At 30.2% G+C, this 72089-nt stretch overlaps 3 protein-coding genes, 1 long non-coding RNA gene and 1 pseudogene across 6 annotated transcripts; 1 reads left to right on the top strand and 4 right to left on the bottom strand.

The window, feature by feature from the left end:
• Positions 1-6152: 6152 nt before the first annotated feature.
• LOC130974577 (isovaleryl-CoA dehydrogenase, mitochondrial-like) lies at positions 6153-8036 on the bottom strand. The gene is made up of 6 exons (XM_057899448.1): positions 7957-8036; positions 7528-7578; positions 7368-7432; positions 6975-7182; positions 6848-6923; positions 6153-6302 (listed from the first exon to the last, which is right to left on the bottom strand). Exons 1-6 carry the CDS (start codon positions 8034-8036, stop codon positions 6153-6155), a joined length of 630 nt encoding a protein of 209 aa, XP_057755431.1.
• A 12255-nt stretch (positions 8037-20291) lies between these two features.
• On the bottom strand, positions 20292-24641 carry LOC130976192 (peroxidase A2-like). Its single transcript, XM_057900978.1, has 4 exons — positions 24359-24641; positions 22557-22748; positions 21861-22026; positions 20292-20879 (listed from the first exon to the last, which is right to left on the bottom strand). The coding sequence occupies exons 1-4, from the start codon at positions 24578-24580 to the stop codon at positions 20392-20394; spliced, it is 1068 nt and encodes a 355-aa protein (XP_057756961.1). The 5' UTR covers positions 24581-24641; the 3' UTR covers positions 20292-20391.
• Positions 24642-31701: 7060 nt separating this feature from the next.
• Positions 31702-34259, bottom strand: LOC130976191 (peroxidase A2-like). Its single transcript, XM_057900977.1, has 4 exons — positions 33990-34259; positions 33712-33903; positions 33147-33312; positions 31702-32411 (listed from the first exon to the last, which is right to left on the bottom strand). Exons 1-4 carry the CDS (start codon positions 34209-34211, stop codon positions 31921-31923), a joined length of 1071 nt encoding a protein of 356 aa, XP_057756960.1. The 5' UTR covers positions 34212-34259; the 3' UTR covers positions 31702-31920.
• Positions 34260-39853: 5594 nt separating this feature from the next.
• On the bottom strand, positions 39854-43473 carry LOC130973987 (peroxidase A2-like; annotated as a pseudogene).
• Positions 43474-54167: 10694 nt separating this feature from the next.
• Positions 54168-60005, top strand: LOC130973988 (uncharacterized). Of its 3 annotated transcripts, none has more exons than XR_009084348.1 (7): positions 54168-54435; positions 54634-54668; positions 54853-54957; positions 55768-55931; positions 58085-58240; positions 58339-58740; positions 59319-60005. It is a non-coding gene; the product is annotated as an uncharacterized LOC130973988 (long non-coding RNA). The 3 variants fall into 3 exon arrangements; XR_009084349.1 differs by having other exon boundaries at positions 58085-58189; positions 59322-60002; XR_009084347.1 differs by having other exon boundaries at positions 59322-59999.
• The last annotated feature ends 12084 nt before the right edge of the window (positions 60006-72089 follow it).

Raw genomic sequence — 72089 nt, 5'->3', positions numbered from 1 at the left:
CTTTATACGAAGGTTATTGTAGGATAATAAAAAATGGTGAATGCTATCTTACTTTTTTTAAAAGAACATGTATGTTACTCTTTCTGATGTGTCACATACTAATTTGATGTTTATTCTAATATATTTGTTATATATTTATTAAAATATTAATTTAAAAATTTTCTTATATTAACTAAATTCTAAACTAAAATATTGATATGACAAATTAAAAATAGAAACACAAATTAGTGTCACCGTGAAAATTTTTAATTTGAAAAGTTTATTGTATCAAGTAAATCTTTAAATTTAAAAATTTATTCTATACAATTTGGTTTCGAATTATATGAAAAAAAGAAAAAATTGAAACACTTTATATCTTATGTTTTAAAAATTAATGTAGCTAATTTGTAATTATTTTTTATGAAAGTCTGAATTTTTATTTAATTTTTGTAAAAAATTAGAGATTTTGTGTGAAAATTAAAAAAGTAATATATGACATTATTTTTCAAATATTTTTTAAAATTTTCAACAAATTTTAATGATTCGAAATCAATTTCTTATTTTTTATTTTATTAGATAAATTAGTCATCTAACAAATTTTACTAAAAATTTAAAATAAATAAACATACATTAGAATATGACATATCAGAAAGAATAATTTACATGTTATTTTAGAATGGGTATAATAGTATTTACCATACAAAATATGCATATATCAAGTCGAAAACTTCTTTATATGTTCCTTTCAATATTATTATCATTTATTTATATATAATATATACTAACATCCTAAAAAGTTAGTATAGATTAATTATATTTAGTGTTTGCCAATACTTTCAATAAATTCAAAACATTGCAATGCAATAGTATAATTCATTAGTTTGGTGAAAATGTATGAAAATGCTTGTTAATACAAAAATATATAAGATGTAGATAAAAGTAAAAGCCACAGGTTTATTTGAAAGCATTATTAGTAAAAAACAATTTCCTACCAAACTTTCTAAGATCATAATAGCTTATAACATACTCAATAGTAGCAAAGGCCAAATAATGAAAATGAGGTGTATTGAGCCATGCACACATTTGGTACCATTTATGGGTGGACAACTTCAACAGTCAATTTATTAATTTTCATTGTAGTTGTAGAACATCAAGGATGATTACGTGTATTGCGGTCAGAAGTTTTTATACCTCGTTTTCTTTGATCTGTTCTACTCCACTTGTTGTTTTAATTGTTTATGTTAGGGTTCTTGACATTGCTCAGTTTTCAAGCATGATAATGATTTGAACTCAGGATCGATGCTATCGAAGGAGGTAAGAGTACCTGAACTTTCTCCCAAGCTGGCTCGATTTAAATTCTCTTGCATTTGATTGTTCTGATCTACTGTGGTTGCTACCATTTGCAGATCGATCTGTGAAATTGGAGTATCCATCACCTTTAGCGTCGATCTCGTGATGGAGGAGGAGAATGGAGAAGAGGAAAATTTAAAAAAGAAAGAAGAGAATGTTACTTATTCTGAGTCAGTCAGTTGTAACAAACCTAGTGAATTACAGCCACGTATCTATAAGAAACTGAGTGAAGTACGGTGATATATATTCTTCCATAGTTCCATATACTTGTAATAAACCGATTGAACTCAAATATCGGTTACACCAAGATTTATTATTTATAGATAAATCAATTACAATTCCAAGTGAAAGTAATTGTAATCACAAATGATAAACATAAAATATAAAACTTAATTTAAAACTAAACAAATCACCTTAAATTTAAACGTTGGAGTTTAATTTGCCATATTCAACACATGGTGTATTACTAATAATTTTAGCTATTTTAGTTAATAATAATAATAATAATAATAATAATAATAATAATAATAATAATAATAATAATAATAATAATAATAATAGTTTAATTTTACTCTCTTCAATTTTTAAAATACATTTTATTTTGTCTTTATTTCTAAACTTGAGTTTTATATTCTAATTTTACCATTATATATCTTCTTAACTTTCTCTTTCTCTCTTATCTAATTCCTCCATTAGGGCATTCTCTCCATCCTTATAATTAAATTCTCTCTCCTTCCATGTTATTATTTGTTGATTTGGTTTTACTGCTATGAAACTTTCTTTGTTAGATTTTTAAGATATATAATTTCATAAGTTGTTATAAAAAAAAATTTATAATTTAATTTTATAAAAAATTAATTGTTATATATCTTTTTTATCGATTTAAATTTTTAAATAAATAATTATATAACCATCATAAATAATAACGCATTCATCTAAATTAGTTGTCCCACACTTAAGAGTGGTATCTAAATTAGCTTTAAAAAGACAAAAATACTCTTTTAAAATTATTTATAAAAGACTAAAATATTCGGTTACTATTAAGGTTGTTTAATTTTTATTAGAAATTAAATATTTTAATTTAATTTTAAAAATATTAAAATATACTTTTTTATTTTAGATAAACAAAAATATCCTTTTGTTTTTTGATTGTATTAATATAGTTAGACATTTGAATTTGATTTTAAATGAATAAACTATTAGTTTAGTTAATCTTAAAAAGACTAAAGTATTTTTTTAAATTTATTTTAAAAAACTAAAATACCTTTTTAAACTAATGCTATTTAAATGAATTAAAACATAAAAATTTAAATTTGATTTTAAAACACTAAAATAGTTTTGTAGTGAATTTTATTACAAATCTAAATAAAATACACTAAAAAGTTTTTTAGTCCTTTAATAATCAAACTCTAGTATTTTATATACTAACAACCTAAAGGGTTAGTAAGGATTAACTATATTTACTTATTTAGTGTTTGCCAATACATTTAATAAATCCAAAACTGTGTTTCTAGAAGGTTTTTTAGTCTTTTAATAATCAACAAAAATTATTTTTATATTCATAAAAAATAAAAATAAAAACACATCACTTTTTCATAATTAGACATAATACATGTTGACTCTCTATAGCCAAAAAAAGTAGCCACCTTCTATTCCTTTTTTGAGTTTTTCCACCTCTCATGCTTTCAATCTCAGTATCCCCAACTTATTTTCGTGTCAAATTCTTATACTTGGATTCACAATATATTTTTCTTACTTTTGAAAATTAGTGATAGGATTATAACTAATGACGTGACGTTCTTGCATTATTTATACACATGTTGCATGACTGTAGGATTTAAAACTTCACATGATAATGTTACTACAAAATTAACCATTTTCAACAAATTTTAATATTTTGTTTAATAATCAAAATACACTAACAAGTTTTTTAGTCCTTTAATAATTAAATTCTATTATTTTGTTTCTAATATAATCAAAGATCTTTAATCCTATAGAATATTTTAGTATTTTTAATATTAAATTCATTTTTTATTTATAATTTAAGTAATAAAATAAGTTCGTAAGAATCATAGTCAGTGGAAAAATTATTTAAAATTTTATTTTTAATAAATTATTCAAACTAGTTGAAGGTGTATTTGATTTTCTAGACTTTCTAAAAAAATGAGTGTTATTATTTATTAAAAGGAAAATAGAACAACAATGTTGTACATATTGTAACGAAATCTTAGCATTGTTGGACAATTTTAAATAAAAATAAAATGCAAGAGGATTTAAAGTTAAAACTTAAAACACTGTTCAACAATTAACTCTCTCGCCAACATTATTCTAATTAATTGACAAGGTTAATTAGAGAAAAAGTATTTACGATTAAAAAAAATTGTTTGGCAATTATGTTACTGAAATAATATTACTTTTTTGGTCATGGGACTTTGCTTGATCAATTAGTTCAAACAACCTTAGAAATTAAAAAAAAAAAAAAATTGGGCAACAGATTCTATACTCCCATATAAATGTGGGAATAAAATACTTTATTGAAAAAAATAGATGGTTGTTTTGGTATAGTAGCAAGTTAATATACATCAGTAAGTAAAAATATGGACGAATGGGAAAGTGACATACAAATTACACTATTTGCATCAATAATTACTTTTTTAAAATGTGTTATATAATTTTTCATACTAAAATGTCGTTGTCATTAATAATTGAATGATTTGAATATATTTTTTTTATTAATTTTACAAAAAGTTTGTAATATCCTTTTAATTTTTCTAAAAAAACCATTTTTAATTGATTTTAAAAAATATAAAAATACACTTTTATTTAATTTTTAAAAGGCTAAAATAACTTTATAAACTTAATCTTGTTTATTTATATTATAAAAAAATGATTTTAAAAAGATTGAAATACTTTTTTAGTTAATTCTAAGTATAAAGTATCCCCTTAAGAATTAATTTGCCATATTCAACGCATGGTGTATTACTAATAATTTTAGCTATTTTAGTTCATAATAATAATAATAATAATAATAGTTCAATTTGTAAAATACATTTTATTTTGTCTTTATTTCTAAAATTGAGTTTTATATTCTAATTTTACCATTATATATCTTCTTAACTTTCTCTTTTTCTTTTATCTAATTCCTCCATTATTAGGGCATTCTCTCCATCATTAAATTCTCTCTCCTTCCATGTTATTATTTGTTAATTTGGTTTTACTCCTATGAAACTTTCTTTTGTTAATTTTGTTTCAAAGCATTATTAAGAAAAAACCATGTTACTATTTGTTGATTTGGTTTTACTGCTATGAAACTTTCTTTGTTAATTTTGTTTCAAAGCATTATTAGGAAAAAAGAGTTTTCTCCCAGACTTTCTAAACTCATTAACGGTCTTTCTATTTGCACATATATATTATATATCCTACAACATGAGCTTAAACCTCAATCCAATTTCAAAATAATGAGAGAACAAACCAAATGGATAGCAAAACTAGTTATTAATATAGTTAGAATTTTGAATTAGATTTTAAATGAATAAACTATTAGTTTAGTTAATCTTAAAAAGACTAAAGTATTTTTTTTAATTCATTTTAGAAAACTAAAATACCTTTTTAAACTATTGTTATTTAAATGAATTAAAAAAATAAAAATTTGAATTTGATTTTAAACACTAATATACTTTTGTAGTGAATTTTATTACAAGTCTAAATAAAATACACTAAAAAGTTTTTTAGTCCTTTAATAATCAAACTCTAGTATTTTATATACTAACAACCTAAAAGATTAGTATGGATTAACTATATTTAGTGTTTGCCAATACATTCAATAAATCCAAAACTTTGTGTTTCTAAAAAGTCTTTTTAGTCCTTTAATAATCAACAAAAATTATTTTTATATTCATAAAAAATAAAAATAAAAACACATCAGTTTTTCATAATTAGACATAACACATGTTAAATCTCTATAATCCAAAAAAGTAGTCACCTTCTATTCCTTTTTTGAGTTTTTCCACCTCTCATGCTCTCTCATGCTTTCCATCTCAGTATCTCTAATTTATTTTTGTGTCAAATTCTTGTACTTGGATTCACGTGACGTTCATGTATATATTATTTACACATATGTTGCATGACTGATTCACAGAATTTAAAACCTCACATGCTAATAATAATATCATTAAGTTTGATTGGTGACTCGAGGTAAACTATTAATTCAAATTTGATAAGCATTAATTTTATAAGTAGAAGTACCTAAAAACTAAATTCATTTTTTTTAGCAGTGCCACCAACAATGATGAAAGTTGAAACCAATAGCAGTTTGGAAGAGGCACCAATGATTACGGAGCCTTCAGAGTCCTCCTCAATGGGTCAACCAGATTATTATTCTCCAACAGTTTTCAAAGTCTAAAGTTTCAATCAATCATGTTATGTTAGCCTTGTTTCTATCTTATTTACTGCATGCACTTGATGCTATTTGTGTTATGATCATTTGTCTTATGAACTCTTAAGCCAGAAAAATCTGAAATATTAGCTATAAATAAGGGCTGTACTATTGACATTGGATTACCTGTAACTGCTTGAGTTACATACTCTATGGAATTATGGTGATCATTTCTAAATTTCATGCCATGGTTCCATGTGCAATATATTTACTTGGTATTGTTATGAATGTGTTTGGTGGTGTGATCATTTTTCAGCTTCAGAAATTAACTACAAATAACAGATGAAACATTTTTGGTAAAAATAGCTTTCCTTTATTAATAATGGATTCTCATGACTAATTTTAGTCCCCTTTGATGAATGAAATTTACTGTTACATAATGAACATTTCACCACTGCTCCTTGAAGAGTTCACGTCCAATAATCATTCTTCTGATCTCACTAGTTCCTGCACCAATCTCATATAGTTTGGCATCTCTCAGAAGACGACCAGTTGGATACTCATTCACATATCCATTTCCTCCCAAACATTGTTTTGCCTGCAAATTTTGAAGGCTAATATAAGCACAGTAACACAAGAAGAAAACAACGAAAAAATGGTTAGCGTAAATTATGCCAACCTTCCCTGACTTTAGGCTACTATCCAAAATTTCTTAATTTGTCATATTGATACTAGCGACGAATAGTATTATCTGACTTCAAGAGAGGTCAAATGTAATTTACCCAAAATGTTAGGAGTAAGAACCTAAGCAGAGTTAATAATTTTCTAAAGAGCAATGCTAGGGGCCAGCAATTTTTGTGATTGTTAGCCATCAACTAACCATCAACTATGATTTGATGGTGTGAGATTGATATGAGATTTTATCCAATGGCTCACCTTCCCCTGCTGGTTACATGCTGGCCAAAATTCAATAAAACTGCTGGCCCTCTAGACTTTTCCTTTTCTAAAATCACTTGAGCTCTTCCCAACTTACTATATTTTATTTAATAATCATCAGGATTTCTATACATTTTGGCTGAAAAGTATTACCCCAAAATCTCAAAGAATAGTAGCTGCAACAAATAACCTGTGCAAACTATTTACCTGCAAAGCAACTTGGGTTGCACTCTCAGCTGCAGTAAGTATAATTCCAGCATAATCCTGAAAGCAGTAGCCATTACTCATGTTTTGTAACAGAAGATCGATCAATAATGTAATGTCTAAAAATTACATGCAATAAAATGCCAGGATGATTGTAGAAAAACCATTTCTCAACAATATGGACCTGTATAAACTGAAATTCCCGATGGGACGACTGAACTGCTCTCTTTGTCGAACATAAGGAAGGATCACATCAAGATATGCCTGCATGATACCAAGGGGACCAGCTGCCAAAACAAGTCTCTCCAGATCCAACCCAGCCATCATGACATAGACTCCTAAAACAAGAAAGGACTGATATTATAAACTATGGTTGAATAACACGAGCGGTTTTTTATTAGGATATTACAGAAGACCAATGATGGTCATACAACAAACTTTTGCAGGGTTGAATATACAAAATAACATAAAGATGATTTTATTCTAAAGTTGATAAATATGATCATAGAAGCTATTGCAAGACCTTTTCCTACTTTCCCAAGAACATTTTCTTCAGGAACCAAGCAATTCTCAAACAAGAGTTCACATCTGCCAACAAGTCATATTTATTATCAGTAAAAGGAAAGCACATCGACTAAAAATGGATTAAGTATAGAAAAGTTGTCACAAGCATGCATACTTACGTATCACTTCCTCGCATCCCAAGTTTATCCAATTTCTGGGCTGTGCTGAATCTGAAATCAAACAGAAGCAAAATTCATAATTTTAATCTTCCACTCCTAATTTCCCCCATATCCACGTGACTTATTATTTATGCACTGCCTCAACGTTTTAGCCATTTATTTTTCAGTTACATGACTCTACTTTTGCCCCCTCAATTTTAGAAATACTCTATTTGTGTCCAGTAAAAGGAATTAAATTGAAGAAAGAGAGATGAGACTCTTGGTGGAATTTGAATCAGCATTCTATAATTTATCTGGATTTTTAGAAAAGCTCCCGAAGGGATAAAGAGAAATCTCTGCTATTTGATAAAAGACAAAGAAGAACACAAATGCCAGCTATGTGTCTCAGAGTTATCTGAAGAAAGCAATAATGAAACGGAATCAACTCACATGATGAAGGAAGAAGACAATGCATCTGAGGGTAACATGATAAAAGAGGAGGACAGTGTATCTGAAGCATCTCTTAACATTATTGCATAGTGACGTAAGCACTTAGGTCGTAGAGCACCAACAATGTAGCTGGTGCAAGAGAACAAACAATGACGTAAGCAATGACGTCATAAGAAGGGTAAGGATGAGAATTGTCCATCAAACCCGACTATTATAAATAGGTTGCTTAGGCAATTGTAGAAGTATCAGACAATAGAAAGCAGAAGGCTAAGAGTACTCATATGCTAGGAGAGCAAGGAGGAAGCTGTCGAGGCAATTCTATAGTCTGAAGAAGAATTCCCTTAGGAAAAACCAATTCTAAACTCCCCTCTGGAGTTAGTATCTACAATCTCCCCTCTGGAGATAAAAACATCTTATGTAAAATATTCTAAATAAAGGAAGTTTTTCTCCAAAAAGGTACGCCTTTATTCTAATCTCTTAGTTATGAATTATTTAGAAAGTTTAGAATTAACGGAAGAATCTGATTATTATAGATTATCTGCTTTATTAGATAATGAAAAACAGGCTGTTCTAAAAACAGAATTAAATCTCAAATCAAATAAAAATTTTAATAAACAAAATCTTTTAAAAGAAGTTTTTAATAGAAAAAATATAATATACTATGGAAAAATTCAACTTGAAGCCCCTATAAAGATAAAATCCGCCAATGGAGAACTTGAAATAGTTTTGATAAATGATGAAGAATTGAGTAAACAGATTGAGAAAATTAAGGATCAACAAAAAAGATCTAAAATTGGATGGATTCATATTAGTACTATACAAGTCCTAATCAAATCTACATATATGAAAGGAATTAATTCACCAATAAGCTTAGCAATCTGTGACAAAAGAATTACTGATGACCCAATAGATCAAATAATTGGAATTGTTCATGGAAACTTGGCAAACGTAAATGTTAAATTTAATGCCCATCTTGGATATGCTATACCTTTATCAACTGAAAACCTTGGAAGATCTATAAGTTTGGCTTATAAATTTCACAGAAAGAATCTAATGGAACAAGACGATGAACCATTTTCAATTACATATGCAATAAATTATGCTTTAACAAATAGCCATCATAGTATAATATTTAAAAACAGAGAAAGAATTTATGTTGATGAATTATTTCAGAAAATTGTAAAAACAGAAATACCAAAATATAAAGCTATTGAAAATCCAGTTCTATTATTAAAAGAACCATCAGGAAAATTAGTTTCATCTAATTTTCAAATAAGAGAATTTAAAATTAATAGCCCTTTAAGTTTATCCAAGTTAAAGATTGAAGAAGAAAATTCTGAAATAAAAGAATTAATAAAAAAGTTCGAAAAATTAAATGAAACCCTAAACATTAAATTATAACAATAAATAAAGAAAAAATATATGTAACTTATCAAGACAAGAAATAAGAGCTCTTTGAAAGAGAAAATCGGTTGAATTATTTACAGTTTTCTGAAATAAATCAAAGAACATTTGAAGCTCTAAAATTAATCTATGACAAGTTAAAAAGAGAAGTCGAAGAGCTAGAAAAATTAATAGAATCTCTAGAAAATAGTGATGAATCGATGATAGAATTTGCAGAAATTCTAAGATAAATAATGAAGCATACAAAGATTGAGAGACCAGAAAATAAAATAAAAAGAAAAAGGGCGAAAAAATTAAAAAATAAAATAAAGGAGTATAAAAGGGAATTAAATAATCTTCAGATCGAAATTGATGACCTTATAATAAAAAGGATAGAAATAAGAATAAATATAAACAAGTTGGAGTTAAACTTAAAAAATTTATAAATGCCTGAAAAACCATATTATGACTTAAAAGAATTAAAGCTGTTAAAAAAATGGAGAATGAAGTTGAAAAATTAAAAAGATATTTAGAAATAACAGAAAGTGTAGAAATAAAAGAAGTTTTTGAAGATTTAAGAAAATATATTAAAGAAAAAGACAAACAGATAAAAGATTTTATATACAATCATCGATGCAAAAAAGAATATTATAAACTAAAACAAGATTGAAAAACTATAAAAACCAGAATTATGGTCAATACTTTTGATTATGAATTGGCAAATTATTCAAAAAAATTTTAAAGTCGTTTTACTTTTAAAAATTGGTATCAGAGCCAAGTTAACGATTAAGGGTAACACTTTCTCTTTAAGCAATACTTTTAGTGACACGCTTTTAAATCAAAATCTATAAATCTGTACAAACATGCATCTGTACAGTAGATGGACCCGTAAAATAAACTTGCTTCAATAATTCATAATCTAAATTTAAAAAGCTAACACTACAACAATGTCTCGAACATTAGGTAATTAATTTTTTCAGTAAATATCATTTATTTTTTAAATTAAGTTGTTTATCCTAAATTTTAGATCTTAAATTACATATACTTGATTTTAAATTATAAATTATTAACTTAAATATTAAAGTTAATTAATATTAATTAATTAAAAATTAATTGTATGTATTTTCTGTATATACGATTATTAAGTGTATTATTTCTCAAACTTTTAGTTAGGATATCCAATCTAATCCATTAGACTTTTGTTGCCAAGCCGGCGGCACATATGTTTTACTCTAATCTCTTGCTGCAATCAAATTAAACCAAGTGCGTGTCACAGATTTTAAGTTTAGAGATTTATTTTTTTTTATGGTATCCTCCAATCTGATAGGTCAAAGATTAATCTGTTATGGTAAACTCTATTTAAAACTTTATCGCTGACGAATGAGTTGATGCATGTACAAGACGGGATTCAAATTCCAATATTTTCTTAAACGAAAATCTAAAAAAAATTGATAAATATTTATATTTTTATCATAAAAGTATTTATTTTAAAATTATTATAATAAATAAGAATGATAAAATAATTTTTGAAAAGAGAAGTCAAATTTTTTTAATTTTTCACAAATTTTTAAATAATTTTTTAAAAAATAAAAAATTAAAAAAATATAGTTTTTGAAACTCTCCAAACAGGATGGTGGCCTAAGCGAAATTAACGTATATAACAAAACACGTAATGAAGACTATCTATATCCTGATTTTCAGTATAGCTGTATAGGTAGGTAGAAATATGTTCTTTTTTTTTTTTTTTGGCTTGAAGAGTGATTCATTCTATTTCTGCGTACTAACTAGCTTAGACTAAACTAAAAATAGTTAGCTACACGTGTATAATGCAAGGGTAACAACATAGCAAAATGTTCTTTTATTAATAATAAGAGACTCAGGTTCGATTTTCTTTCTTCTGTTTCATTCGTTCTGTTTCAATAATGATTGTATTTTAAGATTTCTTAATCACGAATAAACAAAATGTATATTTGGTCTAGTAGACAGTAGACACCAAATTGCAATTTCCGGATTATAATTTAATTAGTAATATTGAAGGGAAAATCAATTATATATTATGGAGCCGACCGACCGTCGTTGATCTTTAATTCATCCTATAATGACACTCGTAGGGTTCATATTAAATCTATCAATCAACTAAAAGATATTATATATTTCAGAAAATTTATACCATATTTCAGAAAATTTAAATATAAAAAGATATTAATATAATAATTGATATTTATTTGTATTTTGAAAATTATTATATGTATGTAAAATAAAGTAATATCGTGACGAATAATATTAGGTAACCAATTTTTTTAATTGATATCAGTCAATTTTTTAAAAAAATATTTTATTTATCTTAAATTTTAAACTTTAAATCATAAACTTTACTCCTAAATCTTAAATTATAAACCCAACTACAATTTGCTAACTAAAAATTGATTCTCTATATTTTTTATATCCTAACATATTAAATTAGTTTAAAATTTTATAAAAAAAATTAAAAGTCTTGAAAGCCAACATTATAGCAAATATTCAACACAAAAAAATTTAAAATTTTTAAAATAAAAACATTCAAAGTTCAATTAAAAATTTATTTTCAGTGGATTTCACAATGAATTTTTTTAACAACATGCTAGAATATTGATTGTTATAATGTTATTTCTTAGCATTATTCAATTTATAAATAGATAGAGATTGATATGGATGTTAAAATGTTAAAATTAAACGACTACCCTTAAAAATCAAAAGTAACGCAAACTAGATCACAGAAGAAATAAATTTGTTCATACATCGATTCTCAACATGACACCGCTCAATAGATATCATAAGAATACACAGAAAAAGCACATTGACTATATATAGAGTACAAAGTTACATATCCATGTGGCTATATATAGAAACCCTTTATTAGAAAGCACTAATCAACTTATTTAGTAGGAGCTAACCATGCCATCTTCTGAGAAAGATTCCTTATTAGATGCAACATTAGCCAATCCCATAGAGTTGCTATTAACTAAATTACATTGTTTTCTAATTTCACCATTTGATCCGGTAAGCACACCAATATTACCCATTTTGATCATGGAAGCCTTAAAGGCCTCAAAGAATAGGGTTTGGTTAGCGCTAAAGTTGTTGACAATGGCGGTAGTGCTTGCATTTGGTGTAGAGAAGAGTTCTTGATCACTTTGAAGCAGACCCTTTTGAGCCTGAAGGTTGGAATAGTATTTGTTGTCGACCGTGTCGGGTGTGGTTAGATCCAAGTTCACCACAGAAGTATTCTTTGATCCGTCTATAGGGCAAAGTGATTGTAGTATTTGCCGGTAACTGCTGTCTAGGGTTGGATCAGGGTTGCCAGTGCCATTGAAATTATATAATCGAGCAAAGAAGAATTGGCATTGAGCTCTCCCAAATGTATGAGCACCAATAAATATATATGAATGTATAGATACATTTACACACTAATGATAAAGGAAATTTAATGCTAACACAATGTTTTATCAGAAATGTTTGGTAACTAAAGAAAATCAGCAAAAAATAGCCATAACTTGCCTTATTTAACATTTATTAATTGTTGCGACAATTAATTAATACTAAATAAGACAAGTTTTAGTTTTTTTTTTGTCTACCTAGCATTATAGTCGTCTAATCATATCTGATTTTTTGTTTTGGATTACTATTTATACGGTCAATATTAAAAATAATATTAAAAATAATTATTTTTAATAATATCATATTATATAATTAGATACATAAATCATACTACTTTATACTCAGTATTTTAAAAATAAAGTATATTATCAATCGAAAATATTTGGTAACCAAAGAAAATCAGCCAAAAGCAGTCATAACTTGCTTTATTTAGCATTCATTAATTATTGCGATAATTAATTAATACTAAATAAGGCAAGTTCTGACTGTTTTTTTTTTGTCTACTTAGCATTACCCATTATCAATATGAAATTATTTTTTATTTAATTTAAGCATAAAAATTGTTGCCAATGAATTATAACTCAAATGACATAATCTCTCCATACTCATTTAAGAGGTTGCGGGTTCGAGGTCTCTTATCTTTGGCTAAAAAAAAAACATAAAAATGGTTAGAATTGTGTTGGAACCAACGGATATCGCTATATGTTTAATTTCATATATCTAGTGTTAGAAAAATACAATGATAATATTTAACAATTTATTGGAAAAGAGAAAAAAAATGCATTTTTTTATTTTAACATTGTGATTAATGAACATTATTGTTGAATGTAATTAATTAATAAATCTTCACCAGGTAATTAATAAATGTTTGTCTATTTTTTGAATTGTTGCTGCAACAGATAGAATTTAAATTTCTAACATTTTTTTAAGTGGGTTAGTGAATTAATTACTAGACCAACTCAAATTGATTAATGCTCGCCTTTTATTATGATATTTATATTTATATATACCTGAGAGTGTAACTAGATCCGTAATGTTGAGTCCTTGATTAGCAAAGGCTGTTGTAAGTTGTGGAAGAGTGAAGAAAGCAGCTGGAAGGTTTTGATTGGCAAGTGTGCGGTTTGCTGTTAAACTATCCCTTCTTCCCAATGGAACTTTCCAATCAGGACCACCTCCCTGTAATTAATCAGGACCAAATAATAATATAATTAAATGCAAAACTTAAACATGGTTGACTTTAAATTTATATACTATTTGAAACAAATAACATTATAATCTTTAATTGGTTTTCAAAGATGTGGGTGAAACACTGAATATATCCTTGACTTTCATTTGTTTTCTCTTTTGACTACTTTATATTGTGAAGAAACTAATAATTTTATAGATTTAGTACTAAATGAATTTTCAAACAATTATATATTACGTATGAATCAAATTAACAACTCATATAAAATATATATAATAGAATATAAATATATATTACAAATATATAATAATTGACTTATCAATTAATTTTGTTTGTATATATAATATTTTTATTTTAAAATAGAAATTGTGCAACAAAGAAAAATTAAGCTGCAAAATAGAGCAAAAATTGAGCAGAGGACCAAACACAGCCACTTACATTTCAGATTATTAATTTCTTATACTAATTGCTAACCAACAAACAGCCAAACAGAATTGATCATATTCATAGGAACGAAGAAGGAAGAAGATGAGCACTGAAATCAGAAAATTCACAGAGCAAGTTCACAGAAATTGAACAGTTCACAAATGAAGTTCACAGAAAATTAAGCCGAGGTCAAAGTTCAGTTCACATTGAGGACAAAGAGAAAGAGAACATGAGCAGAGGTCTAAGTTCAGTTCAGTTCACAGAAAATTAAGCCGAGGTCTAAGTGCACAGAAATTGAACAGTTCACATCGATGGAAGAACATGAGCAGAGGCGAACGACAAAGAGAACTGAGCAGAGGACGAGTCACTCACCTGGGGTCGATGGAGGGCTACCGGTGTTGACTGTTGAGGACCGCCGGTGAGAGGCTACTGCCACTACAAGAAAATAAGCTTTCTGCCACGCTTTAAAAACGTGCCGAAAAGTGCAAAAAAGCATGCCGATAGCTTTTCGCCACGCTTTTTGAGCTATCGGTACACTTTTGAAAGGGTCACATCTGCCAGCGTGCCGATTGCTCTATCGCCACGCTTTTGTGGATCTATCGGCACGCTTTTTTTGTTGGCACGCTTTTATTTCTTGTCACGCTTAAAAGCGTGGCCATAGGTCTTAACTTATAAGAACGCTTAAAAAGCGTACCAAAAAGTGCACATATCGCCACGCTTTTGGAAGCGTGCCCAGTGAGGTGGTTTTGGCTACACTTCAAAAACGTACCGATATAGGAAGATATGGCTATGCTATTTAAGCGTGCCAATAGGGGAAGGTATGGCTACGCTTTTTAAGCGTGCCGATAGAAGAAGATATGGCTACGAGAAGATATGGCCACACTTAAAAAACGTGCCAATAGCCGAAAATATTACTATAAGTTGGATCAAAATACTTATGGCTATACTTGCCTATAAATCTTTCTAATTAAATATTGCAAAATTAATATATAATTTTAAATCATAGTTTGAATTATTAATTTAAACAAAGAATTTTTTTTTATATAATTTTAAATTAACCAATCCAACATACATAAACTTTCATCATATTTGTTAACAAAAAAATAAAATTTATTATTTAAAAGATACAACATACACATCATCAAAGTTGCAATAAAAGAAAAAGTCAAAATTTGTGATTTGAAGAACAAGAAAACTATTCTTGTGTGAAGACCAAAGCAGCTTTGGCTCATTTACACCTTTCACAAGTTCTGATGAGTGACTCCACACCTTCCTCATCAATGACCAAAACCACTATTTCAGTTGCCTCCTTAGCTAAAGCTTGATCCTCCTATAATATAAAATAAATAAAATCAAATTATGCATTCAAAGAACAACTTCTGCTCCACTAATAAAAGAAATTCTCTTTACAAGTCATTATCAATTAATGGCATATACCAGAATTACTTAAGAGTTAGCATTATAACATAAAGCTTAATCTCAAGTGTCATTTCTTTACCACCTACGTTGCTCAACTAGTATATGCCATGGAAACTACCAAAATTCTAGTATTTTTCGACAATTTATATCTGTTGAAACTTTGTCAGAGAAATACTGACAGAACGTGTGGTTAGAAGAATATTTTTACATTCTTAGAAATTTTACACCAAAAATCTTACATCAGAATGATCTTACAATATAAGATTCCCAAGAATATGGAAACTTTTCATGAACTACACACCTCTTGACAGTTGACAGTAATGGTTTTATTGTAAATGGGTAGGGGATAAATTCAATCTATTATAGTCTGTAAACTCATATTATTCATGTTTCACAAACGTTTAGAAAAAGAAAAAATACTCAATGAAGATGGTTCAAACAAATTATAATTGCAGGGTTAATTTCTGACCTCAAGAGCTTTTTCTTCATCGTACATAAATTTCGGAAGTTTCTTCATGATTTCTGTACTGTCAGCTGCAGCCAGTGCCCTGCTTATCTGGACAGTTCATAACACACAAGCCAAAGATAAATATTTATATGCCTCTAAACTCATTACACAGTCATTTTTAAGTTAAAAACATCATATAAAATACTGCTCAACAGCAATTCATAAAAGGTTCATGTAAAAACATATATATGACCATAGCAGTTTTATGACACCGAAGGGAGTCAACATATAGAGTCAATTCGGTACAAATGTGCTGATAGAAAACGAAGAAATCACACTGAATTTGATGCATGTATAGTTAAGTTGCTGGGATCACATCTGATTCGAGTAATACATAAATTGGATTAAAGTAAAAGGGACTGCAGTGTGTTCTTTTTCCTGACTAAATTTAGCAGAATATATATATATATATATATATATATATATATATATGGATAATGGGGATACTGTTCTTTTTTTCCGGTAGTTATAGTGAGAAACTTATAAATGATAAAAAGCTGAGAAAAAAAGAACTAAAATTCAAGTAAGAAAAGAAAAGTACCAGAGATGCAATGATGGTTGCTCCTCCTTCAAGGAAGAGAGTGAGGTGGCTAATAAGGTTTAAACTTCCAGTTAGCCATTTGCCAAAAGGAACATATTGTTGAGCACCACCCTTATCAGTGAATGACATGAGATAGCATATAGCATTTTGAAATGCAATTGTGTTCAAAGTTTTTCCATCTCCAACTGCCCCAAATTCCAAGATAAAAACACTGTGAGGCCTAGCATTGTTCCATGCTTTCTGCTCACATGGCCCAAGACTATATTCTTCCCCCTTGCTTTCCAGTATAGTACTCAATGCTACAAGCAAAAGCACAGCCACCTAAAAAGAAGAGAGCCATAAAACAAAAAGGAGAGTATCTTCAATATGTCCCCTAAAACAGAGAAAACACTACCAAATTGACACATTCACAAACAGTATTGAATCATTGCACAACTTTTAAAAAGAGAGAGAGTATCTTCAATAGCAAAACAAAATATTCCATTTCAGCTTCCGCTTGGAACAGGAATGCAATTATTATTATAAACATGCTAACCCCCTTCATAATTCTCAAAAGCCAGGTAACTAGAAAAGTGCTTCTGAAACGTTATAATAGCTTATTCCATAAAGATATAATTATTGCAAGGAGGGAAAAAGAAAAATAGTGACTATCCTTCAATCTTCCCATCCATTAGCTTCTTGGGTTCAAACCAATTTTTTTTCTCAGTTACTAAACATGTTTATGGTTATGGTTCGACTCCAAGGCATAGAATACTCAACAATACTTTACACTCAGACCAGTGTGCACACAGGGTTATTTTTTGGGGTTAGCTGTGTTAAGTGTCCAACACAAATAACTCAATCTGATTAATTCAGCAAATGTACACAGGAAATAGAAATAGAGACAAAATGCTCAACAATCTATTCCATTTAATACAAATAGTAAAGCTACCAAAGAGAATCACTTTTGGTTGATTCCATTAAAGCAATGTCCAAGAATCTTACCCCAGGGCTCCATTGCACTGAATTTATGTCCATATCATGGGACTTTTCCTTCTTCAGCAGCAACTTGCACAAAGGACCATCCACCTATGTCATATACAAACAGCAAATTAGGGTCAAATTTACATTGAAGCACACATAATAGCAATAAGAAATAACACAAATAGTGAACACAGACTCAAACTCAAAATAGTTAACATCAAATTCCATTGAAGAACACATAATAGCAGCATTTCATTGAGATGCTCCTCAAAATAGTGAACATCAATCTGCACTGCATTGCTCACACACATTTAATCAAACACATGGTGGGCAGTAACAGTGGCAGTGACAAAGTCTAAATAAAGAAACGAAAGAAACCTCAAGGGTTGAGGGCCGAGTGAGGGATAGGCAGCGATAGACAGCGCCGATTGAGGGAGGACACGCCGAAGGACCAGCGCCGACGGAGCAGCGCCGACGGGGCAGCGCCGATGGAAGGTTGCGAGAGAGGGTGCGAGGTTGCGAGATGAAGTAGGCCAAAGCTACGCACAGCAAAATGGCGCCACCAAAGCCAACGGTGCGAGGGATGAGCGACTGGTTGGGGAACAAATAGAAGATTAATAGCAAATTAAACACAGCAAAACCAATTTAATAATAGAACCAGAACAAATAGAAGATTAACAGAGAGAAGAGAGGTCTAGAAGATTTAAAAAACAGAGTAGTTAAAAGGAGAATTTCACAAACCCAGGAATCAGGAAGAACGACAGCGGCGTTCACGGGACGGGGAGGACAGCAACGTTCACGGGACGGGGAGGACAGCGATGGTCACAGGACGGGAGAGTAGGACGCAGACGCAGACGTTCACAGGATGGAGACGACACAACGAGGAACACACTCTAGAAGTGCGAGTCTGCGATGGCGTGTGCGAAGGGGATTCTGTGCGATGGCGGTTCTGAGAGTGAAGAGAGTGATGGAAGAGAATTAAGAAAGGCAGATAAGAGAGCGAGAGAAGAGACTTAGGGTGTTAGGGTTCCAGTGAGGGGAGGGTGATTTTACATTTAGGGTTCGACAGAGAGAGGGTTAGAGGAAAGGCATGGGTGCGAAGGTCTGGGTTAGAGGAAAGGCACGGGTGATGAACCATGAAGATGGAGATGTTGTTTGAGGATGATGACGGCGTGGGTAATTTTTAGGGATTTTTTTGTGAGTGGATCACTTTTAGGGTTAAAATTAGTGTGTGATGTTGTTTGGGTTAAAATTGAAAGCTAAGAAAAAAATGTTAAGTGTGGAAAAAAATTGGGTGGGAAACTAAATTTTTGGGGAGGAAACTCTATCGGTACGTTTTTTGTGGGGTGCCAAAATATATAAAATATGGGCACGCTTTACAAGCGTGCCGGTTGCCCTCTATGCCCATGCTTTTTAAGCGTGACAAAAAAAAAGGTGGCCAAATTTTTAATTAGTGGGCACCCTCGTAAAAGCGTGCCCCTTGCCCTCTATCGCCACGTTTTTCAAGCGTGGCAGTAAAAAAGTGTGGCCAATTTTCATGTAAGTGGGCACCCTCATAAAAACGTGCCGATTTTTCTCTATGGCCACGCTTTTCAAGCGTGGCGAAAAAAAACGTGGCCAAATCACAATTCAGTGGCCACCCTCGCAAAAGCGTGGCCATAGACCACTTTTGGGTACGCTTTAAAAGCGTGGCAAGAAAAAAGTGTACCGACAAGCCTTTTTTCTTGTAGTGTGCATGCTGGTGTTGAGACTTGAGAAGATGAAGACGATGGAGCTGAGGATGGCGACACCACGGGCGCGAAGGATGGCGACAGGGGGCTATGGTTCGGGCAGCGCGGCTAGGGTTCTCTTTCTCCATTGGAGATGATTCAGATGACGATTGATGAATGAATGGGGTCGGGGCTCGGGGGAAGAAAGGGGGGTGCTCCACGGACGGGTCGAGTCGGGTTTATTTTTTTATTTTTTTAAAACGTAAAACCGGCGTCGTTTAGCGTAACTGGCCGGTCACCGGTTCGGTCCAACCGGCCGGTTTGCCGGTTCTTGACCGACTCTTCTCTCCGCGGTTTTCAGATAAAGACCGGACCGTTTGAAGTGCCGGTTTGCGGTTCGGTCGAACCGGCCGGTCCGGTCTAATTTTCAGAACCTTGAGTATATCTTGTCAACTTAATTGATTCCACCTTATTTTATGTTAGTTTAAAGCTTAAATTTAAATTTTAAAAATAGATCCAATAAAATATTTGAGTTGAATTTAAATTTAGTTAAATTCTATTTAGCTCGACCCATGTGCACTTCTAGAACAGTTAGTTAAGTTGAGATGAGTTGAATCTTGGGTGAATTTTACTTGCAAGATTAGGGGTTTGAACTTTGAATATTAAGAGGCTCTCGTTTTGAGAGGAATATTTTATTTCAATATCTCAATTATCACAGTCCAAATAAAGCAACCAATACCATATATAGAACAGTGCACAAAAAGTTATAACAACAATATAATATAATGAACCATAATATAAGCACATGACATTTATGTATTCATTTATTGGTATAATCCCTATTCTCTGAATATCTTAACACAGATAATTAATTCCCTTTTAATTAGATTGAGCTAACCCTTCCATCATTATCTTGTGATTGTTTGGTGACTAGAGTAGCCAATCCAGAAGAATTTCCATTGACAAAATTACACTGTGTTCTGATTTCACCTTGAGAGCCAGTTAAAACTCCAATGTTACCCATCTTAATCATTGAAGCCTTAAATGCCTCAAAGAAAAGAGTTTGGTTGCTACTAAAACTGTTGACAATGCTAATGGTAGATGCACCTGTAGTGTTCCACAACTCTTGATCACTCTGAAGCAATCCATTTTGTTGTTGAAGATTGGAGTAATAGTTGTTATCAAATGTGTCAGGGGTTGTTAGGTCCAAATTGGTGAGATTAGTCCCTGACCCACCATCATTAGGGCAAATTGATTTAAGTGTTTGTAGGTAACTTGTGTTTAAAGTTGGATCAGGGTTTCCACTGCTGCTAAAATTGTATAATCGATTGCTGAAAAATCTACATTGAGCTCTGCCAATTGTGTGAGCCCCTGCAAATTTTTTAACACAACTTCATGTATATTTTTCGTCACAAAAATATTATTTATATATTAAAATTAGTCATAAAAGTCAGTCATCATGTAATTGTGTACGAATATATATGTTGTTTAGCTTATTTTCAATATATATTTTATATTTCAACATGCATTTTATACTAATAGTTAATTTTAGTGACTAATTTTAATATATACGTAACATAGTTCTATTTATAGTATCATATACTTTAAATGAAAAAGATATATAATTTACCACAAAAGTGTATCATTTGTGCTTTATATATATATATATATATATATATATATATATATATATATATATATTAAATTTTCAAAATGGAATCTAATATAATTTTTATTTTATTTTTTCAATTACTCTTATGACAATTTATATAATTGGAAAAAGCGATAGATTGTATTTTCGGTTTTTAATAATTAACGAGGGCAAATTTAATTTTTAAAAAATTTAAAATATTCAATTTATATGGTAATTAAACTTCGACTTTGAACCTCTAAAAACTTTAACTTTTGACAAAATGGCTCCTAAAAAAGAGATGATATTTTGATTTTTTTAAAATAATTTTTATTTTACAAAATGCAATATTTTTTTAAAAATTATGAATGAACTTTTATTAATTAAACTCAATCTTTTGTTGAAACATTTGGAAAACTATTTAAAAAGATATATACAAAATGCAAACAAAAAAAATCTCTAGATCCTTTTTTAATTTTTTTTGAAATTTTTTTTATGTAAAAGAAATTACTTATTGTAAAATTACGAAATTTAAAAAATATTTTTTAAATCACATCGAAATCTAATTTTTAAAATTCTTTTTGGAATATGTTTCTCAATATCTGATGCATTTTATCAGATTAAGATCATCTTAAAAAGACAAAATGTATTTCTTTCTTGTAAAAATCATTTTATCAAAGAATTAAAACCTCTTGAGAACCGAAGGTTACTATGATATATACCTGAGAGTGCAACAAGGTCGGTAATGTTGAGATTTTGATTAGCAAATCTAGATATAAGTAGAGTGAGGTTGAAGTTTGCAGCCGGAAGATTTTGATTAGCAAGTGTTTGGTTTGCTGTTAAACTGTCCCTTCTTCCTAATGGAACCTGCCAGCTAGGACCATTCGCCTGCCATGCATCACAAAATAAATTAATTGGTAAACTCTACAAATTTAAAGCAAATAATTAGTCAACATTTAATTAAAAATTAAGAATTTAATTTGTCAACACGTTATTATAAGTGTAAAGAATTTTTTAGACACATTATTATATTAATAAAAATAATCATTTTTAAATTTATTATACGTAAATATATATTAATTTTTAAAAGATATATAATTATATAAATATTTTATACAAATATATAAGAATTTAATTTTGATATATAAATAAAACAAAATGTTTTACATAATCATACAATTACATCCATTATTTTAGATAATCATTCATATAGTAAATATAAAAAATAATTATTTTTATTAATATAATATTACGTAATTAAATAAATTACTTTATATTGATAGTATATTAAAATTAAATTTAATATATAATTAATCACTAAAGTAATTCTATAATTCAAGGTAGACATGAGTAGCATAATAAGATAAAATTCATTTGAATAAGAATATTATAGGTGAATGGAACTAGTTTTTACATACCAATTCAGAAGATACTTCAGCAGCAAGAGCAACAATATCAGCACAAGAAACAACAGCAGGGCATGCATTTTCCACGGCTGTTTTGATTTGATTGATAACATCTAAACCTCTTATTGAGTTGTTATTTGGCCCTGCACTTTGCTCGCTCACTATGCTACTTGTGTCATTCAACAAAATTGATCCATCACAACCCTGCCAATATATATAGCAAAATCTCTTGCCATTTCAAATTTTCTGAATTTTTAAAGTGTATGGTAGAACACAAGGACAAATTAAATAGTTGATTATCATTTTGGAGAAAGGAAATTGCACTCTGAAAGAAATTTCTCTGCGTTTTCTGTCTCTCAGAATTAAAGGAATGAAGTCATCTTTGGAGAGTTGTCGCCACCATACCAATTCACAAAGCAGCCATGGTCCACCTTCATCTCCTCCATTCCCTTTTCATCATTCTTTCTACTTTTCCTCTCTATCTTCTTTATATCCTATCTCTTTCTTCTAACCCTCCTTCATTTTCTTCCACCTTTATTCCTATTCTCCGGTCCTCCTCTTCTTTTCCTTCCCCTTTTCTTTCTGCTTCATTGTTTTATTATTGATTTCTTTCATTTTTTTGTTGTTAGTTTTCAATAACCTCTTGTAATTTTTTTGTTTGATTTTATAATAACTTTTTTTCTAAATTAACAGAAAAAAGAGATTGACATTTATCTTTATTTTTATATATTAAGATTATATGTAATCAAATATTAGAGTTATTTTTTAATTTTAATTTAACATAAAAAATATTTAATTTTCCTTTTGAAATTTAAATTTAATATTTCACTACGAAAAATATTAGAGAATCATCAGAATTTATTATTTTTGACCATCAGTTAACCATTAATATTTAAAATTATGAAATAAAATATATTATTAGATTACTACTAAATTAAAAGAACTAAATTAAAAAAATTGAATTAATAGCTAAATAATATTCAAAAACAATAAATTTTGATAGTCCTGCTATTTCTCTTTTACTATTATATGTAAGTGCAATATAATTATTTATTAAATAAAATGTTTTTTAAGTAAATAAAAAAAAGGCAGAGCACAATAAGTTAGTGCCAACCACTACACTGAAGTTTCATTGAGAAAACCAAATCAAAGGTTACCCACCCTACAGAGTACTACGTATAGTACCTCTGCGGGCCATGTCCTTTTTCTTTATTATTATTAGAGAAAGTATTATTATTATTGAAGAAGCAACGTTTTGTAGAGAAAAACATTGTTCGTTAAATTTATTTTATATGATAAATTGATAATATGATATGTATGGAATGATGTCTTCGCGCTGTGTCAACTATATTATGTGTTATATTATTAAAAAAGTGTTTGATTTAGTAGTATGTAGTTGTCCACAAAATTTCCGCTAATCCATCGTATTTTGCTACACATTTATAAACGCTGATTGAATCGTTGTTATTTTTTTTAAATTCGTGGCGGTTTTGGAAATAGCTGCCAATTTTTTTATCACTATTTTCCTCATGTGTTATAGTGAATAAAAATATCAAGTGGATCTTGTAATTTTATTTTTAATATATATTATTTTTACTAATACTTCCTTTTATTTATTATATTTTTATATAATAAAATTGTTAAAATAAAATTAACCCATTTCCTAATAAATAATAATTGAATTAAATGGATATATGTTGTTCGACATAAATATATTTTCAATCTAATTACTTATTTTAAAAGTTAAGTTATATCTCAAATAATAATATAATATTTTAATAGTATATAGTATAAAATAAGATGAGTATACATACTTGAACAAAGCAATCATGAAAGTGGAGTCTGATGAGACTAGCAAGCATTCTTGGATCAGATTTTGAGACATTTGTGAGCACGTTACTCACAATTGAATGAACATTGGGACATGTAGTGTTGTAGAACGAGGGATCTAGTTGTGCATTTGAAAAGGGTAATATTAGTGTTCCAACCACAAAGCATAAAACACTAGTGAGACCAAAAAGGGAATTCATCATCATGTGTGTGTTCTTGCTGTTTCTTTAATTAACTTCCCTTCTTGTTGGGAGAATTTAAGACATAGATATGGTGAAGGGACTCTCTATTTATAGAGATTAGAGAAAAACTCAAATGCAAAAGAATGACCCATGATGAATAATACAATGAGGAGTGTTAGGCTGTCATTAAGTTTTGTGATTTTTAATTATTAATTAGTTATTATTAGTGTTTTTAATGGTGTGAATTTATATTTAATAATGTGTGATTATTTACTTTTTTTACTAGTTAAATATTTATTAAATTTTAATAAAAGTGCTGGTCTCCTATACTTTTTATACTCTATGTGTACCTAATTTTATTTCATGTCTCACGCACTTGGTGTTTCAAATTAATTTTTCATGTACTACGGCACTGTGACAAGGGAATCAACCAAAAAATAAATGGTTAGAAATATATTTATTTATGTATTTTATTTTATTAATTTAAATGTTTAAAAAAAGTTGTATTATAATATAATAATATTAAAATTTTATGACTTAAAAAAGTTAGAGTTTAATTCTTGTTGATTATAAAAAAATTGTTTGATTTTTAAACTTTTAAGAAGAATGATTTTATTATCTAAATAAATAAACAAGTTGATGTGGTCATCAACTATAGTTAATTTATGAACATTTATAAGTAATATATGTGGGAATGATTAGGAATCTAAATGTTAGCGCATTAACTATCAAATTACATGTTCTTACTTTTATTTAATTTGTAAAACTTTAAAATAACGAGTGATTATTAGTCAAGTGTTATGTACTAACAATACTTGAAATTAAATTTATGTTTAATTATTCGGTTCCTATAATTTTTAATTAAATTTTTATATTTTTTTTAATTAGGTCCTTATATCATATCAGATTTGTAACTAAGTCTCTACGGTAACAAAAATATTGAAATTAATGGAATATTCTGTTAAATTATATAGAATATTTAGTCAAGACATATTCGTTTTGTTTAACGGAATATTCTGTTAATTCTAGCGTTTTTATCACGATAGGGACTTAATTACAAAATCTGATATAATATAGAGACTCAATCGAAAAGAAAAAAAAGTATAAAGACCTAATTAAAAATTTAGTAAAATTATAGAGACTGACAGAGTAATTAAACCTTAAATTTAAGATATAACCCAATTCTTTCAATATTAGTAATTTACCTTAATAATTACTCAACAAAATAAGATAAAACTGTTATATAATAATAGAGAGAATAAAAAAGTTATTATAAAATTATTTATTCAAAAAATTTAAACTAATAAAAAGATATATACAAAAAAAAAGTTGAAGTTGTATAAATTTTTACATAAATTTTTTTCTTTTATATATATAATATATACATATATGTATATATTTATAAAAATTTTAATATTATGTCATAAATTTTTTGTTTAATTTTAAAAATTAAATTATAACAAAAAATACATAAATAATTATATTTTTAATTAAAAGAAAATAATCAAGAAGAGAAGAGTACAATAAAATTCTCATTAATGATATATTATTATCAAATGAGTAATAATATAAAACATCTAGACAGACTATTTATAAAGTTATAGTCAAGGGGTAGTAATTGGTTCAACTAATTTACGTTTGAATTTATAATTGATATATATTTTCAAATTAAATCTTAACTAAATTCATCCATTACAATCAAACACATCCAATATTCAAACATTTCATAACATAATTTTCTTTTATGGATTTAACTTATGAGTAACGATAGATAACTAAGTTTTTTTCAGTCAATGTCAGCTAATTTTTTTAAATTATTTTATTTATTTTGACTCTAAATCATAAAACTTTAATTTTAAATGTCAAATTATAAATCCAAACGTTAAAATTAGATAACTAATAGTTAATTTTTTATAATTTTGTTTAATGTATTTGGGAGATGTGAGGGCTAGAGGAGGAGTGTGAATTTTGTGTCGTATATACAATTGCATGGATGAAAAATATAATTTTACCCACAATTAATTTCAACAAAGTCTTTTCATTGTTTAATAATTTCTCATTTCTAAATATATATATATATATATATATATATATATATATATATATATATATATATATATATAACATAATATAGAAATTATTGTATGAGAAGCTATGATTCACGAAAGGCGTGTACCAATGACTTTTCTCTCACATGAAATTTGTGGAAATTGGGTGTTGTAAAAGCATCATGTTGAATAAATATCATATCTAATTCAACAAAAACGATAAGGTTGCTTTAAACGTTATTTTTTTTTGTTGACGGTGCTTTATTATAACAAGTCGTATATAACAGTCACATAGAGAAAAAAAAAAAGTTCAAGTTGTAATGACTAATGACAGTAACATGGGACATTATTATTAGGTACAGGCTTCTTTTCTAAATTTTCCATAGTATTGACTTCATTATATTATGGTCTAGAGGGATTGGAGATATTAAAAAGTAAATAAATAAAGAACTTTATTAGGTCCATTTCATTATTTATACCTATAATTTGTTATAATGTTACGTCCTTTAACCATTTTAAAGTCACAAATTCACAGGAGGGCTGCACCTTTAGTGGGTTCTCAAATCTCACATGCATATATGTTTATTAATATATGAATGAATAATATTTTATGCTATAATAGAAGAGTGAACGTCAAGAAAAGCATAAATTAAATATGTTACTGAAATAGAATTGGCAGGGGATGGATTTAAAAAATGTTGACAACGAAAATAAAATATATATAATATGATAATAAAATAAATTTTATAATAATTTAATACCATAAATCAAATTTAATAACACAATAAAATAATAAATATTTTAATGATATATTATTAAAAAAAATTAAATTGTACTAGAGGTGTTTGTCCTCACAGTATAACACATACATACATTCGTTCCTTATCTTTGTTATATTGAATGAAGATTTTCTTTTTGCTTATTACATCATTAATAGATTTTTTTTCTCTTAATACTCATAATGTTTCTCCATATGAACTCATGCATCAGCATAAACTAAATTCAAAAAATGTTAGGTGTACAATTTTTTTTATGACTAATACAAATAAAATTTAATCAAATGGTTTAAAAATAAAAATTTCGCGTCATTTTTTTCTTCTTTAACTATTGTCGGCATTTGTTTTTTCTTCTTACATTCCTTTAACAGTACAATAATTTTGTTGCATAACGTATAATTCTTTATGTACAGGATAAAATTTTTGGAATACTATATACTTAGAATATTAACTTACTCAACTAATAAAATATATTCGCAGTAAAAATTTATGCTATATATAAAGATTTGTATATTATATGCAAAATTTTGTGTGTTATATTTTGAAATTTGGATGCTATATCACTAAATTTTTATTATGCTCTCTAGTAAAAATTTGTATGCTACAAAAAAGCACAAAAACAAAAGTAGTGATATATACACACGTATTTTTTTCATTCGCTCGACTTTACACAAACTTTATTAAACTTAATTACAAAATAACTTGTACACATAGCATCACTCAAACTATATTAATATTTTTCTACTCTTCATATTATCCTTAACTATGTTATTCTTAACTAAAGATTTGGATCTTCTAAAGTTTGAATTTCACTTTAGAGAATAAAGTGTGATCTCTTACCATTTATTTTATAGGTGGGGCCAAGAGTAAATATGAGAGAAATACCATTCAAGAGTAGAAAATTACACTTTATCCTCTAAAGTAAAAATTCAAAATTTAGAGGATCCAAATCCCTTAACTAAAGCCACACAATCTTACTAAATTTGAATACATACACAAATCACAACTCTGTTTCTTGGCTATGCATCATCACAAGAGATATATCTCACACCACAAGTAAGGGAAAGAAAGTCTTGATTACAACACATACATGCCTTATTTGATGAATCCAAATTTCCCTACACTGAATTACTCTAAGACCTACTTCAGTGATAGGAATTGTAGTTCATGTACCCTAACCTCTCCAATCTTACTACTTTTAACATTGACTCCTCTAATCTCCTTAATAACATTCCCTCTTCGGTTGCTAAAGCTCTTCAATCACCACATTAATTGATACCAAGCTATCCAACTGTACTCTTAGGATGCAGATGAATATTTGCAATTAAGAGACATCCAAATGATAATATATTGAAGTATAAGGCAAAACTTGTAACTAAGGGCAATTATATTTAGCATTTATTACTCAAAACTGAAAACAATGTTTAATTACCTTATTTACAAAACGTAAACAAATGCTTTAGTCTTTATTACTTTTAGACATAGACATGATGAACTCTTAGCAGATATAAGAGATTTAAGCCTGAAAATGATATGTGAGATTGGCCGCTTTTCCTTTTCTATTTTAGTCTTTATTATTTTGAGGCATGAATTTTTAGTAGATATAAAGAATTTGAGTAAGTAATATATACAAGTTAAGTCTTAAAATAATATCTGAAATTAGTCATTTGCACCAAAAAAGTTTTTAAAATTTTAGTTGTACCATAAACATCATTTTGAGATTGAAAAATAGTCCCTTTATTTTAGAATTATATTAGATGTCTTATAAACAGCTAACAAGGATTCGAATCTTGGATAAGCTCAGATTATTATAAAACTTGTAATAATAGTGTGTGTGTATGAGTATGTATATATGTGTTGTGTAAAATAAAATAAAATATTTTAAATTTTGGGACGAAGTTAAAATTATGTTATTCTGTATATTATTATATATTTTAGACATTACTATAATGCATTATTTTGAGAGAAAAAGAGAAAGGGGGAGCGGGGAGGAATGAATGGATCATCATATATTGATAGGACCTCATTGGCAAAAGAAAAAGGTCATCATCATCTTGTGACTTGCTTCAATAATTCATAATCTAAATTTGAAAAGTAACACTACAACAATGTCTCGAAAATTAGGTAATTAATTTTTTCAGTTAATATCAATTATTTTTAAATTAAATTGTTTATCTTAAATTATATATACTTAATTTTAAATCATAAATTATAAACGTAAATATTAAAGTTAATTAATATTAATTAATTAAAAATTAATTGTCTATATTTTCTGTATATATGATTATTAAGTGTATTATTTCTCAAACTTTTAGTTAGGATATCCAACCTAATCCATTAGACTTTTGTTGCCAAGCCGGTTGCACATGTTTTACTCTAATCTCTTGGTGTAATCAAATTAAACTAAGTGCGTGTCACAGATTTTAAGTCTAGAGAAATTTGATAAACACGTCAAAGACTTGAACCAGTTTAGATAAATAATTTAATTAAGTTTTTTTTAAATATAAGAACTTATATTAAATAAATAAATTATTTTATATTTAAATTTTATTATAAAAATATTTATTTTAAAGTTATTTTAATAAATAAGAATGATGAAATAGTTTTTGAAAAAAGAAGTCAAATTTTTTTATTTTTTTAAAAATTTTTAAACAACTTTTTAAAAAATTAAAAATATATTTAAAAATTATATTAAATAATATTAATGTAATTTTTTATAAATTAAAAATAAAAAAATAATTTTTAAAATTTTAACGGACTCTTAGTCTAGACGAAATTAATTTATTTAACAAAACACGTAATGAAGACTATCTATATCCTGATTTTCAGTATAGCTGTATAGGTAGGTAGAAATTTGTTCCTTTTTTTTTGGCTTGAAGAGTGATTTATTCTATTTCTGCGTACTAACTAGCTTAGACTAAACTAAAAGGTGAATGCTATGGTGCTTATAATGTGGTGTCTATTTACTAAAAAGTGTTAAAAGTTATTATTTTATTTAAAAAATATAAAAATAAATAATTTTTAAAAAATTAAAATTTACTACAAAAAGTAAGTTAGATAACATTTAGGCAAAAATTCATAGACACCATAGAATTGGCCAAACTAAAAATAGTTAGCTACACGTGTATAATGCAAGGGTAACAACATAGCAAAATATTTTTTTATTAATAATAAGAGACTCAGGTTCGATTTTCTTTCTTCTCTTTCATTCATTCTTTTCGTGTAGCTTGTAGCAAAGTTGCTATACAATAATGATTATATTTTAAGATTTCTTAATCACGGATAAATAAAATGTATATTTGGTCTAGTAGACACCAAATTGCAATTTCCGGATTATAATTTAATTAGTAATACTGAAGGGAAAATCAATTATTATGGAACCGACCGACCGTTGATCTTTAATTCATCCTATAATGACACTCGTAGGGTTCATATTAAATCTATCAATCAATTTATTCATAAGTCACAAAAAGAAGTCAATATAAATATGATTGATATACTAAACCATAAAATACACATGCATGTTGTCATAAGAGAAGTGATTCCAAGAGCTGGTTATTACCTGCTTGTAGGATGAAAATTAAATTTTATTATATTTTCCATTATTCCTATTTTAATTTAGTTATGTGTATTAGGTGTAAGCTTTGTGGATTTACAATTTTACATTGTTACTTTATTTTTTTATGTATTATGAATTTCATCAATTCAATCATTAAATTATGTTATGTATTATTTGAATGATAAAATTTATACCATACTTCAGAAAATTTAAATATTAAAGATATTAATATAATAATTGATATTTATTTGTATTTTAAAAATTATTATATATATGTAAAAATAAAATAATATCGTAACAAATAATGTTAGATAACCAATTTTTTTAACCAATATTAGTCAATTTTTTAAAAATTATTTTATTTATCTTAAATTTTAAACTTTAAATCATAAACTTTAATTTTAAATCTTAAATTATAAACCGAACTACAGTTTGTTAACTGAAAATTGGTTCCTATATTTTTCGTATCATAACATATTAAATTAGCTAAAATTTTATAAAAAAAAAAGTAAAAGTCTTGAGAGCCAACATTATAGCAAATATTCAACACAAAAAAAAATTAAAATTTTTAAAATAAAAACATTCAAAGTTCAATTAAAAATTTATTTTCAGTGGATTTCACAATGAATTTTTTTAACAACATGCTAGAATATTGATTGTTATAATGTTATTTCTTAGCATTACTCAATTTATAAATAGATTGATATTGATGTTAAAATGTTAAAATTAAACGACTACCCTTAAAAATCAAAAGCAACAAACTAGATCATAGAAGAAGTACATTTCTTGTTAAAGATATTAAATTCGTTCATACATCGATTCTCAACATGACACAACTCAATAGATATCATAAGAATACACAGAAAAAGCACATTGACTATGGAGTACAAAGTTACATATCCATGGGAAATTAAAGCACATACATTGCATCCATGTGCATATATATAGAAACCCTTTATTAGAAAGCACTAATCAACTTATTTAGTAGGAGCTAACCATGCCATCTTCTGAGAAAGATTCCTTATTAGATGCAACATTAGCCAACCCCATAGAGTTGCTATTAACAAAATTACATTGTTTTCTAATTTCACCATTTGTTCCGGTAAGCACACCAATATTACCCATTTTGATCATGGAAGCCTTAAAGGCCTCAAAGAATAGGGTTTGGTTAGCGCTAAAATTGTTGACAATGGCGGTAGTGCTTGCATTTGGTGTAGAGAAGAGTTCTTGATCACTTTGAAGCAGACCCTTTTGAGCCTGAAGGTTGGAATAGTATTTGTTGTCGACCGTGTCGGGTGTGGTTAGATCCAAGTTCACCACAGAAGTATTCTTTGATCCGTCTATAGGGCATTGTGATTGTAGTATTTGCCGGTAACTGCTGTCTAGGGTTGGATCAGGGTTGCCAGTGCCATTGAAATTGTATAATCGAGCGAAGAAGAATTGACATTGAGCTCTCCCAAATGTATGAGCACCTATAAATATATATGAATGTATACATACAATTACACACTAATGATAATAAAGGAATTTTAATTTTGATATACTATTAAGAGTTTAATTTTAATGATAAGACAATGTTTTATATATCGGTTTTGGCAGTTAGACAATGACTTTTGTAAATAATGTAAATAATGAGTTTTAAAATAGACCCAATAAAATAAATAAATACTCCACCCTTAATTTACCTCATAAACTCTAATATTAGAATAACCATCCGTATATATAGTGAATTGAATATCCGGCATATTCATTGTTCACGTTATTTAGTATTTTCATTGTCTTTTTATACTTTTCTTTTATATAATTGTTTAATCATATCTATTATTTTAGATAATTATTTATATAATTAATATTAAAAATAATTATTTTTAATAATGTGACATTATGGAGTTAGATATATAAATAAAACTATTTTATACTCAGTATTTCAAATATAAATTATACTATCAATATGAAATTACTTTTTATTTAATTTAAGAATAAAAATTGTTAGAATTGTGTTGGAACCAACAGATTTTGCTATATGTTTAATTTCATATATCCAGTGTTAGAACAATACAATTTATTGGAAAAAAGAAAAAAATGTATTTTTTATTTTAACAGTGTAATTAATTAACATTTGAATGTAATTAATTAATAAATCTTCACCAAAAATAAAAAATAATTAATAAATGCTCGCCCTTTATTATGATGTTTATATAATATACCTGAGAGTGTAACTAAATCTGTAATGTTGAGTCCTTGATTAGCAAAGGCTGTTGTAAGTTGTGGAAGAGTGAAGAAAGCAGCTGGAAGGTTTTGATTGGCAAGTGTGCGGTTTGCTGTTAAACTATCCCTTCTTCCCAATGGAACTTTCCAATCAGGACCACCTCCCTGTAATTAATCAGGACCAAATAATAATATAATTAAATGCAAAACTTAAACATGGTTGACTTTAAATTTATATACTATTTGAAACTTAAATAACATTATAATCGTTAATTGGTTTTCAAAGATGTGGGTGAAACACTGAATATATCCTTGACTTTCATTTGTTTTCTCTTTTGACTAATTTATATTGTGAAGAAACTAATAATTTTATCGATTTAGTACTAAATGAATTTTCAAACAATTATATATTACGTATGAATCAAATTAACAACTCATATAAAATATATATATAGAATATAAATATATATTACAAATATACAATAATTGACTTATCAATTAATTTTGTTTGTACATATAATATTTTTATTTTAAAGATAATAAAAAATATAGTTAGAAGCATACCAAAACAGATGCAATCTCAGCTGCAAGTGCAAGAATATCAGCACAAGAAACCGTGTTTGGACAAGCAGCTTCAACCGCTGTCTTGATGTCATTCACAACATTCAAACCTCTAATGGAGTTGTTATTTGGAGCTGCACCTTGTTCACTCACTATAGTAGCGGTGTCGTTCAACAGAATCGATGCGTCACAACCCTACATACATATACACGCATTATATATTATTTCAACAGGGATGTACGTATAGGTATAGGTATAGATATACGGATTAGTATACGTACTTGTACGAAACAGTCATGGAAGTGGACCCTCATGAGGCTAGCAAGAATGCGGGGATCGGTTTTGGAAACATTTCTAAGGACATCACGAACAATGGAATGAACAGTGGGACACGTGTCCCTATAAAAGGAAGGGTCTAGTTGTGATGCTTGAGCATCTGATGATAAAGGAAATGTTCCAAGAACCACCACACCACATAACACAATAGCCAAAAGGAACTTCATCGTGTATGATATATGTGTTTATGTTGTTTGTGCTTTGCATTAATAGCCATTAGGAACCTCTATTTATAGACACTATGTAGTGCTATTCACTCAAACTGCCATTTTTAAAACATATATAAAATTAGTAAATATATAAAAATTAAAACTTCTTGTGTTGAGTTGAGTGTAACTAACACACTACCTTCATGAATTAGTGAGCTAATAATATGATAGGGTAGGTATATGAAATAAAGAAGGGCATTGGAGTAATTGCAATAATATATATATATATATATATATATATATATATATATATATATATATATATATATATATATATATATTGTTTGTTTATTATGTACATGATATTTTTTTAACTAGTACTTATTATAGACCTTAAATTACCACATATGGTATGTGATAGTTTAACGGCAAATGAAAATTTTAGAGAAACAAAATAATATGGATTTTATTATTATTTTTATTATTATTATTATTTTTAAAAAATGGTATATGTATCACATATGATTTTTAACTTAGTGCTAAGAGAATCACTTAGATTATTTGGGATTCGAATATTATTTTATGTACGTAGCAATTTATTAGTCAATAATAAATGATTATACATGATGAGTAAACACATATTATATATTATGAGTAAATAGATAAGAGTTATTGTCGCATTTTTAGGCTCCACATTCAGTGGACCAAGATTTCTGGTTGTTTAGTATTAGGGGGTCCAACTTTCAGCTTGTCTCGTTTGAGAAGTTTCCTCTTAAATATCAAGAATGTCCCGCATTTTTTTCTTATTTACTTTGCATTTAAACTATTTAAAATAAATTTAACCCAAACTCCACAAGTAATTACCAAATAAAACTAATTAAAAAGTAAAACCAAACTAATTAACGTTTCAATTTTAAATATATAATTTTTAAAATTTTTAGATGTGTCAATTTTAATTATATTATGTGTATACAAAAAATAACCATTAAATTAACCGATTCTATAAAATTTAAAATATAAAATATATATTAAAAATAAATTAAACAATATATATATTTATACACAAATATATAGTGATTGTTTTTTATCTATAATTTTTTGTATGTATATAATATTTTTGGTTTTTCAATTCCTAACCTAATAGGTCAGGGAGTAAATTATATTTTTAAAAATTAAATATAAATATAAATATAAATTCTTAGTTATTTAAATATTAAAAAGATGGATTAAAATTTGTAATTATTCTCCAAATCAAATAATTAATAAATAAATACGACGTACGTCGTGTGACGAACACGTACTAGTTTTATATTTTATATATTAATATTTTGCAAATTCAAACTTGAAAGTTCGAAGCTGGTAGGGGATGCGAAGCTAGACTTAGATTTGGATTTTGCATATAAATGTTCTTGTAGTTTACGTTATTAATAGCAATATTTAACATGTGGTAGTGTGCCTTATCTGAGACACACATTGGAGCATTGTTTATAGACAACCTTTATTTATTCAACTTGCCACTTGTTCATTTCAAGATAGTAGTATAATATACTATCATCCTGATATAGACTAATTTAATTTAATGCCTATAATTTTTTATATATTTATGTTAAAACAATAAAAATGCATAAATGATCATATAATTTCATATTAAATATATATTTTAAAATCATGAAATATTGCTCAACTCAACCATACATATATATTAATAAAATAAAATAAAATAATTTCTCATAATCTTATTAATTATATCCAGTCATTATCTACTTTTCTTGTCATTAGATTTTTTCAAAGATGTAGTCATCTCATAAAAAAGTACTAGTACTAATAAAAACATTAATATTATCCATAATTTATGTAATGGGGTGTAAGCTCACATCAATAAATGCTTTACGAAAAAAAAAAAAAAGAATCGCATGATGAGTCTCCCACTCTCCGCACTCCACTTTTTTTTTCTTTACTTTAAATAAATTACCACGAAATATAAATAGATGCCATTTAATTTAAAGATATGGAGAATGAATTTTTTTAATTGTTAAAAAAATTGAGAGTATAAGTGTAATTTTTAATTCTTCATTTTTTTATATTTATTTTTGATTTCACTTATAAAATTAATAATGAAAGATTACATTTTATTTTTTCAATTATAAAAAATTAAGAGGATTCATTTTTCAAGAGATGTAGATGTATAGAAGAACACATGACCATTAATTTAAAAATTTTATTTATTACATCTATTTACGTTTACATGCATTATATTATCTAATAATTATTTTTTCAAAATAGTTAATAACAAAAAAAATTTAAAAATAATCGAAATTTATCTTATTTAATATTTATTAATTATTGTTAGGATTAATAAATTATAAATAAAGTATATTTGGGTTGTTCTTTTTACCTACTCTTTAGTATTACAGTTATTTTTTATTAACGTAATTGTCTATTTAATTTAAATTTGATTCCACACCTAGGAAAAAAAAATTATAGCCACCCTACGCTATTTAATTAATTTTTCTTGTATGTTTAATTTCAATTCTTTCAAATTTAATCTTACAGAATAATAACAATTGATGCAAGTATTAAAAAAATGTTGAAATTATCATAAAATGAAAATTTTTTAAAAAATAAAATTGACACGCTTTTTTTTTTTTTTTAAAAGTAAGCTAGCCTAGTCTGGCTATATTATATATAATCAATAAAATTTTAAAAAAATGAAGTAATCCAATTGACCTTTAGTGAGTTTAGATTGACTTTTGAAAAAAAATATTTATTTTTTATTTTTTTAAGAAAAGATATTTTTATAGAAAAAATTATTTTATATTTAAATAAATTTTTAAAAAAGAGTTTTTAAATATTAAAAATATCTTTTATTTTTATTTTTTAATAAAAATATTTTTTTTAAAAATGTATCCAAATAAATTATTTTAAATTAAATAAAAATATTTTATTTAAAAAAAATACTTTTTTCACTAAAAAAAACCAATCCAAACTAACACCCAACACTCAAGTCATGTAAATTATAATCAAAGACAATAATATAACAAGGAGGCAAGAAGTTTTCAACACTAAAAAAAGAGTAAAATCTAGGTTGGCCGCGAACTCGGGATCTTGTGTCAGTTTCATGCCTGTTGTGTATAAATTATAAGTCAAGAGATATCTAACAAAAGCATTCATGGTAGAAGCAATATCAGAGATGACATAGAAGATTAATTAGTTTTTCCTTTTTCCTTCTATTTTATAAAATATAAAAAGTTAAAAACTTAATCATTATATTTTTCATATTACTAATTTATTAGAGAGGATTTGGGAAATTTTTAACGGGTTTAATTTATTTGCAGTTATAATTGTATGAACGGGGAAGATAGATGTATAGATTGGGTATTTGTTTCAAAAGTCAAATTAAGAAGCTTCATCGTTTTGCCTCAAGAAAATTCTTAGTTATGATATATAAAAGTTTCATTTTATGATATTTGGATTACTGTATATGTACAAGAAAACAAAAATACAAGCATTGATAATGTAACAAGTGTAATTAAATTTTAAATTTTTATTCAATTATTTATATTATAATTATAACCACCTTCAGTTAAAATTGTAACTGATTTATTAAAGAAATATAATAAAATAATTTAAAGAAATATGATAAATATACACTTCTATAAGTGACGATGATGATTAATTTTTGTTGTAATATAAGACGAAAATGTATATATATATCATATGAATATTAAAAATATAATTATTTATATATATTTTTATCAATTTAAATTTTTTTTTAAAAATAACTTTACGATATAATCTTAAAATTTTTACCATTTAAAAATTTAGAATTCAATCTTAGTTAAATCAATAAGACTTTATAAATATCTCTTTAAACAAACTCAAAAAACGTGCCTTCTTTTTTCCTTTTGATTATTATTTTCTTTTTTGGGTCCGATCGTCATTTGTGGCTGCCTTCCTTTCAACTTTGAGATGGATGAATAAAGGACAATAATCATACGCGGTGAAAATTATTGGTTTGCTTCATACATGCATCTAATTAATATCTTGGACAAGTCAACTTCAATTATTGGTATGTATTCTATGGAATCAAAGTAACTAGAACCACCTGTCACATGACATACCCCACATGCATATCATAAATTCATAATTCATTACGTATTTTTACCTGTTATAGACTTCAGGGAGTTAGGTCATTTTAATTGAAAATTTCATCTAATGTATTAAATGTTTGTGAATTTTTGTTGAATATATTTATAAAACTTGCATTATAGCTCAATCTATCAATTAATGATAATCGTTTACAATTACACCTAATAAAAAAAAATGCTCGACATCTATATTTTTTTTAACTAAATCTAATTAAATTAGTCTAATATAACGTATAAAAATCAATTATAATTAGTATTATTTTAAATTTTATTATTTAATTTGGTTGGATTTAATTCATAAAAAAATTTAAATATTATAATATTATTCTTAAAAAATTATTAAAATTTTTAATTTTTTTTTGGCGCAAAAAATTTCCTATTGAAATATGATTTATTCTCCTTATTTAATGGCAGCTGCTTATTTCTTACTTTATTGGTCCTAAAAATCAAACCAAGCCCCTCTGGCTAAAGTCTAAATCAAAACTATTATTCTTTGGGATGCTTTGACAAGGAAAAGTATGAGGAGCCAATAGAATACTTGTATAATGTGGACAATGAAGATTTATAGAATATTAGAGATATAATCATTAGTATTACCTTTTCTCATCAGCTGAAGCTTTTGGGATGAGTGGTATCATGATGTTCATTTTATAATTCAATAGCCCATTGTACACATTGTATAAATAGTTTATTGTCTCCCTAGCGGAATCCCTTCCATAAAGATGCGTAAAACATCTTTTTGTAAAGATACTTACGTGTTGTATTATTATTAGACGTATTAATGAATCGGTTATTTTTAAATTTCTTAACAAATTAGAATAAAATCGATTTTTTTATAACAATAATAATAAACTCAATTTTTTAAGGATCTAATTGTATTTTTAAATTTTTAAGGATTCAAATGTCTGTAAAACAAAAAACCAAAGATATATTTGTCTTTTTATCAAAAAAATTTAAAGATATTCGATTTAGATTGTGTAATTTGATCGGATCAAATCGGGTCTAATAATTATAATGCAGACAATTGGATTTATTATTGTTGCTATAATAAATCAATTTTGTTCTAGTTTATTTAAAAATAAATTATTAACCAATTTAATAAAGATATCCAATAATAACATAATAACATAACACATATAAATATTTTTAAGAAAAGACATTTTTAACGTCTTTATTAAAATTGTCTCTTTCCTTTTTTTTTCTTTTTCTTTTTTTTTCCTTTTACTTTTTTCTCCCTCAAAAGGAGGGTTTTAGTTAAGTTTTTAAACAAAATAAAATTTTTACACAAAAAGTTTTCAAATTCAGTAATAGAATAACTTTTTGTGTACAAAGAGTCATGAACTTTATATCAACAACTAATTTTTTTTTCTTGCTACAAAATCATTAATTATGATTTATAACAAATTTATCTTTAATACAAAAAATTGTTGAAAAGATTTATATATATATATATATATATATATTTTGGAAGTATATCTACTCTCTGATAATACACCCTATCCAAATAATCCATCAATAATAACTTCATTAATCGCCGATTGAAATGAGATGCTATCAAATTTTTCCTTCTAAAATACAAAGGACATAAAACAGAGCAAGCAAGAGAAATAAAAAGGTGATGAAACTAATTATGAACAATAACACATTATTGAAAATTTCTCAGTGACACACTTAAACAGCATATTAGTAACTACCCGAGGGCACATATAGTTCCTTATTGTAAGTACTTATTAGTAGTGGTGGCTTACTTTGATCATTAATGAAGTCTTGCTTATTTAATTTATTTAGATTGAGCTAACCATTCCATCTTCTGATGATGATGATTCTTTGGAAGCCACATTGTAGAGACCCAATTGAGCAGATTGTGAGTTAATAAAGTTGCATTGTTTTCGAATTTCGCCTTGAGAACCGGTCAAGACACCAATGTTACCCATTTTGATCATTGAAGCCTTAAAGGCTTCAAAGAAAGCATTTTGGTCACTACTGAACTTGTTAACAATGTCGATGGTATCTGCACCCGAAGTTGAGAACAACTCTTGGTCACTTTGGAGCAACCCCTTGTGAACCTGAAGATTCGAGTAATAGTTTTTGTCGAACGTGTCGGGTGTTGTAAGGTCCAAATTGGCTACTGTGGTTCCGGGACCACCATTAGGGCATAGTGATCTCAATGTTTGTAGGTAACTTGAATTCAGACTTGGGTCAGGATTACCAGTGTTGCTAAAATTGTATAACCGTCCAACAAATAAACTGCAACGAGCCCTACCAAATGTATGTGCCCCTAAATAAATCAAAATAAAACATCTCCTATCAGAGCAGATGTGATTGTACGACTGTGTAAAATACTTTACATTATGAGTGCATTAAAATTAAACTCTTAATTGACATTACTATAACCCATAAATAATATTGTAGTAACTGCGAAAGAAAATCGCTTTTAATATATTTGCATAATTTTTAAACTATAATTAGAATCAAAAGAAATATATTTTCAAAGAGTGCTTAATTAATTTTATTATCCTTATTATTAGATTACTATACCTGAGAGTGCAACTAGATCAGTAGTGTTGAGGCCTTGAGCAGTAAAGCGTGCTTTAAGTTGATCCAAGGTCAAGGAAGGACCTGGAAGGTTTTGTGCCAAGGTTATATTTGCTGTTAAACTATCTCTTCTCCCTAATTGAACTTTCCAATCAGGACCTTGATCCTGTAATAAACACATACATACATATTTGTATTATGTTATTGGATTCAAAATATTTATTTTTTATATAAGTGTCCAGTATTATAGGGAGACAATACTCAAGCGATTATCATATTTATGTAGTAATATATAAACTAGACATATAAATTAGTTTGATTTAGATACAAACTATCCTTAAATAGAAATATAGAGAATATATAAAAATAATAAACACAACAGAGAGTTTGATTACTAAAAAGAGACAGCCACAATTTTTTTTTCAAAAAAAAATTATTCTTCTCTATGTTTATATCTGTTAAGGTTATGAAAATTAAATCGATCATTCAACTGATGAAGTTAGAGATTCAAAAATTTAAAAATTCAATTTAAAAATTTAATTAATAGTTATATAAAATTGATTTTTTGTACTTTATTTTTTAAATTAATTAACCATTAAAAATGACACCAATTTGACTGATTAACTGATTCTTTGAACAATCTTTTTATTTTTTTGGGTTGGTTATTAATTGCCGTCCAATTTTTTACTTCAATCGGATCTATCTGAAAACTTGCTTTTGATTAATCCAGTTGAACTGAATAATTCGATCCCGTTCTCGGCACTATGATATTTATAACTGAGACAAACAATTCTAATGCAATTTTATCTCGATGTTTTTATTTTAAAATACTTACAAAATATAGCTAATTTAATTTGAAGACATACCAGAACAGAAGATATTTCAGCTGCAAGAGCAAGGATATCTGCACAGGAAACTATGCCAGGACAAGCATTTTCCACTGCCGTCTTGATCTGATTCACAACATCTAAACCTCTTATTGAGTTGTTATTTGGGCGAGCTTGTTGTTCACTTACAATTGTTGCAGTGTTGTTCAACAAAAGTGATCCATCACAACCCTGTAACATGCACGGATAACATACACATTAATTAATTAATTAGTTATCTCTTCTTTAACAGATTAATTATTAGTTCCGTAACTTTTCCCTCATTCCAAGTGCGCCTTTACATGAGTAGTTTTTACTTTTGACTTGAATAATAATAAAAGATGATAAGGAGACATGAAGTAATGGTGGCAAATACTAAAGGACTAAGGGCCCATTACGGACTTATCCTACACTTTAAATACATAGTAACTATTCCAGACCCAAAAAAAAAATATATTAAAGTACTATTGAAGTTGTTCCTCAATTAAAGAGGTAGTTGGATATTATTAATTTAGTTTTAATTAATTTTAAGAGAACAGTTATTATGTTGCTTAAGAACAAACATTAAAATTATTATTAGTAAAAAAATTTAAATTTTGTATGATTATTATTATAAAAACTTTTTAAATTGATAACCACTTTTAGTAGTGCATATGTTAGCTAATTTAATTTTTTATGATATATATCATTTTAATAATTGAGAGTTAGTTTTCTATTGAATTAATCCAAATTTCAAACCTTAGCTTTTCATCAATAGTACTTTACTAAATATTTTGAAAAAAATTTCGTTAGTAATTAGGATTCTAGGAGTATTAATGAAAAAAAAAAACTTTCAATAATACCAAATACTTAAATTTTACTAAATGTATTATAAAAAAAACTTTTTTCTTTTAATTAAATAACTAATATTTTTAAGATGTTAATTATTAACCAATTTTTCTTTTCCCACAGCATCTCTCAGTCTAAGGCCATGGAGTTCTATTTAAGGATTTGTCACTAACAATGAATTGTTACATACACAAAATAGGATTCAAATCCCTAATACTTACTTAAGTGAATTAATGATTAAACCAACCCAATTTGATTTAATTTACCAAACTCCTTAACAAATAAAGTTTGGACTTTTTTTTTTATCATTTTTCTACTAGCAAGGTCCGATAGTGAATGAGCAAAGTGAAGTAGGAGAAAAAGAAAATTCCAAAAAGGAGAGAAAAAAATTAAAAGATAATAATAATTAACAAACCATATTAGATATACATTAGAATTAGCTGTCAAAATAAAATATATATTAAAAATAAATTAAACTATATATATATATATATATAAACAAGTACATGATTTTTGATTTGAGTGAACAAATAGTATTTTTGAATAATTAATAATCTCAAATGAGAAAAGTGGTGAAGAGCAAGTTGTTAAGTAAGAGTATAGTAGTGTTTACATACTTGAACAAAACAGTCATGAAAGTGAAGCCTAAGGAGGCTAGCAGGCATGCGTGGATCAGTTTTGGAGACATTGTTTATGACTTCACGTACAATTGAATGGACATTGGGACATGTTTTATTGTAAAAGAGGGATCAAGTTGTGCTTCTGAGGATAAGAACACTCCAAACATAAACACACCATAGCATAGAGCTACCACTTTGAAACTACTAAGGAAACTCATCATTTTTATTTATATCAAGTAGTTTGTGCGTGTGTGTGAATGTGTTAGTGGCAAGGATGCCTTTATTTATAGAATCACTACTAATCATGCATGCACTGTGCCCATATAGAAATTAAATGAGAGGTTTATATTCTGTATCCAATATTTATTAGTTGTTAGCAGCCATCATTCTTTTTATTCATTTATCTATTTACTTTTTAGATGCATCTCACTTTGTTAGGTATCATTCCACCCCCCATAAGTAGTATCGTATTGTTTTTGGACTTCTTTTTGGAAAGCTTCAAATAAATAATCATTTGTGTCGTAATTAATTAATTAAAAGCTTCTATCTTGTAATTTATTAGTTCAATTATAAAAATTGCAAAGAATACTACACCTTTCCCAAGGTGTAGAGCTTTATTAAAAAAAATATTAATCACATACTAATTAATTTGTTTAAAAGTTAATAGAGTTAAGTGTACTTTTTTTTTCTTCTTCTATGAATTGTCTATCAATAATAAAAGAGATGTTACATAAACTTTTGAACAATTTTGATTTTAATTGATCATGTAGTGATGTTACATCAATTTTTGAACAATATTAGCTTTATGTGATGTACATCAATATTACATTATAATACAGAAAAAATTATTAAAAAAAATGTATCATAATATTTTCTTTTGCTATAAATACTCTCTTCTTCGTTTGTAGAAGGTGTAACTGGGTAAGATTTTTTGCATCTTACTCTCCCATTTGATATTGCTGTTTCGGGAATTTAACGTTTTAAGTTGTTAAAATTTCTGTCTTTTCATCTTCTGTCTTTATTTAGTGATTTTTTATATTTATGTCTTTTTAATTAAAAAATAGATGTTACAAGAAAAAATAAATAAATTACACCTACTTCTTTAGCACGAGCTACGTTATTATTTAAATTAATATTTTTTATAAATAAAAGATGTAATGTTCTTTGCATTTTTGATATACAAAATAGTATGCTTTTTGTTATAGAATACGATATTCTTACTGTAGTGTTTAGCAAAGCCTTCAAAATGATGTTGTGTTTTATTTAACAAAATTTTTAAAACATCGTATTTTTATAACTTATTTTAAAATATTATATTATTAAAACACAGGCTTATTTTTATTATATTGGAGAAAATTTTTGTAAAATTTAAAGGGCTTAAAACAGAGCAAGCTAGAGAGAAAAAGGGTGAAAAATAATTATAAGCACTAACACGTTATTGAAAATACAATAAGTTCAAGGACAATATTTCTCAAAATCAAACACTAAATAGCATACAATTAAGTACCCAAGGGCACATACCCTAAATGTGCCTATAGCTTCCTTATTATTAGTAGTGTGACTTAATTTCTTTCATGATTGAAGCTTTATTTTCTTATTATTTAATTTATTTAGATTGAGCTAATCATTCCATCTTGTGATGATGATTCTTGGGAAGCCACGTTGTAGAGAGCCAGTTCAGTAGATTGTGATGAATTAATAAAGTTACATTGTAGGGTCCAAATCGGCTAGGGTGGTTCCAGGGCCACCATTGGGGCATACTGATCTCAATGTTTGTAGGTAACTTGAATTCAGACTTGGGTCAGGGTTCGGTGTTATTGAAATTGTATTATCGTCCAACCGAGAAACTGCATTGAGCTCTACCAAATGTATATGCACCTATAAAATGAAATATATATTATTTCATTTTAAAAAATTCAAGAGTAAACTATAAATAAATCTCTGACTTTTTATCTCAAAAATAAAAAAATTATCGATTAATTAAAATTACAACAATATCTCTTATTTTTTAAAATGCAAGGCATCAAAATCTCTTCGAGAGATCGATTTATCTTTATATATCTTAGACGGAAAGACTTAAATATTTTATATTTTAAAAAATCAAGAACGTTTTGTATTTTTAATTAGTCAACGACTTATAAAATTTCGAATAAAAAAGTTAAAGATTTATTTATTTTTTTAAAATTAAAAAATTTAAATTAAATTATGTTTGAATGTTAAATTTTGTACCATTCCACCGCTACCTTTTTTGGGCTGCAAAAAAATCACTTTTAATATAGTTGCATAATTTTAAACTATAATTAGAACATAAAAAAATCAATTTCAATTTGTAATAATGAAGTTTTCAATTATATATATATATATGATCTTAGCTTAATTTTATTATTTTTAATTGTTAAATTTAAAATGTATCAGACTCAAGTAAAAGAAGGAGTAAAAAGGAAAAGAATTCAAGAAAGAAGAGAGAGTATCAGCAGAGAAGAGAAAAAAGGTTATGGTAGAATCTGAAATATATTAGTAAAGTGAGTTCCAAAAATCAATAATAATAGCTTAGTTCTAGCTACTTATAGCAGAAGAGTTACAACTGTCACGAGTTAAACTAACCACTAACTAACTAATTGGCATGTACTTAATTACAACCAACTAACTAACAATTTGATCACAAGCTAACTAATTCTATTTGTACTAATTCAGCATCAGCTAGTGTATCTATCATGACTCCTGTTGTTTGGCTGTTATTCAACATCAAAGCTATTGTATCTGTCATAGCCCCTGCTATTTGGCTGTTCTGTTTTCACTTTCACATTCTGACTCTTAAGAGTTGCATTAGTTCTTCACTATAACTACTATTTTGACCCTCCCTGCCAAGCCCGCTTTCATCAGTGATGTCTCCAAGTTTTTAACTATTAGTTCTGTCCTGAACTCAAGAAAGGCACCACTGGGCAGTGGTTTTATCAACACATAAGCTAGTTGCACAGTCTTAGGAACATTACTTACTTGAATAATTCTTTTTGTAACATAGTATCCAGTGATGATTATATTATCTACATATACTAGGACAAATAGTGATGAGCCATTTTTAAACCTGGTGAAGACAGAAATGTTAGTCTTTGTTGAGTAAAAACTAAGGTGCTGGAGAGCTATTGACTGCTTATAGTACCAAGCCCTTGGTGCCTGTTTCAGACCATAAAGAGCCTTTGTGAGTTTGCACACTAGAGTGCTATCTCCAATTTCATAACTTTTTGGTTGTTTCATATATACATCTTCCACCAAATCACCACGTAGAAATGTGTTATTCACATCAAGCTACTTGATTATCCAATTCCTTGATAGTGCTATGGTGAGGACAATGCAAATTGAGGTTGGTTTCACCACTGAGTTGCATGTCTCAGCCCAGGCCTCTGAGCAAAACCTTGATATGCTAGAGAAGCCTTGTATTTTTAGAAACTTTCATCAGATTTATATTTAACTTGAAAGACCCAACGACTACCCACAACCTCTCTGCTATGAGGGAGAGGAACAAATTTCCAGGTTTGATTTTGCATAAGTGCAGCGTATTCAGCATCCATCGCAGCTTCCCACTCAGGTTTGGTCAAGGCATCATTGACAATCCTTGGTTCAATGCTAGCTAGAAAGGATCTAGGCTTTATGACCCCGCTCTTACTCTTTGTGATCATGGGGTGAACATTTTGATGTGATGATGTCGAGACTGAGTTATCATCATCAAAGGGAAGAACAATCTCCAAGTTTGAGATAGAAATTGGAATGGGTGAGACTGATGGTGTTGTAGGTACTAATAATGGTAAGGTAGGAAAGGTGGCTATGATAGACAAAGAAGGAGATCTGGACTCTGAAATACTTGGTACAGTAGGTACACGTGAGGACATGGGAAGGGGTGTGGCTGTTATGCTTGGTGCAGGATGCGGATACCTTGATTTTGTAATGTTAGGTGAGGGTTGAGACATGTTCCTGTTTAGTAACGGAATGGTTGAAGTTGAGTGAAAGTCAGAAGACAAATTAAACTTGGTTATTGAGGGGGTTTTCGAGATTTTGAAAGGAAAATTATGTTCATCAAAAATCACATTGCTTGATATCACTATATTCCCTTCTGCAATAAGGCACTTGTAGTCTTTGTATAACACTATAGCCGAGAAAGGTACATGGTGCTGATCTGAACTTCAGCTTGTGCCTATTGTATGGTCGCAGGTGTGGAAAACACAAACAGCCAAAGACCCGAAGACTTGTGTAATCAAATTTATTCTCAAGAAATTTTTTAAATGGTGACTGGTCTTACAACACTGATATTGGTAACCTGTTTATTAAGTGAACTGTTGTCATGAAGGCCTCTCCCTAGTACTTAATTGGCATGCCTGCACCTGGTAACATAGCTAAGCCCTTTTTCAACTATATGCCTATGATTTCTCTCAGCATTGCTGTTTTGCTGATGTTTATGAGGACAGAAAAATCTGTGCAGTACACCTTGTATCTGTAAATTCTTAGCCAAGCTCAAGAATTCAGTAACATTGTCAGATTAAAGCATTTTAATTTTTGTGTTCAATTGCAACTCAACCATTTGTTAGAAACAATTAAAAACTTATTTAATTTGAGATCGAGTTTTAATGAGGTAGAGCCAAGTGTATTTACTATAAGCATCAATGAAAATGACAAAGTAATAGTTTCTATTTAAGTCAGGTATAAGAGCAGGGCCCAGATGTCTGTGTATATGAGTTGCAGGGGATCATTATATAAGGTATTTGAGAGAGGATAAGGGAGTGCATGAGACTTTCCAATACAGAAGGAAGCACAAGGATTTTTATTTAATGAAGCAACAATATTATAAGATTTTAGCACAGAGGAAACAACATTATTTGCTGGATGACCTAATCTATTGTGCCACAAGAGAAATTGATCAAAGTGGACACATTTGAGGCAAAAGCAGCTGGTTTATTTGATGAAGTGAAAGATAGAATGAAATTGAGGAACGTGTACATTCCCTTGTCAACTTTTTCATGTATAACAATCTCTTTAGTTTTCTGAGATTTCACACAGCAGCCATTAGAATAAAATTTAAAATAGACATCATTGTCACAGCAGAATTTATATACACTAAGTAAGTTCTTAGTGATATCAGGCACATGTAGTAATTTGCTTAACAAAAATTCTCTATTACTCAAATCAATTTTAAAGAAAGACTTTTCAACAAGGTTGATATGCCAACTTGATCCGTTGCCTATGATTATTTGGTCTGCACCTTCATACTTCTCCCCTTCAATTAGATTTTTCTGGTCTGAGGTCATATGGTGTGTAGCACCTGAGTCTGAAAACCAGCATTGATCTTGTAATGTTATAGGTGTGGCCAATACATTGCTCAAGTTGGCTTGTGATGCTTGCAGAGTTTGTGTTTTGTACCTTCATATTGAGTTTTGAAGCCTTCTGGTGGATCATACCTATACCAACATGTCTTGGCAGTGTATCCAGACTTGTCACACACTTGACAAATAGGCCTATTACTATTGAACATTCTTGAACCATTATACTGCTGCTACTTTTTATTGTTGAAGATTCTTACCCCTTCAGCACCACCAAAACTTGGATTATTGTAAGCCTGAGTTCCAAATTTGGAATTGTTGTCACCAAATTGACCATTATTATAGAAGTTTCTATCACCTCTTACCTGTCTACCACCACCTCTGCTTCTGTGATCTCCTCTGAAACCTCTTTTGAATCCACTTCTTGAGTTTAAGCTCTGAGAGTAACCTGGTGAACTTTGTGATACATTTGCTTATATAAACGATTCTAGTTTCTGAAACCTCTCCAACATACTTTCAGGAGTTAATAGCAATGCCTCTAATTCTCCAACTGGGATGCTTACTGGCCTTGTCACTACTGAGATAATTACTGAGCTATACTCTTCAGTTAGCCCATTCAAAATAGCATTTACATGATCACTCTCACGCATTGATTCTCCTACTGAAACTAAAGCATTAATTGTTCTTTTTAATGCTAACACATACTCATTTACTGAGTTTCCTGTCTTAATACTGCTCAACCTATGTTTCAGCTGCATCATTTTTACTCTGATTTGTGAAGAAAAGTGATATTCTAACCTTTTTTAAACCTCATACGAATAGATGCATCCTACCATCTGAGTGGTGAATGGCTTGGTCATTGAAGCAAGAAGCCACGATTTGAAAAGCGCATATTGTCTCTTCCATGCAGCAATACATTTCCTGATTCAGCAGGATTCCTTCTTCGGTAATGTGGTGGAGAAAATTATGGCCCTCAATCGTTGATTTAGTCTGGTCTTTCCACTGCAAGAAGTTGTCATCGTCGAGTTTTTTTGAAATTGGGGAAGAGGTGAAATTTGGAGCTGTGTTCAATTGATTCATTGAGTTTTCATATCTCTTACTTTTGCTTGCCATTAAATTGAATGAAAGAAAGCTCTGACACCATAAACGGTACCAGGCTCAAGCAAGAGAGGGAGTAAAAAGGAAAAGAGTTCAAGAAAGAGGAGAGAGTACGAATAGAGAAGAGAAAAAGGTTCTGGTTAGATCTGAAGTATATTGGTAAAGTGGGTTTCAAACATCAACAATAATAACTTAGCTCTAGCTACTTATAGCAAGGAGTTATAACTGTAATAAATTGAACTAACCACTAACTAACTAATTGACATGTGTTTAATTACAACCAACTAACTAATAATTTGATCACAAACTAATTAATTTTACTTGTACTAATTCAATATTAGCTACTGTATCTATTATGACCCTTGCTGTTTGGTTGTTCTTCAATATCAAAATTGTTGTATCTATCAAAATTATTGTACCTGAGAGTGCATCTAAATCAGTAGTGTTGAGGTCTGAGCAGCAAAAAATGCTTTAAGTTGATCCAATATCATGAAAGGACTTGAAAGATTTTGTGCTGAGGTTATTATATTTGCTGTTAAACTATCTCTTCTCCCTAATTGAACTACCCAACTAGGACTTTAAGCCTGTAATAAACACATATATACAAATTTGTATTATGTTCACGCTATGAAGCTTGAACCCTATAACATGCATGGATAACACATTAATTTATTCATTTTTCTTCTTTAACATATTATTAATTCTCCGTTACTTTTTCCTCACTCCCAAGTGCCCCTTTACTTTTGCTTTTAGTAGTTTTTACTTTTGGCTTAGAATAATAATTATCATGAAATCACTTTAAATCTTCCAAAAATTAAAAAAAAATATATAAATGCTTATATATTTAATGCGTAAGTTTTTTTGGATTTATGTAAATTTTTGTATAAATTTTTTTATTTATCTTATATTATTTATTTTTTTAGAAAGAATAAGAATTAAATTTTAAATATTTTAATTATAAAAATTATGATGTCATATATACCATGAAATTCTTTATTCTAAAAATTTAAATTTAAAAGAAAAGATAAATTAAATAAATAAGTAGGTACATGAAAATAATAAAGATTGTAAGGATATATGAAGTAATAATGGTAAATAATGCGAGTTTGTTTGGAATGTTAGAAATTAGAATTCACTCAAGAATTGAAACCTTCTTTTTATTCTGGAATAATTAAAAATAAATTATTTGAATTCTTTTGAGAATTTTAATTTTAATTTTTTTATTTGTATATCAGACTAAAAAAATCTGTTTTCAAATCTATTTTCACACTCTTTAAACTTAAATTCTATTCTATTTTTTTTCTAAAGTCAGATAATTTCATTCATGAAATAAAAGAAACATATGGATGTCCATATATGGGACAAGTAAAAAAAATGGAAAACTTCCAATACTCTATTATAAAGGTAACATCATATAATAATCTAATAAGAGAAATAAAAGAAATTAAAGTCAAGTGCTCATCAATTAGGAATTGGAATTTGTTGGAGCTCCTTCTTGCAGCTTCAAAGTTGACACCATTATCTCTTCCACACTAGTTAATACATTATAAAGATGAACCTGTTCCTAGCCTTCCATAAGGACCAGCTTAAAATCACCATCATCATCCTTTGAGAGGAGCTATTGGGTTGGGTACGCAAGACCCCATTCTCAAGTTTCACTTAACATAGAAATTAGAGTATTCGGTGTCTCTTCTAGCAATCGGTGAGCCCATTTTTGACCAAATCTCCATTGATTTCTCACAATGAAAGATGCAATTATTGATTATTTCTAGAAATTGTAAGCATCTTCGGTAGGTGGGTTGAATCGATGGGATGCGACGATAAAGCTTTTGTAGCACCGGAAGTTTTTCATCGAAGTCCCTCCAAAGAAAAATCTTAATCTTCGCAGGGATTTTCAGTTTTCACAGTTTTCACCACAAGTTTCGTTGTCTCATAATCATAAGGGTCCAATAAATTTTATCTTCTCCACCCTCCAATTTTTGTTTCTAGCACACGCTGACTAGTGCCTTCAGAAAAAATGCTTTTAATTAGAGTTTGATTTTACATACCATTAGAAAGTATTAAATTTTTTACCATCAATAGTGGTTGATTTTGTAGATTGAAAACTTCAGATGGAGGGATAACACAAGGATGTAGAGGAGCAAGTCAATGATCACTAAAGATTCTGATACTGGACCGATCACCAACTCGCCAAACCAGCTCTTTTTCAACAACCTTATGCCCTTCCAATATGCTATGCTGCCCCCACGAATGTACTGCTCTGATATCTACATTTAATATATAACTGTACCGAAAATCTTTACCTTTGAGGAGTGATTGTGGCTGAGAGACAACTTTCCAATATTGTTTTGCTAATAGTGCCAAATTTTGAGACCTTAGATCCTTAAAATTTAATCCACCTTCCAATTTCGGTCTTGTCATAGTATCTCAACTAATTCATGCTATTTTTCGCTCTGTACCTTTTTTACCCGACCAACATTAGGAGAGTATGTTGTGAATCTGCCTAATTAAAGTGTCAGAAAGACGGAAATATGATAATGAATAAATTGAAATAGCCTCTCCAGCAGCTTTGATTAGAACATGCCTGCCTGTAGAGGAAAGAAGTTTTCTTTTTCACCTTTGAACTCGCTTCCTCACCTTGTCCTTGATTTCTCCGAAGGTGGGCTTTTTTTTTATTTTTGAATTGTAGATAGAAGATCCAAATATTTATCCTGTGCACCAATATGAACAATTTTCAATTTCCGAGCCAATAGTAATCGTGCAACAGGAGGAGAATTATTACTAAAGAATAGAGCTAATTTATGCAAATTAATTTTTTTGCCACTGAATTTCTCGTATGACTGAAAAAGACTGAGAATATTTACACAACTATTTTCTGATGCTTTGTAAAAAAAGATTGAGTCATCCGCGAACAATAAATGATTAATAGTAGGACATCTTCGGTTGATCTAAATACCTTCAATGAGACCATTTTACTCTGTCTTGTTTAGCAAAAAAGATAATCCTTCTGCACAGAAAAGTAAAAGGTCGGGACATAAAGAATTTTCTTGACTGATACCTCTATTTGGTTTAAAAAAAATCAAAAAATTGACCTTCAACAACGATAGAGTAAGAAACTATAGTCACCACCTCCTGTATCCAACCAGTCCACCTAGATTCAAATATCAGTTTCTCTAAAATGAACCAAAGGAGATACCACTCAACATGATCATAGACTTTGTTCATATCCAATTTAACAGTCATTTCAGCCGATAGACCCCTCTTATTAGTCTTTAGATAGTGCACACATTCATGAGTGAGTAGGACATTCTCTGAAATCAATCTACCCTTAATAAAGGCACTCTGATTAGGCTTGATCAGCGAAGTCAAAAATTTCTGTAGCCGATGAACTAGTGTTTTAGAAATAATCTTATACACAACTGAGGAAAGACTGATGGGTCTAACCTGTGTCATATCCTTTGCATAAAGAATCTTAGGAATGAGATAGATTTATATATGGTTAAAGCTCTTGAGTGGTCTACCACTGATAAAGAAACTGCGGATAGCCTTAAAACATTCTCCCCTACTAAACTCCAATCACTACAACATTTTGGGTCTATGGCCACGGTTTTTTTGGTCACGGTAAAAAACCGTGACCATAGACCCTCTATGGTCACGGTTTTTTAGGGTGACCAAAAAAAAAAAAGCTATGGTCACGGTTTTTTTGGAAAGGGTGACCATAGAGTACCTATGGTCACGGTTTTTTAAAAAAGGGTGGCCTAAAAGGGTCTATGGTCACGGTTTTGAGGGGTGACCTAAAGAGGTCTATGGTCACGGTTTTTTACAGTGACCAAAAAGGGTCTATGGCCACGGTTTTTCAAAAAAGGGTGACCTAAAACGGTCTATGGTCACGGTTTTGGGGGGTGGCCTAAAAGGGTCTATGGTCACGGTTTTGGGGGGTGGCCTAAAACGGTCTATGGTCACGGTTTTGGGGGTGACCTAAAGGGGTCTATGGTCACGGTTTTTTACAGTGACCAAAAAGGGGCTATGGTCACGGTTTTTCAAAAAAGGGTGACTAAAAAGGGTCTATGGTCACGGTTTTGGGGGGTGACCTAAAGGGGTCTATGGTCACGGTTTTGGGGGGTGGCCTAAAACGGTCTATGGTCACGGTTTTGGGGGTGACCTAAAGGGGTCTATGGTCACGGTTTTTTACAGTGACCAAAAAGGGGCTATGGTCACGGTTTTTCAAAAAAGGGTGACCAAAAAGGGTCTATGGTCACGGTTTTGGGGGGTGACCTAAAGGGGTCTATGGTCACGGTTTTGGGGGTGGCCTAAAAGGGTCTATGGTCACGGTTTTGAGGGGTGGCCTAAAAGGGTCTATGGTCACGGTTTTTTACAGTGACCAAAAAGGGTCTATGGTCACGGTTTTTTGAAAAAGGGTGACCATAGAGTACCTTGTCCAAAACGGCGTCGTTTTCCCCTCCCCCTTTTCGAAAATCAATTTTTTTGTAATTTTTTTTTTAATTCCTTTCCCCAGAAGCCCAGAACGACGTCGCCCCCCCCCCCAAATCCCCAATCCCGCTCCCAAAATTCTCCTTTCCCTCTTGTAAGTTCCACTCTCGGCTCTCTCTCCCTCTCAGCTCTGAACCCTCACTAGACGTAACCCCTTCCTTTCACTCTTCATCCTCTCTCCCTCTCCACCGTAATCGCAGCCGCAGTCTGTGATCTGTCACTCTCTCAACCCCCACTCTCCCAAACCCTCACTCATCTGTGCCTCTCACTCTCTCAACCTCTCACTCTGTCAACCCCTCACTGTCGCATCCCTCACCTCTATTGCGTTCAGATACCTACAAAAAAAGGTTAAGCTCTTTTCATGGGTTTTCAATTGTTTCAGTAATTTTTTATATTGATAATACCTGTGTGGTTTTCTTTTGTTCAAATTCATGCGTGGTTTCACGATTTCTTTTGTTTTTTAAGGTTCATTGTTTTTTTCACGATTTCACGATTTCATGCGTGGTTTCATGCGTGGTTTCTTTTGTCCTTTTCTGTTTTTCCAGGAGCCCTCAATGCTGAACCCAGTTACTCATTCCAAGTGAGTTTCTTTTCTTGCTTTTCTTTTCTTTTCAATTTAAGTAGCTTAGTTTTTGCAATTAGGTAAGTTTTTTCAATTGTTTGTGCTCTTATTTTTGACACTGTGAGTTTTGGGCTGTGCTCTTTTTTCAATTTAATACCTGTGCTCTTTTTCAGTTAGGTAACACAATTATAATTTTTTGTAGATTTCCGGTTTCCTTTAAAGATTATGGCTGCTGCTGTAACTGCGAGAACTGTTCGTGTTGTCATTGTTGTTTTTGATGGACCCAGTAGCTTTATTGCTTAACTAGGTTGGTGTTAATTTATGTAGTTGTGTGTTGTTAACTTGTTATAGTCTCTTGGTGTTAACTTGTTAACTTGTTAACTGCTGCTGCTGCATAAACAGTAAGAATCTCACTTCTTCAGGTTTTTATAGTCTCTTGATGTTTTGAACTCTATAATATGTTTGGAAATTGAGTAGTATCATGCTTTTCAGATTTGTCTGGTGCTGTGTGTTCTTTAGCTTTTACGTTGAATTCTTGCATCTTGAATCTTGTTCTTCTTGATATTTTGAACTCTATAATATGTTTGGAAATTGAGTAGTATCATGCTTTTCAGATTTGTCTGGTGCTGTGTGTTCTTTAGCTTTTACGCTGGATTCTTGCATCTTGAATCTTGTTCTTCCAACTGTGCTGTGTGTGAATTGCATGACCCTTCACATGGTTTCTTCACAATGCTGGAATTTGTTATGCTCCTAAGAAACTTTGTTGGAATTTGGAAAATTGGATCTGGTTCAATGAAATGTTCTGTTTTTGCTTATTACTATATTTTTAGTTTTTTACCTTAGTTACGCAAATGACATTATTTTCATAATATTTCTCAAGTATTATGAGTAGAAAATAGCATTGTCTAATATTCTGCTGTAACAGAAAGTGGTACAGGTTTTGTGAAGCATATTAAAATCGAATCACTTGTTTTCTAAGCCCTCTGCAATGCATTTGCTTTCTATTGGTTCAAGTTGCATGATTGTTATTGAGAAGCATTTACAGTTTATAAATATCTAATTATTATTTTCTACTGAAAAATATGAAGTAAAGTTGCTGATAACATTTTTAATATAGGATAACATTTTCAAGTGGCATCCACGTCGCTTGTTCCCTCTTTACCCATCAGGCCCCAGCTTTGGATCTTTATATAGCTTTCCCCTATCATCCACAATTCCTGAAGCTCATACCCTCCCCTGTCGAGTTGCGCAGCTGCCTTCACGACCAGTCCCCTGGCACTGGTTAGTCCTGACACTCTGATTTTTTCTTATTGATTTCTTTGTTGGTTAGAATTTTGTAAAAATATTTATCTATATCTGTCTTTAACTGGGGTTAATTGCCGCTGTTCATAGACTGGAATTTGAAGGTACCCCTTTTTTTGATTTAATGGGTGCTCTGTATTGAAAGTGATAGTTAGAGTATAAGGCTTTAACAAAGGCTCATTATCAATGTTAGAGGGTTGAGTTTCTTTGGTTTGCATCTCTCTTGCATCTACTTCCTGTTTTTTTAATTACCCAAGAATGTGTTTCTTTGGTTTGCATCTCCCTTGCACAGGAGAAATTGAGAAACTTTGCACGCACTAATCTGAAAAATTTGTTTGTTGATAAATTTATCATGTAAAGTACAAGACATTAGTAACTGCTGTTTCATAGCTGTTTGTGTTCTTTGCCACTTCCCATTGGTTCAACTCTGTTATCATTTTCCCTTGTTTTTTATGACAAAAGCTTGATATTTATCATCTGTGTATTGTTTATAATAGTATTCTGAGTCAGGTTGGTTGTTGTGTGTTGGGGTGTGTGTTTGCACAGTTGGGCTTGTTGGTTTTGGCTTAGTTTCCTTTATCTTCATTATGAGTCTTCTATTCTCGTCTCCCAAATCTGTCATTTTCATGCCTATTTGAGTGTTTTAAAAAAGTAACTTTTGTCTTTATTTTCATTCTATTTTGTACTTCTTTGTTTTACAACACTTGAGTTGTACATTGTATCCTCTTTCAATTTCATACTTTTTTATTTAAATGCTTTGCTTCCTTTTGATGTTTTGGTGATACATTGCATGTAGATCTGGGATTTTAGTTTTCATATTCAGACATGGAGTGCTTAAAGTTTGTGTCTTTCCCCTATTCTTCAAATGAGCTAGTTTTTCACTTTCCACATGTGTAGAGAGTAATGGCTAAAAGTTGAAAGGGACCATTGCCACTTCATTGAGCTTCACTTAAGTTATACTATTCTCAGGGAAAAAAATAAAATAAAATGATAAAATAAAAGGAGCACACTTTAATCCTGAACATTAATGAGTTTGGAATTATGGTTGTTAGCAATTCTGTACAGCATAGCACACTCAATCATTTCTTTTCATAATATGCTTTCGTTGACCGCATCATGGGCTTAGAAGATTACATTAAGTGGGATGCTAATGTAGCTGTCATTGTAGTTTATTGATGGTCCACGGAGGGCTCAAGTGCTCTTGGTGCTATGGAGAAAAAGGGAGGACTTGTCATTAAAGAAAATTTTGAAAAAAGGTGGAAGATAGTTTTCCGTTAATGATAGTTTACTTATTATGTTGGTGCAAGGTTTTATTATGTTTAGTGTGTTCCATTTATTTCTATTTTGTTTGGTGGTAGTGGAGTTAGTTTACATGAAGTTTCTTTGAAGGGATTATATGTAGCTTTGTTTGTTTGTTGGGTTTTTTATTTTCTGTTGAATACCATTGTCATTTGCTGCAAAGTGCAATCAAATCCGTCTCTTTCATTCTTATAAATCAAAATCCTTATTGGCTTTATTTCTTTCTCAGATTACTATTGCCTCCCTATCGACTTTGATTCTTATAAACCAAATTGCATTGCATGTGTAAAAAACACTACTTTTTGTTCAGTTCTTCACATCACGTTCCCATTTTGGTTCATGCAATCTTGCTCTCTTAGCCTGCCTATATTCATTGATCACTCATTATTAATTCATATCAGATTGGTCATGATTCTCTTGATGTCATTCATGCTTATCTAATGCTGAATTGGTATTTGCATTTTTCAGTCCAAATTTTATAATATTTATGAATTAGTATTTAATTTTTGTCTAATTTATGTTTTATAATAAATTTTAATTTCTTTTAAATTATGTATATTCGTATTTTAAAAAGTAAATATTAATTTTTTTTTTAGTAAGTTAAAGATTATCTTTTAAACACCATGATAATTAATTATTATAATAAAATAAATGTTCCAATTAATAAATTGATTCCAGAATTAAAAAAAGAAAACCGTTAATCATAAAGAGAGACTTATAGCCTGACTTCCTAATTTGAATCATATGACAAGCATATATAGGACAAAATTCATATTTAAATTCTTATTCATTACTTCCTCTTCAAATATCACTAGCTCTTAAATTTCTTTCAGGAAAATAGTTCTACACTTTGTAATAAGGGTGGAGATGGATTTCAAGTGGAGAATAGAAAGGTGAAGACCAAGTTGACAGCAAGCGTTAAATTTTTAGCTGCACTGGTAATGGAGCTTGATGGTCAAACAGTTTTGACTTTGTTTTGTTTATTTTAGGTGATGCATTTAACCTTGATGGATCACAGAGTTTTGTTTATTTTATTTTGAAGCATTTGGGTGCATGAACTTATTTTGGTCCTACTTGTGTGTAATAGGATCATATTCAAAATTTGAAACAAGCAGGATACAGTGATGATGATGCAGTTCAAACAGTTTTTGGAAAGGAAAGACATGGTAGAGTTCGTTTCTATGGTCGATCAGTCACAAAATCCTCTCTTAAAAAGGATAAGCAGATCCGACAAATGCAACAACAACATACTGAAGTGGTTTCAACTATGGAGAAAAATCAAACTAACTTAACTTCCAAGTTGGATGGTTTAACAAACTTGATTAAAACGTTGTTGCAACAAGTCAATCCTGGTATGAGTGCAGAACAAGTGCAAGTAATGATAGAAGCCGCCCAACAATCTCCACCTGATGCGAGTAGTGCACCAAATGATGCGCGGCGAAGCATTCCTCCTTCACTTGGATCGAACCATGTATCAAAGGATTTCGAAGTAAGTGCTGTTCAAAATAAGTAGTTAAATTAATAGTATGGTTTTGGTACTTACTGTGCTGATTGGCTAAACCATTATATTTTTGGTTCTAAACTTTAGTTGTTTTACTTTTTATATCTTGTGCTCATCTTTATTAATTTAGTTCCTCTTTATTGATCCCTCACCACTCACAAGAAAAAATTCTTAAGATGGGCTAAGTGCATGCAATATTTAACCGTTGAATTATGTGCTACAGTAAAGCAAATAAGCATTTTTTGTTTAACAAGTTGAAGGCTAACAAGTTTGGTACCGCATATAATTTAGAATTTTTTTTCAACAATTATTATTTAGGTTTGTCGCTTGTGTTATAGGTAGGTTTATATCAATTGGACTTTGTTGTTTACATAAAGAGGGACATGTATGTATAAGTTTTGGCTAAGATTTTCTTGTTATGTGGCTCATCAAAACCCTAGCAAATACTCCTTGCTGTTTAGTAGTTGAAATTTTTAAGTTAACTGACTTATTAAAGTTTGCTACATATGTATTGCATTATCATAAGCAATTTTTCTCTGTTTTAACATGTTTATTTCTTTTGCTAGTAGGAAGACATGATGTGAAGAAAATATGTTCTATACAAATATCACATGGGATGGGTCTCACACTTTAGTTATCTAAATGTAATTTTTCTTATGTGTTTCGTACTTTTTGAAAAGAGACTTTACTCGGTATTACATGTAATTGGATACATTATACTCTATTTTGATTTATGTTATTTCGACTAAAAACTAAACATATCTAGTTTATAATGAAAGTTTTATGATTTACATTTCTTGTTCTTAGATTTATTTTGTGATTATCATTAATTTGAGATGTGATTATGCTTTAAAAAAAAATTAAAGCTCATAAAACAAAATAGGCTATGGTCACCGTTTTAAAATAGGGTGACCATAGATAACCTATGGTCACGGCCAAAACCGTGACCATAGGCTCTATGGTCACGGTTTTGAAGACGGGTGGCCATACAGGCTATGGTCACGGTTTTCAGTAAGGGTGACCATAGAGGCTATGGTCACGGCCAAAACCGTGACCATAGATAAGGCTATGATCACGGTTTTGCGTAAGGGTGACCATAGAGGCTATGCTCACGGCCAAAACCGTGACCATAGATAAGGCTATGGTCACGGTTTTGAGGAAGGGTGACCATAGAGGCTATGCTCACGGCCAAAACCGTGACCATAGATAAGGCTATGGTCACGGTTTTAACAAAGGGTGACCATAGAGGCTATGGTCACGGCCAAAACCGTGACCATAGATATGGCTATGGTCACGGTTTTGAGTAACGGTGACCATAGAGGCTATGGTCACGGCCAAAACCGTGACCATAGCTATGGCTATGGTCACGGTTTTGCGTAGGGGTGACCATAGGCTCTATGGTCACGGCCAAAACCGTGACCATACATAAGGCTATGGTCACGGTTTTGAGGAAGGGTGACCATAGAGGCTATGGTCACGGCCAAAACCGTGACCATAGATAAGGCTATGGTCACGGTTTTAAGAAAAGGTGACCATAGAGGCTATGGTCACGGCCAAAACTGTGACCATAGATATGGCTATGGTCACGGTTTTTATGCGTGACCATAGATTTTCCTATGGTCACGGTTAAAAACCGTGGCCTAAAGTGTCGGAATTTGAAAATTATAACTGTGACCATAGAAACCGTGACCATAGGTAAAAAAAAACCGTGACCATAGACCTATGGCCACAGCAGAATAGGCCACGGTAAAAAACCGTGACCATAGGTCCAAAACCGTGACCATAGATCTATGGTCACCCTTTTCACTACCTATGGTCACGGTTTTTTACCGTGACCATAGGCCTTTTTTTTTTGTAGTGAATAGAATTGAAGGAATTTAGCTGTAAATCCATCATCACCAGGGGTGCTCTAGGGAGAGCACTAAAGATTACACATTTTACCTCATCAAAACTAATCAGTCTAATTAATTGTCTGTTCATGATTGTTGAACCTTTGGTTTCAAAATCTTCAAATGCATATGCCAGATTAACTTGACCAATCAATGTGAAGATATCCTTAAAGTATGTTTTAGATATTTGTGCAATTTCTTCATGGGTGGTAGCATACGTACCATCATTCTTTTTCAGTTTTCAAATTTTTTTCTCCAGATTCTGGATTAGAATGATTGGTGAAAGAAACTTGTATTTCTGTCTCCTTCTTTTAGTCACTTTACACGAGACTTCTCCTTCCAATAGCTTTTCTCTCTAAAGTAAGTATCATCAAGTTTATTTTTCAAGACTTCAATCTGTTCTCCCCTTGTAATACCCTCATCTCTAAGGATTTCAAGTTGAGATGTGAGTTCACCAATATCCTTCTTCGAATTAAATTTGTTCTGTTGCTGCCATTGAACAATACAGTGCCTACAATGCTTCAATTTTTGAGCCAAAGCAAACATTGTTGAGCCATCTACCCATTCCTTCCAAGCTTTGGTGATAATTACCCGAATTTCTTCTAAACCACACCACCCCTCCTGAAACTTAAACATCCGTTTAGATTTTTCTATGACCAAATTTGTATCAAGGAGGATAGACGCATGATCTAAACCGTTATTTACGAGTCGAGACACATCCACTCACCATTTGCAAGTGCACGGTCAAACCGCTCCCTAATTTGGTCCTCCTCTCGTCGCCTATTAGTCCAGGTGAACCTTTTTCCAATCATACCCAAAGCCTAATAAAATCACTCATAATTATAAGTTTTCCAAGAAAATATTGTACAAAAGAGAAAAGTTTTGTATATTGGGTAGATTGAATCCCATCCAAACTATTTAAATGTACCCCAATCAGCCCCCAAAAACAGTTTAAAGTAGGATCAGTTACCTTGGCAGCTATGAAAAATTCTTTTTCAGCAAGAACCTCAATCGCTGTACCCTCCTTACATGCTAAAGCCAATCCACCAACTATACCTGTTGGACTAACAATCCTCCAATCTGTGAAATGACAAGATCTCAACTTACTTTTCACCAGACGAGATTGGTTTTTTCTTTCACATATAAATACAATTTCGGGGGAGTGGGATTGACATATCCCTTTAAAGTTATGGACTGTCAGGGGTCTCTCCAAATCTCGACAGATCCATAAAAGAATTTTCATGACGAATTAAAAGAAATTGACAAAAGTCAAACATTGACTTAGACGGCACAGAAACCCTATTTTAGAAAAAATCCTAACAGAGAAATTTGAAAGAGTATATACTCCTTGTACTCCACCTTGAATTCTATTCTATTAATATATTATAGTTATTCCGAATCATGGAATGGAGTTATAAGTATAAATGATTTTTATTTTAAAGAAAATAGAATTCTTTTCTCATGTTAAATGATTTCTAAACAAGTTCTAAAGGACTAAGGGCACCATTACTACACTTCAAATAGAGTAATATTGAATTTGTTCACTCAATTAAAGAGAGGTAATTGGATATTAATTTAGTTTTAGTTAATTTTAAAATTTTTATGATATATATCATTTTAGTAATTAAAATTTAGTTTTATACTAAACTATTAATAAAAACTTCCAAAGATTATCTTTCATCAATAGTACTTTACTAAATATTTTAATAAAAAAATTTGCTAGCAATTAGCATTCTGGGAGTATTAATGAAAAAACTATTTCAATAATGCCGAATACTTTAATTTTACTAAATTTTATATAGAATTTTTTTTACCTTTAATTAAATTCTTAACCAATATTTTAAGACTTTAACTAACCAAACTCTTGTAATAGTTTAAATCCCGATATAATATTACCAAATTAGTCACTATCATCAAGAGGCCGTCCAACACCACGCTTCCACCATATTGCTGTGGCATCGGCCATCATTTATGTGCCTCTCGTCACCGTTCACAACAGCAGCACTGCTGGTTCCTCCTCGGTCACGATTGCAGTAGACGCCGTCTCCACTGTTGCATCATTGTCGTGCCACCCCCTCATCGAAGGCACGCTTGCCATCTCGCGCCCAACAGCCTCCTCCTTACCATCGCGCTACCCTTGACAGCGCTGCCACTCTCACCCCAGGAAGGAACCCATCTCGTACCGTCGTTGCCTCCGCAGAATCCATCTCGCACACCGTCGTAACCTCGTCGAGCCAGAGTTGTCACACCGTCGCTGCCTCGCCGAACCAGAGTAGTGTGGAATTTCTTTCTAGTGTGAATGTGTCTTCTATGTCAGGACATGGATGTATCTCTTTGCTTTTATTAAACACTTCTTTTGTGTTTGGATGTGTCTTTAATGAATATGTCTTATTTTTAAATTTTACTTAAATGTGTTTTTATTGGATGTGTCTTCTATTATATGTGTCTTTAATGGAAGTGTCTTTTGATTAAAACTTGTTTAGATGTGTCTTTAATGATTAACGGATGTGTCTTCTGTTTAGACTTTTGACTTAACAAACTTTACATATGATTCCGACCACTTATACAAGTTCATATAGTTGGCACGAATGCGAGAATCACGTCTGTTATTGATACAATCAGATATGCAGATCGAATTCATTCTTACAATTGCTTCTTATGTAGTTGTGTTGTTCTTCTAATGAGTTTTACAATTTTTCTCTCACTCAACATGTTAGAAAGGGATTTCTCACCTTAGATTTGCTGGAAATTAACATTTCTTGGCCCTCAAGTCAAGTTAAGTATGATTCCTAAGGAAGAACATCAAGAAAATACATGTTTAAGCATGTTTCCTTGAAACCGAAGTAAAAGGGAGACGGTGCATCCAACTCACCTTGATTCCAGACTTGATAAATCATATGGTTATGTAGAGAAAGAAGAGATGATCATTTTGGTCGGATTGAAATTTTGATTTGAGTTTTAGTTTAGCAGAAATCAAGCTTTGAAGATTTGGAACTAAGAACTTTTCTCTCTTTTTTCTCTCTTCCTATTTTTGGCCAAAAAGTGAAAATGAGCCAGCCTTGGGGGTCTTGGGGTGTAGGGTGAGTTGTGATTGGTTGGCTTGAAGGTGGGTTAAAATAATATTAAAATATCTCGGGTGTATAACTACTTAAACTAGATGTATCGGAACACTTGTAAAAATATCTCTAAAAATTCTTTTCTGAGCCATTAGCATAAATGACACTAGTAACATATTTATTATGAGAATAGAACATGTATGATGAGGCCTTAGCATTGCTAAAGTCATCAAAGAGTGCTGGTACTAAGCTGCACCAGTAAATTGTGAACCCGGTTAAACCGATTTCCTATTTTTAACTAAAGCAGACCAGGTAACCTTATAATATCATTCAAGAAGCTTCTAATACTCATATAATGATAATATTATACTATTATTTTTTTTCTCTCATGAATCGAGTCCCGTTCATCAAATTAAGGCTATTTATGGAAATTAGAATCAAAACTCCTAACCGAAACGGTTCAAAAACAAGGTTCTTCGTGATTGCGTTATCGAGCTTGCCGCAAAAGAGGTCCTAGCTTAAAGATGGCATAATGACAATGAGGATTGAGATGCTTGATGATACATTAAAAGTGTTCCCTTTACTGATCTTCCAGAGAAATCTGTATCTTCAAAAAAGATCTCATGTACTCAAAAATTGGGGTTATTACATTCTACCCTCCTTAAAGACATGTATCAAGGATAAACATTGCAAGTAATAATAACAATCACATAAATATTATTAATAATAATTCTTATACATAAGAAATTATATAAATCCAAATACAACACATACCCCTCTATAATAAATAAAACCTCAAAGGACAAGAGCGAGGGGACTCTATAAAAGCAATTAGAATCACAAAGAAAGCCTATTAATCGCTCACAGCTTCATATTGCGTCTTCAAACCTGTGTCACTGAAAGGGTGGAAAATTTGGGGGTGAGAACCAAACCACATGTTCTCAGTAGAGGTCGAGAATGCCGTGAAAGTAAAGAATAAAACGCAAATAATTAATTTCATTCAGAGACATTGAAAAGAAAACTACTTTCATTCGCAGTAATCATCGCTCGCCTTATATAATTTCTTTTTGAAAACCAACGACTTAACATTCAAAAATCTAAAACCTTCTTTAGAAGCATCAATTAATTATCCAAAATCCTAAACCCATATTTTTCTTTGTTTAAATTTTAAAAGTTTTTCTAGACTGTATGAATGACTAATTTGTTCCAAACACAGGTTCATTAAGTCTATGCTGAACCAACTTAATATTTCATACTTTACTAAACCTCAAACACAAACCAATCACGGCCTCAGGCCCAAACAATTCAATCAACACCCAATTCACCACTATCCAGCCAATTAGTTACAAACACAAGTAATGATGTTCAAACACAATCAAGAGCAATTACATCAAGTATAGCAATTAGTAGTTAAACAGAATATTCACATAGACAAACCAATTACAATATGCATACCTAAACAATGTCACATAGATACATATGATGAATGTCTAGTCCTAGTACAGGCCATGAGCTCATGTGTCGGTTGGCACCTGCATTCCCGACATTTATCCGGTCACGAGTCCACGATTTCCCGGATACGATTTTTCATTCAAATAAATGCGCATATAATTATTAACAGCTCTATTAGGACAACCTCTTCTTTCTACTCGCAGAAAATATATACTCTTGGGAACGAAAAATTGCTGTAGGTATCCTAGTTTCCCTACAGAAGTTCTTGGGTTGCCTCAGGGCAACAAACAAATAAACAAACATCTCTTAGGTTGCCTTAAGCAACAGATAAATAAGCAAATATCTCTTGGGTTGCCTCAATGCAACATATAATCATACAATAAGTACTTTACTCTTTCCTTTTTCTTTTATAATTGCAAATACGCAAGCGGGACAAGACTCACGCCCTTGCCAACAACCTCATAAACCAAATAATCTTTTCTCAAAAGAATCAGTAAAGTTATCGTCTTTAATCAAGTCTTAAATATTCCTTTAATTACAACCTTATACTTTTATAAAAATTCAGATATAACCTCCTCTAAAAATAGAACTTAGCCACCTTTATGGGTTTCCTCTTTCTCAACATTTCACCAACCTTTTATCAACAAGTACCACAACAATATATTCTCAAAATACTTGATAATAGTGTAAAAATCAATTTTTAAACCCTATACCCAAGGTAGTCACCATACCTACCTGCAAATGACTAGCAACATTTTTCTCTGGTAAGCCATGGTACATTCATCAAAACTAGAATTTTTTTGGGACGAACTTCTGTGAAACAAAGACAAGTCTTATTAACATAGTGAAAAAGTTTTACGTTGCTGATCACTATGTCGAATGCATCTTTCCTCTCTCGAAGCTTCTTTAGAGTCTCGGTTGCCAAACAACATGTAATCACTAAAAATAAAGAACCAGATTCAGAGTATCATATATAAGATATGCTTGTTTTATTTGAAGTAAGAGTCATTTGTATGAACACACGACAACAAGAAGAAATTATAACCATTCTAAAATAGAAAAGAAAAGGAAAGAAAATATCATCTCTTATCGTATTAACAATTGGACCCTAATAATATCAACAAACCATAACAATGATATGATGAGTAAAAGAAACAGTTAGTAGTTACCTTGGTAACTGCACTTCTTGAGTATCTTTTCAAAGATCTTAAGCCATGTTGGATAGTCATCAACAACTAGAACTCTCATCCAAAGGCTATTTTTGGATGTCGTCTTTTTCTTCTTGTATGTTTTTTACTCTGCAAACGTACAATAATAAATAAAAATTCAAAACCTTTAACAAAAACATCCAAAACACAAGAAAAAATTCAAAACTTACGAAATAGAAACATTTAAAATATGTAAAAAAGAAACATGCAAAATAATATAAGAAGACAAATCTAAAATCTCAAAAAATGAAAAATCCACGACTTAAGAGAGTAAGATTACAAACATAATCAGTACATTATAGAATAAAGTTTAAGCTAGAAATATTCCTGTCTAAGCAACAACACTCACAGGTTTTCCTTAGACAAATTTTGTTCTTCAATAGGTGATAGAAGTTGAAATCTTTACTAACTAGTCAAAATTTTAATTTATCCATAAAATAAGTCATGACTTTTAATGAGTAAAAAAAATGGCTCTACTTATTATTCCATGAACACACACAACATACCAAAATTTCTAAATTACAAAATCAGAATCCTACTTATGAGATAGACAATCATTAAAAATTTGAAATTGCCTTTGCATTGTGTTAGAACACCCTCTTCTCTCTTTTCCTCAAACATTTAATATCAAATAAAATAACAAGAAAAGCAATTCTTCAATGCCATTGAGTTGGAATTTACCTGAAAAAACATATAGCTTCTCCATGGTTGCATTGACTGCAGCGAGCCGCCTTAGTGCGTGGAAGAGTTGGGTCTACAGCTAGTAAAAATAATTCCAAAATTCAAACACCATACATATGTGGATTCACATATAATACCAACAAAAATTTTAAAAACAGTGAATAACATACTTGATCCTCCAAAATTCAACACCATACAAATGCACTTAGACAAAACAGAAATTTGGAGAGGGAGATTGAACCATTGAGTGACTTTACCTGATTCAAATTCAAAAACAATGCACCAGCGTTGCTCTCTTGGGAGGTCTACAGCAGCGACCAAATAGAACGAGCTGGCAACAAGAGGAGATTGACGTGGAAGAACCCGCGACGTTGACTCAGAAGACCTACAGTGGCAAAAACTCAAACGCGTGTGGCGCAAGGTGTGTTGTGTCACTGGCTGTACCTAGCGGCGGTCTGCAGTGACGACGGGGGCTTACGGACTTTGGATGGTACAACGGCAAGGTGGGGATGCGTCACAGCTACGATGGAGGACGCACGGTGGAGAGGCGACAAGTGGGAGCTCGTCTGCAGGCGAGGAAGGGTGGCCGAAGGGACGCGATGATGATGAAGCAGACGTGCGATGCTGGCTGTCTTCCCTACGCGAACGGCGGATGAGGCAGCGGCAACAGATGCAAGGAGACTAGGATGGAGGCGCGACGAACGAAGCGACTGCAGTCTTTGGAGAGAGGGCGGCATGAGGGCTTAGGAGAGAAATTAAGGTTTTTGAAGAGTGAAAATGAAAATGAAAAGGTAAATTTTGATTAAATGCTAATTATTCAAATTTTATTTTTTAGAAAATATAAAAATTAATTATTAATTATAGTTGTTATAACTTGACTGATTATAAGTTAGTCTCTAATACTTTTTTATAATAAAATAAAGAAGGGTTAACAAAAAAATATCCCTAAATTATTTAAACGCAGACAAAAATACATTTGAAATTTATTATCGACAAAAACGCCTTCAAATAATTTTAAAACACAACAAAAATATCCAACAGTAAATATATATTTTCAAAAAATATATTAGAGATTGAATTTTAAACCAATTTTTTGCAAGCATGATTATAAAAATAAGATATTATTATACTTAAAATTTAGTGATTTTTTATTAAGTATATATTTTTTATAATTTTTTTTTTGTTAACAACCAATAATACTTTTAAAAAATCACAAAACAATATATACTTATAAAAAATTACCAAAATTTAAGAATAATAATATCTCATTTTTCTAATCATGTTTGCAAAAAATCGCATCAAAATTTAATCTCTAATGTATTTTTTGAGAAATACATATTTAATGTTAGTTTTTTTTACAAGATTATCTAACATTAAATATGTATTTCTCAAAAAATACATTAGAGATTGAATTTTGATACAATTTTTTGCAAGCATGATTAAAAAATGAGATATTATTATCCTTAAAATTTGGTGATTTTTCGTTAAGTATATATTTTTTGTAATTTTTTTGCTAATAACTAATAATACTTTTAAAAAATCACAAAAAAATATTTACTTAAAAAAAAATCACCAAATTTTAAGAATAATAATAATATCTCGTTTTTTTATTATGCTTGCAAAATTAAAGTTCACATCAAAATTCAATTTTGTAGATAATTTTTGAAAATATATATTTACTGTTGGATATTTTTGTCGTATTTTTAAATTATTTAAAAATATTTTTGTCAATAATAAAATTTGAGTATATTTTTATCAATATTTAAATAATTCAAGGACGTTTTTTATGGTCATATAGAGGAGGCAACAGCTCCAACTTTTAGAAAGAAAAACTGAAAATAAAATTAGGAACTAAATAGATGTACAATAATCACGAAAAAAAAAAACTCTCATAGAAACACTGAACTATCATAGAAACACTGAACAGTCACCAAAAAAAGAATTCAAATACACGATGATCACGTTTTCTTAACTTTATTTCATGATGGTGAAATAAATTTTTTCTAAAAATAGAAATGCTTTTATTTGGCATCGTGCATTTGTGCTACTGCGACCTAATCTCCCCATTGTTCAAAACAAAGGTTATAGCCATCCATCCACCACTTGCCAGATGTAATCATATAAACGACAGTACTAACACCACCATACGACACGAGCAGCGTGAGCCACCTTAGATTCATGATGAACTAATCATAATCAACCATGCAAATTTGGAGAATATCACTATGTGAAAAATGTTACAACACATAGACTTCTTTCTCTCTAACATCGGCACCCCAGTACACCCACACTCTCAAAGTAAATATTTAACTACACTTTACAACACTCTCTAATCAAAAGGAATAGAGGAAAAGAAAAGTCAGATACAAGCTTTAAGTGTTTCCGACTGGTGCAAAAAATATGGAGAACTTAGCCTCATATTTATAGCCTAGGCCGCCCACTCCATTTGCTATCCTAAGCAATGTGGGACTAATTCAACCAAATTCTAACAATCTCCACCTTGATTGAAATAGTCATACATCTTCAGCTTCCATAGTCAACACCGACAATTCTTTGTTGCCATTGTCTATACCGACAATGATAGTTCAGAGAACTATCATACTCCACCATGAAAGTATACTCACTTGGAATTAGACCACTCCAAGCATTTCGCCTTGGTACAGATCGAAACCTTGCTGAAAATTCATGGTGCAACTTCCAAATTGGCTTTTCCTGGAAGTTTTTCAGCCATCGACATAACTCCGCCACACACCTTGCATCTCAACACCAACCAATGTCCGTGTGCAATTGTGGACCCGATTGCCACAACTTATCCTTATCCATGGCAGTGCGGTAATACTATGAGGATAATTCTTGTCTTCTAGAGAATATCATCTTCTCTCATAGAGAGAGCAATATTGCAAGTATCAGATTGAGAGCCTTTTTTGAAACCGCATTACCTGGACAATTTCTCTTTACATGCCCAGACTTTCCACATTTCCAGCATGTTACACTCCTTCCACGATTTTCTTTTCCATAATTGTCACCTCTAGCTACAAGCGCCAAATCTGATGAAGTGCTACCCTCATTTTTCATTCTTCTTTCTTCAGCAATGAGCTTACTGGTAACTTCTTTAAAATTCAGAGTTTCCTTCCCATACATTAAAATAGGTTTGATATACTCATAGGAAGAAGGGAGAAACAATATGAGCCTCAGTACCTTATCTTCATCATCAATTTTCACTCCAATTGCCTCTAATTTAGAGACAATACCATTGATAGCACTAAGATGGTCGGAGATTTTCACATTGTGATCCATGCGTAGATTATGGAACTGCTCCTTCAATAACAACCGATTTGAGATGCCCTTTGCCTGATACAACCCTTCGAGTTTATCCCAAAGTTCCTTGGCTGTTTTCATTTCTTGCACATTTGCAAGAACATTCTTAGCCAAACACAGGCGAATAGCACTTGCAGCTCTCAAATCTAGTTCCTCCCATTCTTCATCCTTCATACTAGAGATCTTCTCCTTCAACGCCTTGTGCAAACCTGATTGTATCAACACATCCTTGACTTGTATTTGCCACAAGCCAAAATTGATTCTTCCATCAAATTTCTCTATTTCAAGCTTCACAGCACTTGAATATCCTGACATTGTTACAACCGTATACTGAAATAGTATAACTCAACTGTAGACCGTGCACTAGGAAGGGTCCTTACGAAAGAAAGGTGTGTCACAATGGACACACTTAAATACTAGGTCTTTCCTTAACCAGAACCTTTCCAAATTGCACTCTCACAGTGTCACATTGCCTTTTAGCAACAACAATAGCAACCAAAGATCAACCTCAAGCTACAGGACAAAATTCTTTTCTGATGTGGAAGGTCAGACTAAGCTGTAACCACAGAGCATACTAAGAATAAATTCCACCGAAACCGAAGCTCTGATACCACTTGTTGGGAATAATACACCATTCCCCTTTGAGAAAATACCTTTCACAGAGAAATAAAATAGACACAATCACAACACAATAATTTAACGTGGAAACTCCAATTAATGGAGAAAAAACCACGGCCGTTGCCAAATGACAACCAGAGAATATCACTATGTGAAAATTGTTACAACACATAGACTTCTTTCTATCTAACACCGGCACCCCAGTTCACCCACACTCTCAAAGCAAATATTTAACTACACCTCACAACACTCTCTAATCAAAAGGTATAGAAGAAAAGAAAAGTCAGATACAAGCTTTAAGTGTTTCCGACTGGTGCAAAAAATATGGAGAACTTAGCCTCATATTTATAGCTTAGGCCACCCACTCCATTTGCTATCCTAAGCAATGTGGGACTAATTCAACCAAATTCTAACATTGAGTACTCGATGAAACAGAAATTCATAAAAAAAAAACAAAATTTTCATTTTAAAAATTCTGTAAATACAATAAACATGTAAAATCAATAAAAATAATCAAAACATGTTAAACACCAAACACATTAAAAACTAAATATATTAAAATCCAAATATATTAAACACCAAACACATTAAAAACTAAACACATTAAAATCCAAACATATTAAACACTAAACACATTAAAATTCAAATATATTAAACACCAAACATATTAAAAACTAAATACAAAAGTGCAATAGAAATAATCCTTCAAAGGAATAATCTTTCGAAGTCTTCACTTCATAACGCCTACTTGACCGGAGAAGCCGACCACCACAGATGAAGGTGACGGTGTTGTTGATCAGTAGATAATGCCACAGATGTTGACGCACGCTAGAGGAAGCTGACTGCTGGAGAGGACGACGCTAACGGAAGACGAAGTTGGTTATTGGAGAGGATGACGCTGACGAAAGACAAAGCTGGCTACTGGAGAAGATAACATTGATGGAGAAGACGACGCTGCCGCTACCAGAGAAGACGATAGAAAAGACGATGCTGATGGTCTCGTGGACGACGATGCTGACAGAGACAATGCCGACAGAGACACTGCTGATAGAGATGATGACGGAGACGCCGATGATGGAGAGGAAGCTACCGCCGATTTGGTTGCGTGAGAAACG

This window comes from Arachis stenosperma, chromosome 4 (assembly GCF_014773155.1).
Source record: "Arachis stenosperma cultivar V10309 chromosome 4, arast.V10309.gnm1.PFL2, whole genome shotgun sequence".
Taxonomy (NCBI): Eukaryota; Viridiplantae; Streptophyta; class Magnoliopsida; order Fabales; family Fabaceae; genus Arachis; species Arachis stenosperma.
Note: the sequence above shows the minus strand (reverse complement) of the source record. Positions and strands in the feature narration are given on the sequence as shown.

What these genes read in the sequence shown, in the direction of transcription:
- LOC130974577 (XM_057899448.1), bottom strand. Translation starts at nt 8,036, where the DNA reads ATGTTAAGAGATGCTTCAGATACACTGTCCTCCTCTTTTATCATGTTA. An exon ending in ATCCTGGCATTTTATTGCAT is followed by an intron (nt 6,924 to 6,974) that starts GTAATTTTTAGA and finishes ACAAAACATGAG; the next exon opens with TAATGGCTACTGCTTTCAGG. An exon ending in CAACCCAAGTTGCTTTGCAG is followed by an intron (nt 6,303 to 6,847) that starts GTAAATAGTTTG and finishes CAAAATTTGCAG; the next exon opens with GCAAAACAATGTTTGGGAGG.
- LOC130976192 (XM_057900978.1), bottom strand. Translation starts at nt 24,580, where the DNA reads ATGATGATGAATTCCCTTTTTGGTCTCACTAGTGTTTTATGCTTTGTG. An exon ending in CTGAAGTATCTTCTGAATTG is followed by an intron (nt 22,027 to 22,556) that starts GTATGTAAAAAC and finishes GATGCATGGCAG; the next exon opens with GCGAATGGTCCTAGCTGGCA. An exon ending in CGACCTTGTTGCACTCTCAG is followed by an intron (nt 20,880 to 21,860) that starts GTATATATCATA and finishes AAAAATTTGCAG; the next exon opens with GGGCTCACACAATTGGCAGA.
- LOC130976191 (XM_057900977.1), bottom strand. Translation starts at nt 34,211, where the DNA reads ATGAAGTTCCTTTTGGCTATTGTGTTATGTGGTGTGGTGGTTCTTGGA. An exon ending in TCCATGACTGTTTCGTACAA is followed by an intron (nt 33,904 to 33,989) that starts GTACGTATACTA and finishes ATATGTATGTAG; the next exon opens with GGTTGTGACGCATCGATTCT. An exon ending in AGATTTAGTTACACTCTCAG is followed by an intron (nt 32,412 to 33,146) that starts GTATATTATATA and finishes ATATATTTATAG; the next exon opens with GTGCTCATACATTTGGGAGA.